Below are 72089 nucleotides of genomic sequence, written 5' to 3'. Positions count from 1 at the left end.
CATGCGGGCGTGGTCACATGATCACTGATTTCTTAACTTTCTCCTGTTTTCACCAATCAAAAATTACCTTGTAAAACTCCCTTGACCACAACCTATTTTCAATGGTTGGTCAATAATCCAGTCATGGGTGACAGGTGTTATAAACAATTTAACACATGAGTCATAGGAAAAGGTTGTTTAACAAAAGCCTTAATTTACATGTAAGGTACATAATCCAAAGTAAATAATTTAGCGCTTACATGTCTCTTTGTTATCCGTCTTAATTACGTAATCTAAATATTAAAGTTGTATGTCATTCTTCTTTATCAAAAATTAACATTCCAAAAATAATGTAACTTATGTAAGGAGAAATTTTAGAAAATAAAATAAAAATTTAAACTTCAAAATACTTTAACTCAAATTGTAAAAATTGAATAATTTTCACTTAAGTTTTGGTCTGTTATATTAAAATTTTGTCTTTGGCAAAAAATCTGCTCAAGATTACTCTATCTGTAATAATGTTCTGTATAAGTGGTTTCAGAAGAGAGTCAGAGTTGATAATGGTGAAAAATGGATCAAACAATTATGTCTCCCTCAAGCTCTAAGAGAGGATGCTCTTTTAAGTTATCATGATAGTTTTGTAGGTGGTGCACATCTTGGGATCGAACGTGTTTATCATGCTTTGAGTCTTAAGTACTTTTGGCCTAAAATGCACCAAAGTATTGAAAACTATATTCGATAAAATTATGAATTGCCAAAGACAAAATTTTAATATAACACTAAGAAGTAAAATTAAAAAATACAGAACTCCGAGGAAAATTCAAAATAGAAAGTCCTTATCAAATGGTAAAATCAAATGATAAACATCCAAACGAATGGATAACAACTGTCATATTTCTGACTCGTTACTGGCATTTTCAAATTTTGAAAATGGTGGATTGAACCTGGTTTTATAGCGCTTAACCTCTCACGTGTATGAGAGTCTCATCAAATTCTGTCATATTTACAACGATGCGTGAACAAAACAGACATAATAGGTAAAATTGGCAAAATATGGGTTCAACAGTCAAATATTATTACTTATTAGTTCTAATATTGATATTATAAAAACACCGCTATGATATTTTAAAAGTATCGCATTGATATTAGAAATAATAGCATTTGTACATAAGAAAAACACGGGCATAAACGTTTGATTCTAGCTAACTTCTGAATGTATATTTAGACTCAATTGTTGTTTATATTTGAACAATAAGTTTTAAAGTTAGTATTTTCTTAATTTTTCGTTGCCGAAAACAACATTTTCCGCATGGAATATCTTCATATTTACAATTGATATTAGACAATATCGCTATGTGATATAAGAAAAGTTTTTATCGATACGCTTCGTCAATAGACCGGTAAACAATCTGAAAAAGTAAGAACTGGAAAATCACGTGTCTGCACAAATTGCTGTCAATGATATTGGAATTCTTTGTGACTGTCATACCAGTGAAAAGTTTAGCTAGCTATAAAACCAAGTTTAATCCACCAAGTAATATACGGAAGGAAATGCCTGTACCAAATCAGGAATAAGACTGTTGTTTTTCGTTCGTTTGATGTGTTTCCGCTTTTAATTTCGATTTTTGATAAATGACTTTTATGCAGTTTTGAATATTTCTTAAAAAAGTGTTGGTCCTTATAGATGCATAGAATTAGTCCAAGTTTTTTTGGTAGGTGGTCTGTATGCTAGTACAGCCCGTAACAGAGTAGTGATCGAATTCGCGTTTCTTTACCGTCAGAATTAGTTACGTTATCGACAAACTTATTTCAGAAGTGACATAATTTAATTTTCTTCATCGACAAAATATTTCCTGTCCAACGAGTTACTTGAGTTTTCATTGTTTAAGTCAAAGTTTTTTAACACAGTAAAACGTTTTTATAATCAACCTCTGTCATTGGCATCTTCATTTTAACGGTAAAGGATCAAATACGGGATCTCCGAAATTTCTATCATTTGTTATTCAACACTGTTATAGTTTTTCTTTCGTCTGATACAGAATACCCCATTTCTTTTCTTTTTCATACCTATCTGTTTATTATGTCCCCGTGATTATGTCAATCATACATTGTTGCAATACCGACATGCTTGTACTTTGTCACAGAAAAAACTGAAATAAATTTCCTTCAAATCGAAGTAAAAAATACAAATGCACCTTTTAACATTTGAAATGTTGAAGACAAAATTGCTCTATATCTTAAGTTATTGACGAATATTTGAAATTTAAACCTCTATAAGATGTGATGTTCGGCATTTCATTTTATCATTGGTAATGATCCATATCTGACAGAGAAGAAATAGTCATAATTCCCAGAAAGTTTTCGTAAATATTGTTAGATACCACTAATCGTTCCAACAGTAAAGACAACAGAGACAAACAGGGGGAAAATATGAAAATGAAAAGATATGACTTAAGTGTTAGCATGTTCAGGGAGACGGCACTCAATTTACAAATAAATAATTGATGTTTTAAGGAACTGTAGAGGTCTCCACCGGTTTTCAACAAGGGTAGAATTCAAAACTTTGAACATGAAAGCCCCGAAATCCATAATACTTTTTCTGTGCGGTAGTTATATCTACAAAATCCAATCATGTACACGAAAATTCAGAAATACGGAATATTATATGTAAATGGTTAGGAAATCCGTTTCCCCTACATGTTTTAAAAATCAAAGAAAAATGTTTTCCCTGATACAAACGTTTTAAGAACCAGCTTTGTGTAACCTATAGACAAATTCGGCTGTATATAAGGAAGTTAATATGTTTACTCTGATTTGAAATTATCTTTGTGAACTTTTTTTAGTAATTGAGAACCTATGTTGTTTATGGGTAATAGGTGAAATGATGCATGAACCCTAAAAATGACAACAAGCGCAGTTTTCCGAACGCCGCGATTTTCATTTGTACACTGCTACAAACTGTCAGGTCCTGGCCATGGTATATTTTGGAGAAAATTGTTTTTACTGATTTTTACTTAAAAAAATTATTCTCTGTGTGTGCCATTGCAAGAAATAGTATTGCTCGTTATTTTGTCATATTAAAAAAAAGTCTCAACAAAATTTTCCCGTTTAAACTGTACTAGAAAAAAGTTTGGCCTGTGAAACGGACGAAGACATATTCTAACAGAAGTACAAATACCAGTCCTCCCTTTTGTGTATACATATGAGAAAATATTTTAAAGTTATTGATTGAATTCAAATCCATCACACATATGGTACACATTATAGTCCGAAAAAATAAAGGACTGCATTCCTATCAAACACCTTTTTAATTGTTTACCAGTATATTTCTTTAAGTTTTGGGTAAAATTGTAAAGGAAATAATACTATCAAGACGTCCTTCCATAAATCTTTTTTTCTGTTCTGACTTTTGAAGAAATGACTTCTTTTCGCCCAATCGAAATGGTGCATGGGCATATTTTGTTTCATATTATTAGAATTATTTTCAATATTATTGGTATTAAACTTGATTATCGACACATGAAAGTTTGTCAGCATTGTCAAACGTTTTAACGTTAAAGTACCAATAGTTCGGTCACTACTCAATTAAGTTTGTCGATAACGTAACTAATTTTGACGGTAAAGAAACATCAGTTCGATCACTTCTCTGTTACGGGCTGTATCCTTGTAACTGGACAGTCATGAACATGTTTCGCTCTGTCTTGAAGGAACAAAAGTGGACACATTTTGAAATGTTCAAATAAAGAGAAGACATATGATATAAATATCCTCAAACTGCCTAAAATGCGTTCGGGCCTGGTGTATAATATTGAGATACCAGTGAGTGTGATGTGAGACATGATACTGAGGAGGCTGATATGTAGCATTCATTATCGCAGGAATAGTCACAGAATAGCTCAAAATGTATCTGTGTTCTAGGTTTGTAAATATATATATACTATATATCCCGTTGTATTTGTTTCAGCAGTATTACTGTTTGTTGTATTATTATAATTGTTGACTTTACAGGCATAAGTCTCTTTCAGGTTGAGGTTTGTCTGTTTGAGCTTCATTCTGTCACGCAAAGTTATCAATAAATTGTATGTTTCTGTTACACACTTGTTGTTTGTTCTTTAGTTTTTTATGTTGTGTCATGTGTACTATTGTTTGTCTGTTTGTCCTTTTCTTTTTTATCCATGGCGTTGCCAGTTTATTTTCGATTTATGAGTTTGATTGTCACTCTGGTATCTGTCATCCCTCTTTTATGGTGGCAAAACTTTCTTTCTTGTCAGTTGGTATCTGCTTAATTGGATACAGAACCAGCATCTTAAATGAGTATTATTTATCTGTAAATAATTCAATTGGATTTTCCATTTATGCTTTCTAAGGTTCTTACACAAGAGTAGTGGATTGAAAGCCAATATTTTCAGCTTTGAGCTCTGAATTTATCATTCTCTTTAATCTGATGTAATTTTATTCCTTTGTGTTATGTATTGCAGTTGGGTTTCTAGTAATTTATTGATACTACTTGTAGATATTGGTTAGTTTGGCATAATTTTTTTTATATATTTTCAGTCATACTCTTATCAGTGTAGTGAAAATGTGAGTCTTAAGTATGGTGTATCATGTGGCGAATTTTTAAGTTTAGAGAGTTACAGATTTTAATTGCTCAATAAGGAAGATTTTGTTCTTCAGTAAACCTTTAATGTGTTTGTACTGATACCCTCTTCTGTCGTGTTCAGATCGAAATGTGATAGCATGATCAGTGGTTGTGTATTATGTTATTCGGAAATTTAAGTTCATATCCATGATGAACCCGTCGTGCCCCACGGTGGAGATTATGTTTTCTGTATTTTTGTATGAGAGTTTAATCTGAGATGAATTTCTGAGAGTTAGTTAAGCTCCCTAATTTTGCGTTAACTTTGACTCTTTGTTCTACTTTGCCTTGCTCATAAAATCTATGTATGTCGATTTTTCTTTTCCCTGCTTCCCAGTTCCAGGATACTGTTGAATATGATAGGACTCGTCACTACACATCAAGGGTGAGCCGTTACACATTGTATAATTAAATATGAATTCATAATGCTATCATCAATAATAGAGTCGTCCTGTTTTCCAAGTAATGGTTTGCTCTGTTGTTGTTGACACTTGGGATTCAAAATTGCATTGTTTGCCATATAATTATATTATAATTGTCTGTTTTTGTGATCCAAAGAGTGCAAACCTTATACTTTGCAGAACTGTTTTTGTGTATGGTATGGTAAAACCAATGTTTTGTTTTGAATATTTGTGGACCGGAAATCCGCACGAAAGCCCCATCCATCATATGTTTATTGCACGCTTCAAAACATAGAAATCATGAAATTCCAGCATCAGAAGTGTGAAGTAACAACGGGCTCCGAGTCATAACACTGTACTACGTGCACTGACTTAAACATGCATATTCGTTACAAAGCTATAGTCATTAAAAAGTCAAAACATAAAAAAAAGTTAGACAAAAGTAAATAAATATTTATTACAATAACATTTTCCAAAAAGAATAAGTGTAAATAAAAAAATAAAAAATTTCAAGTTTCATATAATGAGATCGATATAAGGTGGATATTTTCATTTTGTATAAATTTAAGATACATAAGTCCTCAGTATGAGAAATTCAACATGTATCGAATTGTGGTAATGATGGAAAGCATGTTGATGTGCATGAACCCTCGGCACATGTATCATTTGTCATGTATTTATTATGCCATACGTGATATAAAATAAAGGTTTGCCATTTTGATGTGATGATTCCAAACTGTCCTTTCAGTATTGGTTTAATCAGTGACATAGGTGCATTACTCGTTTTAAGATTTTTCATTGTTGTAATAAATGTAGCGTCAATTTTGGCATTGTTTATTTCAGCTTCATCTGGTGTGCCTCGGATGCTGCTGAGATCATATCCCCAATAACAATCCTTATTTGGTAAAATGTAATCCGCTATGAATCGTGTAACGGTAAACCGACTTCTAAAAATAGTTCCGGTTACTTGGCGGGCAATTCTACACACAGGAACATTAGTTTTCACTCCATTTCTTATTTTATTTGTAAGATATTCAATCTCTTGGCTATCGCAAATGGAGCTTTTTAGGTAGTTGTGTACCGTAGTGACCCCTTTACGAATTAAGTTAAGGTCATGACCCCAATAACAGCTGCGATTAGGAAGAACTGATTTTGAAATAAATTTTAGAAGATCAAATAAGTTGCTGTACATTTGTTTTGTGAGTTTTGGTTTATACATTTTAATAAACTTAAATATGTCTGATGGTTTCTCTGATTTTTTTATGATTTTGTTTTTTATTTCTTCCAAAAAAACATTAGCTTCCTGTATTTCTTGTATTTTCAGTTTTAATTTATCAATGCTATTGGACAAAACTGTTATTAATGGCTGCAGATAATTATTTGAAAGGCTCTCAAGAGTGTTGCGGTTTGATTTTTCTATTATGTGGTTATAATAACATCTATATTTAGAATGCCCATAAGTTTTAGAGACAAACTTATAAAGCGACAGCAATTTTGGTTCATACTGTTTGCCTTTACTTGACAGATCATAAAGAAATTTCACAACATACTGGCAGAACTTTTTCTGAAAAGTCTTCATACTACTAAATGCAGAATTTAATTGATTTCTTGACTTGATAAGTGTATTTTTCTTTTCCTGTAATTGATCCCGTACACGTTTCTCTTCCTTTACACTAGAAACAACATCAACTATGGCAAACCCTACAGCTAGGACAGCACCGATACCCGATGCGGCAAGCGCTAAGGTAGTAGCACTTGTTGCTACCAATACTGGTAACGTCATCAGTATTTCTATAGGAAGGAGATTGACCTGTAAAGCCGCTGCAGATATAGAGTTTTTTACCCATTCATTGTAATCAGATAGTATATCTGTGTTAATATAAGAAAAGTCATCCTTAATAGAACTATAAATAGTCACTAAATCTGTTAAATTCTTATCAATAGCAGTATCAAGTTCTTTTATAGTCAGAATTTTGTCCTTTATATCAGTAACTTGGTCATGGATTTTGCTGGCTGTCGCCTCAAACTGATTTGGCTGACCATACTTTGACAGGAAACTGTTTCTTTTTCTAGTCACTTCAGGTAGAAGATGCTTTTTTATTTCGTCTCTAAAACAAACAAAAAACTACTACATGTATCTGTGTATAAATGCACACTAGTATAACGTACACAAACCATTAATAAACATTATCATATCACAGAATACTCGAAGATGATTGAAGTAAGTTGAAAATACTTTACCTGCTGATATACTATCGTGCCTGTTATGCAGCACATCTTGGTCATAACTTGTACAAGACAAACCAACTACGCAGCTTGTAGTCTTAATGATCATGCCGTCCTCTATGTTTTGTTTGTTACGCAGTGCACCATGATTATTACAAAACAAGAACGTGTCCATACTACACAGATGCCTCACTCGCACTGTCATTTTCTATGTTCAGTTAACCGTGCAATTGGGGCCAAAACTCTAATTTGGCATTATAATTAAATCGGTCATATCATAGGGAACATGTGTTGTCGGATTTCAACTAAATAAAAAAACTACCATGACCAAAAGCTTTAATCTGAAATTTTTTTCCTGAGAAACCTGACCAAAGCGAGACAGACGATAAAAGGGCTAACGAACGGACACACAGAGCCCAAACCATAATAGTCATAAATGGGGCATAACAAAAACAACTACTGATTGAGTTTGAATTACTAATTAGAAATAATAAAATGTGGTATGATTAAAAAGAGACAATTCTCCATCCTAGTCACAATGTGTAAAAAGTAAACAATTACAGATCAAAGTACGGCCTTCAACATAGAACTTTGGCTCACACCGAACACAAAGCTATAAAAGGCATTGATATGCCTAATGTAAAAGATTTTCAAACTGAAAAAACAACGGTCTATTCACTACAAGAAACGAGAAACGCAAAACACTAGATATACCACATCAGCATACGACAACCACTAAACAACAGGCATCTAACTTAAGGACAGGTGCATACAAATGCAGCCGGTTTAAACGTTTTAACAGGCGCCAACCTTCACCCTAACCTAAAACAGTTGTGTGACATTACAACATAAAAAGATACACTACACAATATGAATTGAAATGCCAAAGACATATAAACAAAAAACAAGGCTACATACGCTGAACACACAAATTTGATCTTTAACGCAATAAAAGTACAAATTTAATAAAACTAACCTCATTTTGCAAACTTCTGGATAATATAAACATCCTTTTGTGGCTTGTACAACCTTTAGAGTGGTAGTTGTTACAGCTGTTACTACAGTAATGGTAAAAATAAGAGTACTGAAATATAAAAAAAATATAATACAATATGCTTAGAGGAATGGAATGTTTACTCGAATAAGCTAAGTCAACGATAATAACATTTGTACTCGAAATGTACAGTTTCTGAATGATGATTTGTTGCTTCTAAATTATTTTTTCTTGGTAAAGTACTAACGTGGTTACATTTTAAAAATGTGCGTCGACTGTCGTGAATTATGACGGTCACTATTTCTTACATTCATATGATGCCACATTTTATCTGTCAGGCAGAAAGAAAGGATCAAAAAGCGTTAAAATTCAGCGAAAGCCGTTATATTTGTTGCAGATAGTAATTTATAGGCGAAATCCATTGCAAATGTATAACACAGAGAGGATATAATAGGCTGCATTCGTTTTATCTGTTATAACTGTAACAAGTAATATTCGAAGTACATTTGAAATGGAATTCTAAACTGAAATGCAGCATCATCATATTGAAGTTCTAAAAGTTGAACTGTAAACTCACAAAATAAATCTTTTTTGACGTAATCCATCTTCTTTCTCTGTAAATGATGAAAAAAAAACATACAATAACGTTAACTACTTCAGTGAATACAACACATAACATAGGGTCTATATAAAAAGTATGTATAAAAGTAAAGTATCAAGAACACCAGTCATTTAAACATGCATATTTGTATTTGAGCATTACTGTGAAGACCAACACGTATTGAGAATCGTATGGTACTCAGGGGTAGCTTTAACTTCTGGAAACCAACACATATGGAGACCTTGTTGGATTCAGCGACATCTTAATTTCGGTCATTCGTCAATCTTTTGTTCAGTAAATGTAAATTACCTATGAATGATATTAAAATTTGTAATTTCGGCTTTTGGTATCTTAGTATTTATGTCAGACAACGGAAAAAAAATTGGCTACATGGTAAAATATCTAAAAGAATTCTGAAAGCGATTAAACGGTTTTCCAATAATGTTGATATTGTTTGAATAGAACAATAATCACGGATATTTAAAAAAAAAGTTCCTTTCAAAATCAACAAAACATTATGACATAAAAATTGAGTTTGTTAAACGAATACGATAAAATCTAAATAAAGACTTGTACGCTTTCATTAAGCATTTTTCTTTTTAAAGTTATCCAATTTTCACAGCATATCTAGATTGAATATCATATAGAGAATGAGTATCATAAGAAGAAAAAATGAAATAGACTCGTTTAATTTGGTGCTCATGGATCGCGTAGAATAAATTTAGTTTGCAGTATCTCAAAGTTATTTTATGAAAAACTCCGAGTAGGATATTCCAAACTAAGTGGGCAGTCAAATATTTATTTTATTTGCCAATTTGCCAGTGAACTACTAATTCCACAATACATCACTGATATATTAAAATACCTGTAATACACTCCAAACGATAAGTTAAATCTGACTCCCACGTGATACTTGTTCCGTTTTGTCGTGGTGTTAGCATTCCGGGGTTCCCCTCTTCTGGGTAAGAACCGTTTAACATTTGTACCATTGCTACACTATCACCAGTTTCATTTGTTTTACCTTTGAATATAGTTTTTATACATATAAAAGCAAAACATCCAAAACTTTTCTTCAGTTGCCCTTTCGCCACTTAAAGCAAGTATTTTGTAAAAATCCTTAGATCCTTTTTCATCAACGATACACGATAAGTTTTAAAAAAAATATAGTAGTTGTAGCTAATAAACTAATAATTTTATATAATTTTTCGAATTATATATTTTCGTGTTATGAGTGCAACGTTTTGTAATTATAGTATACAGTAGGCTTACAAATTTTTCGGAAAGGTCATTCTGAACTATACGCTCCAGAATACAAAATACAGTACATACAAGTTATATACATTTCGATAAAAAAAAAGATCGGAGAAAAATATTCATTAAGACTTATCTGAATTTGTATTGAATATATTTCCATCATTTTGATGTTCACTTCTCAGCTACTTGTAATTTTGAAATTCAACTGTTTAATTTTTTTTCTGAAGCTGTTAGTGGTGCTACTTATATAAAGAAACTGCCTTGACTGACGGGAATCAAGTTTTTGTAATATACTCCGTTAAACGTACCTATTGCCCATGCACCAAGCTCACTTGAATAAAATACTTGAATGCCATCCCCAGAAAGGGAACGATATTTAGTTGTTAGTCCTGTATCATTTCCAATCCTTTCAAATTTAGCTAGAGTTGTGTCAGACGGAAAATCCTTGCCTCCTGTCAGCCGTAACATCTTGCAACCACCTGAAATAAATACAATTGTTTGTTATCGGGTAAGATTTTTAATTTTTCCTAAAACCAATATCTCCTTCCCAAGTTAAAATTCGAAAAAATTTTGTTTTGTTTTCAGGATTACATGTATCTATTTCCTCAAGTGTAAGTTATTTTAGTTAAAATAAAGAATAACTCTTGTTATTGTTTCGCTATCTGACATCGACGTAGTTTCAACTCCACCTTTGCAACGATATGTTTTTAATATACTCGCGGTAAACCCCCATTTTCTGTCCCATTTTTGTGAGAGAAAAAACAAGTTTGTGCATGTACTATACATGAAAGGTTAAAATTATCAAAAGCAAAAAAAAGATGAATAAAATAGAATAGAAATTAATAGAAAAAATAATAACTTACCACACGAAACAATATTAGTATCAGGTCCAATCTTTTGTTGGCATATATTCAGGGAAAAATAACACGGTGATTTGTATTGTCTCCCTTTATTGTCGCATACCATCCCTCCTTCGTCAGAGCACCTTGCTGTGCTGTCATCAGCACAAACACAATCCACGCCATCATATACTTCCCATTCAGGGCACTGATCACCTATTGATTCAAAATAAAAAGACAAAAAAGTTATACATCCTCTCATTCTTTTGAAATCAATGTATTTTCAATTTGTACTTTTAACCTTATACATTTTGTAACCTCATAAAACTGTTAACTTGAATATTGTCAAAATGTAGCCGCTATGGAAGTTACTTCTGGCTGAAGGTATTCATATTTCTTTTTTTTTTCAGTTTTTAAACTTGATATTTTTTTTTTAATATTTTGTTGTTTCATTAAAAATCATTTTGTATTTTGTTTCGAAATTTTCAGGCGAAAATAAATTACAATGATCTGTCTCCATGTTAAGGTTGTTTTTTTTGTGTTTAATTTTGATATTCCAAAATTCAAAGAATGAATAGCTTACCTTGCTGTAAATCTGTATTAGTACTCACTGACCTCATTGATCTGTTTAAAGCTAGAGCCATGTCTGAAATGAGAAAAAGTTAATTGCACAATACTCCTACGGTGGGCTAAGAAACAATTGTAAAGTGGCGAAAGACGATTGAAACTGGTATGCTTTTATAAAATGTATTTAGGTTCAGTATGTAGTTTTTCTCTGTATTTTGAACAACGTGAATGGAAATCTTAAAAGTTTCAACATGAAGAAATTAAAGTTGACCGGCGTAAAACATTTACAAACAAGTTATTTATCCCCGTATCAAAAATGGCTATTTCCAAAATTACTTCATTGGAATAAAGAGACCCGCAGATTAAAGAAAAAAAAAAGTCCGATTTGTCATTATTATTTTTGGCTAAATTTATTTGATTTTTAATGCACTTTATTAGTTTTTTATGTTCATATGAAACACTTACTTGCTGGTTGTTGGTATAAAAGAAACACACAGAAAACGAGCCAGTAGGCCGTATAAAAATCTTTTGTACTTTTTGTAATCATTTTCAAAATTATGAATTTGCTCAGTTTTCTTTCAAACCCAGTATATATATTTAAATTGATTTACATTCGTCATCGACGGTAAATATATCCGGGAAAATTGTCAATAAGGCGGACCTTTCCGGAGAATAAGTCATGCAGGTCATATTTAATTGTTTTGTGTTTATTGATGTGATGTTAAATTGTGATAGTAATGCCTCTATAACTTCTTATTAAAAGGTCGTCTTCCCATCTCTAAAAGCACACCTTTCTTATTTAAATGATATCGTAAACAAATAGAAAAAGAAAAAGAAGGAGACAAAATGGGAAATGTATAACCCCGTGAACTTGCGGCATGAGTCCGTGAAGTTCGGCACGGGTTACATTCAAGTCTGTAGGTCTATAATCGACACTATGGCTGCTTTAAACGCAAGACCGTATAAAAATATATACAAATTTATTCACACAAGTTTACAGTTCGAAAGCTAGGGGAAGACTGCCCCAGCAACAGTTTACCAAACCTAAATTAATTCAAAGATAAGGGTATTAAAACATTATGAAAGGTTCTTATAAAATATATCTTTCATTGTCTAACCTTATGTAATAATAAACGGATTATTGTCCTCCGGCTTAACTTTATAAAATAGCGATAATTGCTTCTTTTGAAGTTGAGTGTAAGTTTAGCACTTTTGACAGCCATCGGATTAAGTTGTAAAATAGTAAATCTATAATCTCTTTGGATATTTGAAATAAGAAACATTATATTTCAGAATAAAGAAACATTTAAAACAAGAAATATTCAACTTAAAACTAAAACGAGAAATAATCAATTAAAAGCGAAAGTTCATATAAATATTCAAAACGAGAGTTCATATAATTATTCAAAACGAGAGTTCATATACATATTCAATTCAAAACGAGAGTTCCTAAAAAGCACTTTGCAAATTATAGTAAAAGTTCCCAATGTCACTTTTCTTCCGGTTATAAATGTAGCAATCATTGTCTTATTGTCTTTGTTTTGTACAGTACGTGTTTCTTACTCAGGTCTCCTTAATTCAAATATTATTGCTTTCGATTTAAAATTTAATCTTATTCATGTTCAGCCTATCTTATAAAACTTGAATAAACTACTTCAAACGAAATATTAAGTCTATTCGTTTTGTAAGAGTTATGTATCTAATCAAGGCAGTAGTTTTAATCTAATATATATTTCAGTGACAACTTGCACATGTTTTTTTTGTTTGTTATGCTTTTTGTTATTCTTATGATTGATTAATTTGCAGCAAAGATTAAGACTTTTATTTAAATTCCTATAGTTTAATGGATAAATACAAAGATACTTACTGCACATATGTGTAGAAAACAAATCCGACTTTACCATTAGACCTTATAAATACAGTCAAAACCTATAAAAAGATATAATTAATCATTTTGTAAAAATAATTTCATACGTTTAAATTAGTAGGGAGAGTAAAGATATTTCAGAATTAAGTCAATCGCGTGACATTTATCCTCCTAGTTCTGATGATTCAGCTTTTTGTTTGTTTTCGATATTGTAGGTTTATTTTTTCCGTTTACAGTCGTGACCTTTAGAACGGATGGTGGTCATTTTTGCTACACGTCCCTGTTAGGTTTTACATGGTGTCATACAAAAATAATACAGTTATAGTTACTGAAATTCTAAAAAAAAAAGTTTTCAATCAAGACTCCCTCTCCCCTCCCCCTAAAAATCATACCAAACACATTAAATGATATAACCTTTATGAATCGTGTTATAATTCCAACTCTTAATGTTTACTTGCCTGCCTCCTGTTCAAAATCATGGGTACCCACCTGCAGCATGGATGTAAACAAACTACTCATTTCATAATGTTTTCCGCATGAAGAGCTATTTAAAGGGGGCTCGGTAGCCGAGTGGTCTAAGTAGTTACTAGTGTAATCACTAGCCAGTCAACACTGAGGTTGTGAGTTCGAACCCCGCTCGTGCGGATACACTCGACTCCAATCTTAATTGACTAGGATTGTCATTTTTTTTTATCGAAGGTCGGTGGTTTCCTCCAGGCACTCCGGCTCCCTCCAATAATAAAAACTGGCCGCCACGAGTTAGCCAAAAAGCGGTGCTTAAATGTGGCGTCAAAACAGCAAAAAATAAGAGCTATTTAGAAATTTATAAACAATTACTAAAACGTCTGAAAAATTTAGGCATTTTATAAAATGCCTGTAAGATTTAGTCAATATATGTACTGTAATTTTTTCAGGCTTTTTTCATTTTTTAAAAAGGCCTGTAAAAATTTAAAGGCATTTTGCCTTTTACAAAATGCCTGAATTATTGTTCGGATTGAGATGTACATAAAAACGGGATTATCCAAAGCAGAGAACAACACATCCGTTTCATCTACTGTGGATTCATTAATTTTCGTGGATACAAATTTTCGTGGATGAAGAACAAATTAGATTTTCGTGGATATTTAATTTCGTGCTTTTACAAAAGTCATCATTCATAGAAAATCTGAACATAATTGGACATCTAAATTCGTGGTTGAAACGTAGCCGAAACAATGGTATATTTAACGAATAATATCAAGTTGAACCAACAGTTGAATGTTACCAGTCAGGACTCTACTTCGTCAAAATTATCTCCCCAATACACCAGTTCATTTTCACAATCGTAGAAATGGAAGCCATTGTAGGAATGACGCGCTACCAATTTTGCTCTTGGAAACCGATAAATTTATCCACATTGCACCATTACGATCCTTATATGACAGTTGTATTTTAAAAGACAAATGTATCAACTGGCTAATGAGCATCAGTTAATAATCTTGTCTGCATTGATTTAACTTAAACTATTATTTGATCGGTTGTCAGGTGGAATTTTCGAATATTCATAAACAAATAAAAAAAATCTAATTTAATATTTCGTGGAAGGGCAGACTAGATTTTTTTAGTGTATGAAGACTATAAACCCTAGTTATCACTCACCAAAAAAAAAAGAATTTTTCGAAGATATGCATTTCCATCATCCAACTTGAAAGACTGTCGTCAAGTACTTTCAGTAAAAAAATAGCTATTCGAACACACCTACTCTGTTGATTTGAGCCATACATTTCATCTTTTAGTACTGTGATTTTTTTGTGTTATGAAGTCAACCTGTAGCTTTAATATATAAAAATGATAGAATTTGAAGCGAGACGATGTATGAAATATTCTTACTTTGTACGATCTCAAGACAAAATACTCAAATCAAACACTCCTTAACATAAAAAGATGCACTCGATTTTCTCTTTTCGATAGAATTGTTACCCATTTTTTGGATTTTTTTCTTCAGTCACATAATGGAAGGGCAGACTCGAAAATTACTGAACTAATAGATTGATATGTTTTACGTCCGTGGTAATTTTTTCATAAAAAACGGAGGTTATGCATTTTCTTCATCCAACTTGAAAAATACCCATGTCGTCGACTTGATATCTAATTGTTTTGCTTAACTATGTACTAGATAAATTGAAAACTTATGCAAATGGGTTTTTTTTAAAATAAAACACCTCGTTATTGAGAAGAAAATTGCAATTTTGTTTGTTTCTATTAACTTTTAAAAATTGTGTCACTATAGTAAACAATACAGTAAACATTTATCGCCTTCTCTAACAAAGTGCTTCGATTCTTTTGTGCTATCTCAACCTGGTTTCCGACTTGTACTGCTTGCATTTAAAGATACGTAACGAATAGTCCATGATAGTTCAAACATTTTCTTCTCGTTTTTTTTCCTTAAATTTCCAACATTGAAAGACTATGCATCATCTGCCAAAGTCTTTTTGAAAATCACTGTCGCATTTTATCTGAAAGGGATAAATTGAGGGTGGTCGGTTTCTAGTTTTATATTAGTGTAATTATACATGATTTCGTTGAGAATACACATGACTGTTTAAGTTTGTAGTAGAAACATATTTTAAAGTAAATTTCAATTTCAATTTCATTTAAAATATGATTTTTTTCAGCTCTGATATCGTTTGAAAACGTTTGAAAACATGGGGTGTCGTAAACAACACACACATCAATATCTTTGTTTCGTGTATTTTCAAAAGATTCGAAATATCATTAGCGTAGTAAGTGACTTACATCTTTTGGGTTTTTAGAGAATTCACCAGATTAAAATAAGATTTCGTCGCATAGAAGGATATTTTATTCTAGCACCAAAAACTACCGTCGCCCTAATGGTCTGATTGTAGGGATATAAAATAGTCATTGAGGCGATGAAGATACTCATATTTACTTTACAATCAAACACGACCTTGTATTGTGATGTACAGATGCTTTATATGGAAATTCATACTGTGGTATTCAACATTCTAATAAATGACACTGAACTCAAACAAAAAATAATCACACAATCAAACAGTGTCCTTATTTTTCTCTGGTTTATATTTTACAAAAAACATATTTGTAAATGTGATTTATTGTAAGAGTAATTTGTTCTTCTGTCACCAAGGAAGTCTTAAATTAATTTATTAATATCTCAAATACAAAGTAGGGTATAGAAGTGTTAAAGTTTTACTAGAAAAAGTTGTGACATACATATAAAAATTTCCAAAATGCCTAATTTTGATAAATGCCTGCATCATCATTAAAATGTAACAAGAAAATGAACAAATTTTAATATTTTGGATAACAGATATCTTTGATCAGTATGATTACGATGTAATATATATATACAGATAGAATTCCGTTTGTTGTAACCTTTATCCCGATTTGACAAATATTTCGTCTTCTATCCGAAATCACTTGCGTCTAATCGAAAATGACTCTTCCTTAAAAGAAATTTTTCCATCACCTCCTGTTATTGCCTATCGCAGACCCAAAAATCTCAAAGACATACTTGTGACATCAAAAGTAAAGAAACAAGAAACTTCTAAATTTGGGTGTTACAAACAATGCGGTAGAAGGAACTGTAAGTGCTGTAAAGCCGCCAACACTGACCACTCTTTCAGCAGCACAGTGACAAAGCAGCGATACGATCTATGTTACATCTAATTGCAAAACGGAAAATAGTATTTATATTCTTACTTGTGGAACTTGCAAGCTGCAGTATGTTGGTGAAACAGAAACTACATTCAACATCAGACTTAACAATCACCGGCATTATACAAAAGGAAGAAACTGTCCAATTACGAGACACCTCTTAAGAACAGGAATACTTTTGATAATATCACCCCGGCGAGGAAAGAACCAAAAATTTGCGAAAGCAAATTTACAGGTCTAACATTGTTGGGTTGATGTTTAGACGAGTTGTATATACATAATATACACAGCCATGTATCACCATCACTGCTGGTGATCCGATGGATAAATCTGTTGTAGAGTTGTCACTGACTCAGGCGTACTTATAAATATAACTATTTTCTGTGATTGTATCTTACATTAATTTGTAGGATCCTTTACTATAGATAATTTAGCTGATCTGTAAAAATAACATCTATATGATCTGTATCAATAACATCTCCATGCCTTATATATCATGTACTGTAATACGCCGCTAGATTAAAACTGACACGGAAAGGTAACACATGGCCAGCGAAGGCTCTTTTTTTGACAGCCCAGGTGGTCGTGTGGTCTAGCGGGACGGCTGCTGTGCATGCGATTTGGTGTCACGATATCACAGTAGCATGGGTTCGAATCCCGGCGAGGGAAGAACCAAAAATTTGCGAAAGCAAATTTACAGATCTAACATTGTTGGGTTGATGTTTAGACGAGTTGTATATACATTATGTACACAGCAATGTATCACCATCATTGATGGCGATCCATTGGATATATCTGTTGTAGAGTTGTCACTGACTCAGACGTACTCTTCAACAGAATATAATTATTTTCTGTGACTGTATCTTACATTAATTTGTAGGATCCTTTACTATAGATAATTTAGCTGATCTGTAACAATAACATCTTCATGCCTTATATATCATGTACTGTGGTACGCCGCTAGATTAAAACTGACGTGGAAAGGTAACACATGGCCAGCGAAAGCTCTTTTTTTGAAAGCCCAGGTGGTCATGTGGTCTAGCGGAACGGCTGCAGTGCAGGCGATTTGGTGTCCCGATATCACAGTAGCATGGGTTCGAATCCCGGCGAGGGAAGAACCAAAATTTGCGAAAGCAAATTCACAGATCTAACATTGTTGGGTTGATGTTTAGACGAGTTGTATATATATGTATATATATATATATTGCTATTGCTATCGCTTCACCATGCATTTAAACCCAAAGAGCGATAATCCTTGAATCAAAAGTATTTGTATGCCATTATTCCCACATGGTTAAAGGGGTATTCGCTACAAATTAAATGAAAAAAACAAAATTAGTATAACAAAAAAAGCCATCTGTGTACTTGTTTCGAATAGTTGACCATGCTAAAGTGGATACAATCGTTTGATTGTGTGGGATGTACAAATACACAGCCACGTTCGGTCGAAATCAGGGCGTTAAATCTGATGACTCGTTAAACTGGAGTGTCACGTTCTTTTCTCGTTATGAAGCCCGTGGAACAAGTCTTTCATGATGGTCCGTACGTGGTCTGTTTCCAAAATACTACTCTTTTCCCCTCAGTATAGTCTGATCTTGCATACTTTACTACTAGTAAAACATTAATTGCTGTTGTTCAGAAAATGCATGACATCACTACTATTGAACTAATTACAGAAACAATGGTTCAACTCTGGTCGTTATACTATTGTTCATATCGGGGCCTTATATAACTGACTGCGGTATGGGCTTTGATCATTGTTGAAGGCCGTACGGTGACCTATAGTTGTTAATGTTAACGTCATTTTGGTCTCTTGTGGACAGTTATCTCATTGGCAATCGTACCACATCTTCTTTTTTATATTAAATTGTTTTTGTTCTTAAAATGCATGTAACATTCGCCACTGAACGTCAATCAATAAATGAATCGAGTTATTTATAAATATCCGATTATGCTTATGAAGTACACATTAGGTGATATCACTTTAGAGAGAAAGAAGACGGGATAAGACAACTGTACAATATCGGTCGTCATTTTCAAAGCAAATATTGTCGGTGGAGCCCTTGTCTTGATAGACATTCACCTGGAATCCGGTGCTAGAAGATGCAAATATTTCATTATATGTTTCGTGTGTTCAAAATGTTCTTCTTGGTTAATATTCACCAGAAACGCTTAAAAAATGCGAATGCCATCTTGTATAGATATTTGAATACTTGATTGAAGCCACATGCATTTCTTAAAAGACATAAAACCATAGTAAAAAACATCCAACATCTGAGTTTGTAGTATGGGTTTTGCTCAATGTTGAAAGCGCGCCCTAACATTGTTAGCCTCAACGTCATTTAGACTCTAGAGAGTTTTCTCATTGTTATTTATACCAAACATTCTTCATTCTATATCAGTCCACCATGTCATCAGTTGTATCAACCAAGTGCGAGAAAAGAACATTTTGAACAGGAGTAGGTTCAGTAAGACGCCTTTTTGGCCCCAACATATAGCAGTTTTAGAACATTGTGAAAAATTAATCGTTAAGATATTTATTGAAAAAGAAGAATGCTTCAACTACATAAATATGGACTGTTTTTGAAAATACAATGCACATATATCGGGTACTAGCATCATTAAGTGCATACGATACAGTTTTGTTCCTGTATTGACAGTTTGATGAAAATTTCCATATAGGCTACTTTTTGTCTGATTAAATCAAATATGTAATAAAAAATATACCATCATGTGCTACTTTTTGAGTTAAATGAGGTCGAAAAGTATATTTGCTAAAAACTCGATTTTGTGGTCGTATTTTACCTTTCGAAAGAAAGACAAAACTTTTTTTGGTTTTAAAAGATCAACACAAAGGTTTTTTTGTTAAATAATCTGAATTTCTGTATTTTAAAATTATTTCTAAAAATTAAAACATTTTTTATCCAGAAATAACTCATATTTATCAAATGGTCTTGAATTGAGAAAAAACGCTTTTTTTCTGTATATTTATCAAAATTAAAACACTATTTACAGTTTTATAGAATTTGGACCACATAATCTCCCTGCAAAATGAAACAAAATGTCGTTTTAAAAAATACGGGCCCATGCAATCGTTTTTAAATTAAATCAGTTTGAACGATAAAAAATCAGTCGAAAAATGCATCTAATTGAATCAATTAAAATAGACACTTAAGTGTCTAAAATCTTTCGTTTAATGAACTTGAAAATTGATGCCGAAATCGGCCCTTATCGGACCTACTCCTTTGATTCGTCCAAAATGTTCGTCTCCAACAGGAAGTCTCTAGTCATGAAAGTTGAAAGCTCGCGATGTGTATAAACGTTAATACTTGATGAGCTATAGTCTTTCATTATATTGATTTTTATGTTGTCGTTTAAGGGATTTTAGTTGTTTCCCTTTTTGGTTTATCTTTTTATCGAACAGAATATAGCTTCATTTTATTATGAATGTTTAGTTATTTCACATATCGTTGTCAATAACATGGAATTGTGTGCGACTGTCATACATGTGAGAGGTTAAGCTAGCTATACAACCAGGTTTAATCCGCCATTTCTAAAAAAGAAAAAATGCATGTACCGAATCAGGAATAAGGCAGTTGTGTTTGGGCGTAAGATTTTGCCATTTGTTTAAGGACGTCCGAATTTGAATTTTCCTCGGATTTCGGTATTTTTTATATTTAAAGTTTTACATATAATTAAATTTCAGACTAGCAGTATGTGAAAAAAACCCATTAAAATATGATGATATTATCTTAAAATACACATATAATATAAAGATGTTAAACTTGAAATGACAATACTTTACACCTTTCCAATACAAACAACTCAAGGTTTATCATTTGATTACAATATTACACTGAATATACTGGATTAGATTTTAATTGTATGCTTTGCATCAACCTTTACCTTTCAAAAAATTTAAGAGAAAACTGAAGCGTAACTTTTCACCAGATCTTTTTAATGAGACAAAATCTCTAGAAAAACAATACAAAAGAACAATGGATAAAAGTATAAATAAACACCGCAAGAAAATTAGAAACAAGATTAGTAATTTGAAATCAAAAAATCCAAAGGAATACTGGAAAATTTTAAACGGTAACAAAAAATCCAAAACTCCAGATATCCCTATTACTGTTTTGTTTGATTATTTTAAAGATTTGAATAGCGGTGAAAATGAAGATAATGAAAATCCTTCGGAAAGCCAGGTTGATGTAGATAGTTTGAATGTACATATTAACTCTGTAATAACTCGTGAGGAAGTTGAAAATGCTTTAAAGGGTCTGAAAAATAATAAAGCATCTGCTAATGATAGAATTGTTAATGAATATCTGAAGCATTCTTTCAGTGTTATGTGTGATATTTATGTAAAACTATTTAATGTAATTTTTGATACAGGTATTGTACCCGAAGAATGGTTATGGGGCGATATAATTCCAGTGTTTAAAAATAAAGGGGATAAATTTGATCCAAAGAATTTTAGACCTATCACCATAATAAGCTGCTTTGGGAAACTTTTCACATCTGTATTAAATAACAGATTAAATAAATATTCGAAAGAATATAGCTTAATATGCGAAAACCAAGGAGGCTTCCGGAAAGGATACTCCACTATTGATAATTTATTTATTTTATATTCTCTCATTCAGACGATGAAAAACAAAAAGAGGAAACTTTTTTGTGCTTTTATCGATTTTGCTAAAGCTTTTGATACCGTTTGGAGAAATGGCCTGTGGCAAAAATTACTATTAAATGATATAAATGGTAAAATGTATAATGTAATTTTTAATATGTATAGTAGTATTAAATCTCGTATTTCATTTAATGAAGATACTACCGAATACTTTCCATGTAATATAGGTGTTAGACAAGGAGAAAATTTATCTCCTTTTCTTTTTTCTTTATATCTGAATGACTTGGAAGATTTTTTTCATAGAAATGATGTAATAGGTCTAAACACAGTGACACATGAAATAGAAGAACAACTTAATATTTACTTGAAACTTTATGTATTACTTTATGCAGATGATACTGTTTTATTTTCTGAAACTGCACAAGATCTTCAACAACAGCTAAATACATTTTATGAATACTGTGATATATGGAAACTGAAAGTTAATCCAACCAAAACAAAAATTGTTATTTTTGGTAATGGTAGATTGACAAGCAAATTAAATTTTACTCTTGCTGGTAATGATTTAGAAATTGTCAAGGATATTTCATATTTAGGCATTATTTTTTCCAAAACGGGTAGTTTTAAAAGTGCTAAAAATCAACTCATTAGTAAATCCACCAAAGCTATGTATGAAGTTCTAAAAAAAGGCCGCTTACATAACCTGACAGTTAAATGTCAGTACGATCTTTTTGATAAAATTGTAAGGCCTATATTGCTATATGGTTGTGAAATTTGGGGATTTAGTAATACTGATGAAATAGAAAGAGTGCATTTGAAGTTTTGTAAACTTTTGTTAAACTTGAAAAAATCAACCCCAAGCTTTATGGTATATGGAGAGCTAGGTGCTTATCCTATGTCAGTATATGTGGAACACCGTATGGTATCTTTTTGGTCTAATATTGTAAACAGTTCTGATAGTAAAATGACAAATATTCTATATAGATATATTTATAAACTTAACGTAGATGGTGGATTTACTTTCGAATGGTTGATTTGTATAAAAAATATCTTAAATAAATATGGATTTTCAAATATTTGGTTAAATCAGGGTAACTATAGTTTTAATCCAAAATGGTTAAAGTTAAGCATAAAACAAAGAATTTTTGACCAATTTCAGCAGACTTGGAAATCAGAAATGGAGAATTCTCCAAAAGCATTATGTTACAAATTATTTAAAGAAAACTTTGAATTTGAAGAATATTTAGATTTATTACCTTATAAAGATAAAATAACACTATGTAGGTTTAGAACTGGAAATCACCGGTTACCTATAGAAACCGGTAGATGGCGTAAAATTATTAGACAGGAAAGGTACTGTGTACTTTGTAATTCTCATGAGATAGGTGATGAATTTCACTATATTTTAAACTGTACAGCTCTAACAGAAAGTAGAAGAGCTTTTCTTAAACCTCACTATATAAGCCGAGTAAATGTTTTGAAATTCGGCAGTTTATTTATTTCAAAAAATATTCGTGTATTGAAAAATTTGTGTAAATTAATTAGAATTATCAATATAGAAGTATGTTCTCCAGGTTGATCAACAATCTCTCATTCTTGTTGCTCGTTTTTGTGCAAACTTGTCATGCGCAAAATCTGTATGTTATTGTATGTAAAAATATCTTTCTTTGTACCATTTACTTGGTTTTATAAGAAATAAAGAATCTACAGTTATTTGTCTTTCCAATATTTGTTTTCAGCTGATACATCATATAAGATAGTTTTCCATGTATATTATTTTATATGAAAAAAGGGAAGATGTGGTATGATTGCCAATGATACTTTATGTATGTTTTTAAGTTGAAGATATTGGTAAATATCTGAATGTTCCGAAAGTAAGTTTTGATTTTTTTCCGTTGAAATCTGCAAGTTTTTTTTATTAGTTATTATTCGCTTTGAAATAGCTGTCAGTAACTGCGAGGAGTCTGAGATAATCTGAACTTTGTGTCTTTTTATTGTTGGGATGTACCCGACCAGTCCACTCTGTATTTTTATTAGATTTATTTCTATTTGTATCCATCTGATAAGTTAAGCCATTTTTAACTGATAGTTCGTTCTGATGTTGTACTGTTACATCACTGTCCCAGGTAAGGGGAGGTATGAATCCTGTAACCCGCCACATACTGTATGTATGTGTCTTGTCCCTGAGTCTGTAATTCAGTGGTTGTCGTTCGTTGCATTGTATATTAATATACAGGACATAATTCTAGTCTAACTTTAAAATCAATATTAGTAGGAATATTCAATTTACCAATGTTTATTCTTCGAAAAAAGTTAGGAGTTTAAAGGATGGCAATACTAATACATGAAGTTAGGAGTTTAAAGGATGGCAATACTAAAACATGAAGTCAGGAGTTTAAAGGATGGTAATACTAAGACATGAAGTCATGAGTTTAAAGGATGGTAATACTAAGACATGAAGGCATGAGTTTAAAGGATGGTAATACTAAGACATGAAGTCAGGAGTTTAAAGGATGGTTATACTAAGACATGAAGTCAGGAGTTTAAAGGATGGCAATACTAAGACATGAAGTCAGGAGTTTAAAGGATGGTAATACTAAGACATGAAGTCAGGAGTTTAAAGGATGGTAATACTAAGACATGAAGTCAGCAGTTTAAAGGATGGTAATACTAAGACATGTAGTCTAGAGTTTAAAGGATGGCAATACTAAGACATGAAGTCAGGAGTTTAAAGGATGGCAATACTAAGACATGAAGTCAGGAGTTTAAAGGATGGTAATACTAAGACATGAAGTCAGAAGTTTAAAGGATGGTAATACTAAGACATGAAGTCAGGAGTTTAAAGGATGGCAATACTAAGACATGAAGTCAAGAGTTTAAAGGATGGCAATACTAAGACATGTAGTCAGGAGTTTAAAGGATGACAATACTAAGACATGAAGTCAGGAGTTTAAAGGATGGTAATACTAAGACATGAAGTCAGGAGTTTAAAGGATGGTAATACTAAGACATGAAGTCAGGAGTTTAAAGGATGGTAATACTAAGACATGTAGTCGAGAGTTTAAAGGATGGCAATACTAAGACATGAAGTCAGGAGTTTAAAGGATGGCAATACTAAGACATGAAGTCAGGAGTTTAAAGGATGGTAATACTAAGACATGAAGTCAGGAGTTTAAAGGATGGTAATACTAAGACATGAAGTCAGGAGTTTAAAGGATGACAATACTAAGACATGAAGTCAGGAGTTTAAAGGATGGCAATACTAAGACATGTAGTCAGGAGTTTAAAGGATGGCAATACTAAGACATGAAGTCAGGAGTTTAAAGGATGGCAATACTAAGACATGAAGTCAGGAGTTTAAAGGATGGCAATACTAAGACATGAAGTCAGGAGTTTAAAGGATGGCAATACTAAGACATGAAGTCAGGAGTTTAAAGGATGGCAATACTAAGACATGAAGTCAGGAGTTTAAAGGATGGTAATACTAAGACATGAAGTCAAGAGTTTAAAGGATGGTAATACTAAGACATGAAGTCAGGAGTTTAAAGGATGGTAATACTAAGACATGTAGTCGAGAGTTTAAAGGATGGCAATACTAAGACATGAAGTCAGGAGTTTAAAGGATGGTAATACTAAGATATGAAGTCAGGAGTTTAAAGGATGGTAATACTAAGACATGAAGTCATGAGTTTAAAGGATGGCCATACTAAGACATGAAGTCAGGAGTTTAAAGGATGGTTATACTAAGACATGAAGTCAGGAGTTTAAAGGATGGCAATACTAAGACATGAAGTCAGGAGTTTAAAGGATGGTAATACTAAGACATGTAGTCGAGAGTTTAAAGGATGGCAATACTAAGACATGAAGTCAGGAGTTTAAAGGATGGCAATACTAAGACATGAAGTCAGGAGTTTAAAGGATGGTAATACTAAGACATAAAGTCAGGAGTTTAAAGGATGGTAATACTAAGACATGAAGTCAGGAGTTTAAAGGATGGTAATACTAAGACATGAAGTCAGGAGTTTAAAGGATGGCAATACTAAGACATGAAGTCAGGAGTTTAAAGGATGGCAATACTAAGACATGAAGTCAGGAGTTTAAAGGATGGTAATACTAAGACATGTAGTCGAGAGTTTAAAGGATGGTAATACTAAGACATGAAGTCAGGAGTTTAAAGGATGGCAATACTAAGACATGAAGTCAGGAGTTTAAAGGATGGTAATACTAAGACATGAAGTCAGGAGTTTAAAGGATGGCCATACTAAGACATGAAGTCAGGAGTTTAAAGGATGGTTATACTAAGACATGAAGTCAGGAGTTTAAAGGATGGCAATACTAAGACATGAAGTCAGGAGTTTAAAGGATGGTAATACTAAGACATGTAGTCGAGAGTTTAAAGGATGGCAATACTAAGACATGAAGTCAGGAGTTTAAAGGATGGCAATACTAAGACATGAAGTCAGGAGTTTAAAGGATGGTAATACTAAGACATAAAGTCAGGAGTTTAAAGGATGGTAATACTAAGACATGAAGTCAGGAGTTTAAAGGATGGTAATACTAAGACATGAAGTCAGGAGTTTAAAGGATGGCAATACTAAGACATGAAGTCAGGAGTTTAAAGGATGGCAATACTAAGACATGAAGTCAGGAGTTTAAAGGATGGTAATACTAAGACATGTAGTCGAGAGTTTAAAGGATGGTAATACTAAGACATGAAGTCAGGAGTTTAAAGGATGGCAATACTAAGACATGAAGTCAGGAGTTTAAAGGATGGTAATACTAAGACATGAAGTCAGGAGTTTAAAGGATGATAATACTAAGACATGAAGTCAGGAGTTTAAAGGATGGCAATACTAAGACATGAAGTCAGGAGTTTAAAGGATGGCAATACTAAGACATGAAGTCAGGAGTTTAAAGGATGGCAATACTAAGACATGAAGTCAAGAGTTTAAAGGATGGTAATACTAAGACATGAAGTTAGGAGTTTAAAGGATGGTAATACTAAGACATGAAATCTATATTATTTTTTATTGTTCCGAATAGGAAGTGGGTTCAATCGTATATTGTTGTTTACAACAATGGCGACAAAAAAGAAGAAAAAATAAGAAGTCATGACAAAAAAAATCAAATGGATTTGAAGTTTGCTTGCGTATTGATATGAACATATATATAACTTTTGTGCATATGTGTTCGCACTATAAATTTGTTTTCCATTATATTTCAGGAATAATTCATTACGATGATGTAGTAGCACTATAAGATTTGTTCAATTATGTTTCAATGACATGTCAGTACGATGATGTAGTAGCACTATAAGATTTGTTCAAATATGTTTCAAGGACATTTCAGTACGATGATGTAGCCTCTTCTTCACTATCTGATGCCATCATCCCAAGTTTCATTTGCTTCACTATATAGAAAAACACTTTTTTCCAAGCCGTCGACGATTCTTTCGTGTACTTTTCCTTCAAATATGACTCAAGCCCATAACTGAGAGCAGGCCATAGACGCTGAAATAAAGATGACATAGTCACAACTGCGTTTTATAAAAATAATAAAATACCATAGACAAGTTCACTGCTCTCTATTCAATCATATAAACGCTATTATATTTAATACGTTTCATGGCTTGAGAAATGAAATGAAATATTGCAACAACAAAAAAAAAAAAACATTCACGGTGACCAATAGTTGTTAATTTTATGTCATTTGGTCTCTTTAGGAAGGTTGTCACATTGGAAATCATACCACATATTTGTTTTGTATATATATTTGAACTAACTTTACTTGATGTATACAACGATAAAATAATTTGGTATAAGGTTACGGGAAAAAAATGATTCTGTTGTTTAATGTCTTTAAAAAAAAAACAATGTATAACTTGATTCACACGTCGCGTTATTTTTGCGTGATTTTTTTCTTTTACGTGAACAACACGTTCGAGTTACAAAACGCAAAAAAAATACGTTTGCGCGCATCTTTCTTGTTAAAAAGTCACTACGTATGTGCGAATTAATTTTAAAAAAAAAATCAAATAACATATGATTACGTACCAAACAATTTCCCAGATATTTTTCACAGTAAGTACTGACTTATATTATACCTGTCGAAATTTCATACTGTTTTTTCATAATATTTGTGTTTATTTTATTTTTTGATTACCATGTTTACTTGGTCCTGCAGTCTACGTGCTCCTTTGTCACATTATAGCGAGAATGAGCTTACCGTTTGTATTATACTTACCAATATAATTTTGGATTTAACATTACGCTTAACATGCTGACGTCCCACTTCTAGAAGGACGGAATTCAAGGCCTCTGATTCGTCTAGACTTTCAATAGCTGCAGCTAAACTGTGCATTACAATTGAAGCATGTTTTCTTAACATTTCTATATCTGTCCCAAGTTCCAGTTCATTTTGGTCATTTATCCGGACAATCTTTGGAAACAGTACTTTCAACTTCGGTTGAACTTCGAAAAACCTTTAAATATATGAACAAACCATATTACATGCTAATGACAAGGTTCATTTATATTAAGACAAAAGTCTAACCCGACTAAATGGTTAATATTTTATCGGTCTCAAGATCTACTTGAGAGCGACGAATATGCAAATTGCCATTATGTATTTTGAAATAATTGTTTGCGTTAACATTTCACTAATGTCGTAGAACTCACTAGAAGATACGAAAACAAGAAGCCTATATAAATTGTATACATGTGTATATGTACTAAATTACAAAGGAACTCGGCTGTGCACGACACTATCAATAATGACAAGATTGTTTGAAGAAGAACATTGTAATAACAATGAATGATTTAGTATTTACTGTTGTTTATAATTATTATAGTCATATCACTTCTTGTAAATGAAGATAAGTTATCCATATCCTACAACAGATTAATAATTATCATATTCCGTGTTAGGCGAGTTACATATTCCATTTGTTAATTGTTGAAATAATGGTTATCATCGACCTACGTTGCCAAATTGATTAATTTACCCTACCACGTCCACTTGTATTTTTGTCCAGCTGATGAGTTAAGCTTTTTTCAACTGATTTTTATTGGGTTTTTTCTTTTGTTGTACTGTTATACCACTGTCCCAGGTTAGGTAGTATCCCGCTAACATGTTTAACCCCGCCACATTATTTATGAATATGCCTGTCCCAAGTCAAGAGCCTATAACTCAGTGGTTGTCGTTTGTTTATGTGTTACATATTTATTTTCGTTCATTTTTTTTTATTTATATAAGGCCGTTAGTTTTCTCGTTTGAATTGTTTTACTTTGCCATATCAGGGCCTTTTATAGCTGACTATGCGGTATGGGCTTTGCTTATTGTTGAAGGCCGTACGTTGACCTAGAGTTGTTAATGTCTGTGACATTTTGGTCTCTTCTGGACAGTTGTCCCATTGACAATCATATCACATTTTCTTTTTTTTAAGTTAAAGATTCATTCAAATAATAAAAAGTATAAAAATAAGCAGTACACAGGGCAAAGGGCCGACAATAATAAACTTCGTTTCGTGTGTATTTTAGTCTAGACTGCATCTTATTATCTATTGAGTTGAACTCCGAAGAACTCCGATAATCATATAAGCTATATAAACATAACTATAGATAAAAATAGATAATGAAATCGTGCAATTGGATTTTTCTAGTCCGGTGTCATCATCAATGTTTCTTAGCTTATTATGACAAAATTAGTAACTGATAGTAGTCCTCTATTAATGTATGTATCAATATCATTTTGCTTAGTTTCTTCTTTTTTTCTTTTACCTATTCGAACATCGGTCTCCAACTTCTTTATTGTGCGTCTTGATGTGTGTTTGTTTGTTCTACATTGGATATATGTATAGGGGGAGGGTTCCGATCTTACAAAACATGTTTAACCTTGCAACATTTTTGCTTCTGTATCAATTCATGAGTCTCTGACCTTTGCTAGTCTTGTCGTTTTTTTTAATACTTTTATAGTTCATTTATATGTTTCGGAGCAAAGTAAGGCGTAAGTTTTTACTAAACTAGAACTCATTTAAATTAAGGTGCCTGCTCAGGCCCGCCTCATGGCGCGGGATTTTCAAGGAGTTTTAAAGATCCATTGGTTGCATTTGGCTGTTTTCTGCTCCTTGGTCGGGTTGTTGTCTCTTTGAAACATTACCCATTTCCATTCTCAATATTTCATTGTCGAAAAACGTGATTAAATCGACTTATGTTACTGTTTATGACCGAGGTTTAAACATCTTGGTAAAATACTGTCATGTTTTCTGTTTTCATAACGTACAACAAGTTTGAACAAAAAGTGTAAAAAACAAAACTTTTTGAAATATGACTAAAACTTAAAAACACCTGCATGGCATTCCTCGTTCTTATTTTAAAGCAATAAAGACGGTTGAAATTTTCATGGATTTGTTTTCTCGGGTAAAAATTATACACGAAAGCCAGACCAGATCAACTGTTCAGATAATGACATCTGCACAGGTGTAGAATTACTGTAAGTGATATGGATCCAATATATTTTTAATAAAACATGTCATTAATATGGCCATTGATTTCCAGTTCCCATGAAAAACCTCTCCAATAATTTCAGGTCTTTTTGCGGAACTTTTTAAACGGTTATTAACCATTGTAAGTTAACAAGCAAAACATTACATAACTTGCAATAAAATTAGATAACATATATCATTATATCAGTTTATATATATATATTATATATTTCAGTTTAGAAAAAGTATGATTATCATTGATTCCAATCAAAAGATTGTGTTAATAGATGGCTAACATTCAATGTTTGTAAACAACAAGCAAAAACTCATTGATATCTGTAATGAATCAAAAGAACAAGATTGTTCACAAGTTTTCAAAACCTGTTTATTATTTATTTGTAATTAAATTCAATCAAACAATTGAAACAGCCTTTTTTATACTTTTTTTTAAAGCATTAACCTCGCGGTTACACTAATATTTGTAAGGCTGTACCTGAGTTTTAAAAGTACAAAAGTCTGTATATAAACATGACATTTGAAAGTAGCATACAGTGTAGGAAAAGTATTGATTCTTTTAAAACACTTATCTTTGGTAAACCCAAAACTATTTTGAAAGGAAATATGCCAAAAGGTACAAAACTAATTACTATACGTTTCTTTAAAAGTAAGACAATAGACAATACTTTATTATCAAACCTTAGACACAAAGGTGTACAATAGGACATCATATGTAAACAAATTGAAAAGGAAAATTTTTGTAGATATAAAGAGAAGTGGTACTCTGACTTAATGTACAATGAAAGAAGTAAATTGCGAACGTATAGAATGTTTAAGCAATGTTTTAATAGAGAAAAATATTTATGTATTAATATGCCTGGAAAATATAAGAGTGCATATGCTAAATTTAGATGTGGTGTTGCACCTCTGAGAATAGAAACTGGCCGATATGAAGGCATTATGGTTGACAATAGATTATGTTTTAATGAGCAATGTAAGAAAAATAACTTTATTGAAGATGAGAAACATGTCTTAATTAACTGCCCAGTATATGCAGATTTACGAGCTATTTTATTTAGACATGCTAGCTCTTTTAATTGTGATTTTGTTAATTTGTCTGATGATGATAAATTCAAATTTTTATTCACTGATGAAAATGTGTGTTACTTTTTAGCCAAAATCTGCTATGATGTATTATTAAAAAGAAAAGGTATTTTATATAATTGTAGATAATAATGTGTTTTGTAGAAATTTTATAGTCTCTCATAACTCTTTTTAGAGTGGCTCATGTTGTTTTAAATATTACTGTAATTTTATAAATGTATAAATGTATGTCAATTTTGAGGTGAGACTCAAATAAAGTATTTGTCTTGTCTTGTCTTGTCTTGTCTATGTACACATAAATACATTTTAATACTCAATACATTTACACTAAACATGATTATGCATGCATGGTAAAATTAAGCTAATGTCAATTTACAAGTTTCCATAACATGCAGCTCATGATAACAAAAATAAATCATAAATATCGTTTTTTGCAAAGTTTTTTGCAAAGTTCTGCATGACAAAATATCAAAAGCTGTTTTAATTTGTACTTCGTTGGGTTTGCAGCATAATATTTTGGTATATATTTATTTCTAACGAATGTTTAGATAATAAAATTGCATTGAGGGACATTAATTCCAACATGTACAAAATCGTATTCTTATTTACATCACTATAACACGAACATGATGTACTTTTAATGCAAAAGCCGATTTTTTTGTTTTCTTAAATAAATAGCCAATTATTAACACTACTACCGACAAAACCTATTAAAAGTACTTAATTTTTTTTTTCACAAAAAATAGTTATTGAATATTTGAAAAAGATGTACTTCAAAAACAAGAAGATAATAAGTCATTATTCTCGAATTATAGATAACATTTCGACAAAATTATTGATAAATCTAACCAAAAAAATCTTACTTTAACATGATAGTATCTGATGTAAACACAAGCTATTAAATTCGGTTATCTACTAATTGTTCTTGCAACATGTTAGTCTGATCAAATCAAATAAGTTAATTATAAGTCGGCAAGTTAAATAGCAATACAAGAAAAGTTGATTAAGATATAAAGTGAACTGTTTACTTACAGGAAACTGTAACAATAAAATTGCGAATGGAATTGGAAAATATGTGAAAGAGACGACAACCCGACCAAAAAGCAGAAAACAGGCAAATGCCACCAATGTGTCTTAAGGGGGCTCGCGGGTCTAAATGATTTTTTTCATTTAATATAAGATTTCGCTATATATTTCTATAAATGAACTTTATCTTATCCAGAATGGAAAAATGAAATAAAAAAATGGGGTCACCGTTCATTTACGCTCACAATCTGCCTTCGAAAGAAGCATACATTTTTGTTAATGTCCCTTTTTTCTGTTGAACTAATAGGAGAAATAGCGGTAATATCGAAATAAAAAAAAGAACTAAATTACAGAAATCGTTTAAATTTTACAATTATTTAGTTTATGTACAGCTTATTCGAAAACAGCAATAAAAAATATAGGTCACCGATGAGTTAAAAAAGATATTTCTATTTTAATGCCAACAAAATACATTTTTTCACCAAAGGGAGATAATTTAGAGCTTTTTCAATGATAACGACATTTTAAAAGTCACCTGGGGTCAACACGAATTAATTTTTTGGAATGATTTTTGTACCCATATGATAAAGTTACAACTACTTAAGGTAATGTATCGAATTTGTAATGTAAAATAAAAGTTTATTTTTTTTCGGAAAATCTTATACCCGCGAGCCTCCTTAAACACAGCGAGAAAAACCTGCAACTGAAAGTAGGCATCGGCTTACCCTTAAACAATAATGTTTACTAGTTTAGTGAAAATGGACGACATACTAAACTCCAAAACATATAAATGAAAGAAAATTAAAAAAAAAACCGTTCAAGACAAACAAAGACGAGAGACTCCTGACTTAGGACAGACGCAAAAATGCGGCGGCGTAACACATTGTGGCGATATCTCAACCCTCCCCTATACCTCTATCCAATGTATATTAAACGAGCACAAATCATCACGCACAGCAAAACTCATTTTATTAATGTCAGAATAGGTAACAAAACAAACGAAGAAAAATGACAATGATACAGAGTTTGACTGTCCCTCTGGGATCATTTGTCCCTCTTTTACAAACATGCCAGCTCCAAACCGCAATTCAAAGGATTGAAATATTGTGTCTTCATCATATTAAAATCAAGAAAAAATCCTCCCGTTAGGGGTTTAGTATCATACCATCATAAACTATATAAACTATGGGGAAAAAAACCGTATCATGCTAACAACTGGTTTTATAGTAAATGAGTTTATTTCTGATGAAATGAGTGAATCAATATTTATATAAAAAATGACATCTTTAATTACCTGACAACAGTTTCATTACTATATCACTCCCGAATAAGTATGTTTAAATATTTGGTTAGCTTCTGAGGTTAATGACGATATGTGTGTGCTTTGTTTAGAATATATCCATAAAAGATATGATATTAAATACCTTAATACACTGGTACATTCACAAGCGAATCTCACAAATTGGGATACATAAACGCCAAGATAATTACAAGGGAACGTCACCATCTCAAAATTAATGGATAATTAACAATAGAAAATGAAAAATCATCTCTTTTGCCATAAATTTAGGAAAGAGCCAAGTTTTCTGTTAGTATTTTTCTACTATAAGAATTAACAAGAAATATTTTGAGGACTATTTCGTAATTTTTCTCTGATAAGACAAATTTATGCAACGGCGTTCACAAAATTGCCGGCAAATATGAAATGCGTTTTTAAAACATCTTTTAAATAGGAAGTTTATTTTTAGATAAAATGATGAACGCTTATCATTGAAATCCACATTATTAGTAAGATTATAGAAATTAAATCTATAAATTATGAAAAGAAAACGGAAAAAAATGTAAAACTTGTGACATTAAATTAGCATAATATAGAGTTTTTTTTAAATTAAACTTATAAGCAAAAAATATGAGTTATACATGTTTTTGGAAAATGCGCTTTTCAAAGTAGTTCTAGTAGAATTGCATCAAAGGTCCGTGTACATTTGTGTTTGTTCATTTGTTTTTCTTCTTGTAAAATTCAAATAAAAGATATTTAGATGACATGTCGGCTCTCAATGAAGATGATTTAATTGTGTACACTAAAAAGTTGTATCCTGCTGAACTGACTTTGAATAAGGGTAATACTAACAAAATAAAAAAGAACGAAAATATTTTCGATTTTGATAATAAAACAAAAACGAAAAATAGATGAGTTTTCGGATGATGTCATGCTTTGGGTTATAACATGATATGTTGACCATTGATGTTATGTCTATATATAAATTCTGTATTTTGACACATCTTTTAGGTTTATAGGTAAGATAAGTATATGTTTTGCAGGATACCTAAAATCACATGTGTTTATCAAAACTGCCGATTTAAACAACGCCTAGTGCATGTCATTTGTATATCCTGTTCAAAAACCGATAATATAAATTTTAACTGTAATCGGCGGAATTCTGTGTCCCATTGTAATGCTTATTCGTGTTTCTGTATGCTGCATTGGGCATTGTGTGAAACATCCCAACACTTTATCCACCAACCCTTCATCACCCAAACGAACCCAATGCCGGTCAGGTTTATAAAATTAGTAATCTCCTTAGCATTTTTGTTGGGTTTCCATTTTATCAAATAAAAACGAAAAGTGGACGATGTCACACTGTGGGTAAAGCCATGGTATGTTGTTATTATGTCTATATATATTTTTTTTTTATTTTGGCAAATATTTTAGGTTTATAGGTAAGATAAGGTATATGTTTTGCAGTATACCTCAAAGAGGTTGCACGTGTTTATCAACATTACCGATTTTAATAACGCCTTTTGCATGTCATTCGCGTATCCTGTTCAAAAACTGATTTATGTAAACATTAACTGTACTCAATGGCATTATGTGCCTCATTATTATTCTTATTCGTGTACGTGAATGCTGCACTGTTCAATGTGTGTACCACCCCCATACCGTACCCACCACCCACACATACACAACTCGGTTGATGAAATAAATATAAACTTGGTATTTGAGTGTTTTATTCTTTTTATTAGATAAATAAATTTCATTATTACTTTCTCCCTTTGAGAATACGTTTCGAAGTTACACGAGTCATGATTCAATATCATTATCAACAATTAGCTGATGACTATTGCAAACTTTTCATTGCTTTTAGACAACACCAGCAGTGCAATGATATATGACTGTCAACTTATTTTAAATGAATGGCAATTTTGAAAGCAAGCTGTCAAAAGCTGCTAGCATGTTTTCAAGATGGTTGGCCAAAAATATACGATAATGTATTATAGCCCATGGCAACTAATGGTATCATCTCGGAGGAAATGACCGACATTAACTATACTCCACTGCTATAAGTTCACAGAAATAGTACTACTGTAACAATTTTAATGTATCGTTTGCACGCGATAGAAATTATTTCTGTGAATAATAAAAACTCATACAACGTTAAAAGGCCAAAATTATTTTATGTTCGCTTTGAAATCGCTTTTTATTTCTCATATTTCCGTACGTTAAACTCCGACGAGTATGTGTCGAATTAAAAAAGTTTGTATGGATTAAGAACTGAGATATTATAGTATTATTAAATACTTAATTTCACCGAAACATATGTATTTTATTTTCATATACTCATAAAACAGATATATTTTTCTTTGCTTATTGACACAAATTCATTTTTACATGCAAACATAGAATGATAGATCAATTTACCAAATATTCATACTCTGCTAATATTTATATGCATGTGGACAGTGTAGGAAGTTTATCATGCCTAAGAAAATTACACTTAAAAAGATCTTAAAGTAGCTTGTAAAAGGCATTCTTTACCTTGCTTTGTCATAAAATTGAATAACTTCAACATCGTACTTGTTTTAATCAAGCGTCAGTAGTGCATAAATAAAGGTAACAGTAGTATACCGCTGTTAAAAATTCAGAAATCGATTGAGAGAAAAAAATCCAGGTTACAAACTAAAACTGAGGGAAATGCATCAAATATAAGAGGAAAACTACGACACAACAGAAACAAAAACAACATTACAATGTAACAAACACAGATACGAACTATGATTTAACAATGGTCATTTTCCTGACTTGGTACAGGAGATTTAAGAAGAAAAAAAGTGAGTTGAACCTGGTTTTGTGGCATGTCAAACCTCCCGCTTTAATGGCAATGCATCTGTTGCAAATAAAAAATTTCAATCCTGGTTTTTATGATGAGTTTCTTTCCCATAAAAACATAGTAAGAACACTTTAAAGTCAGCAGATAACAACTGTGTGTTGTTAAATATTTGCTGTATACAGATATAAACCAAAAAATCAAAGTTTCTTATTTAAGTGAGAAGACATAGTGAGAGCCTTGTGGTTTTCAAAGGCGATCTCTACGTTCAGTGTTAATGTGTTTGACGTGTTCTTTGCAGCCTTCATATGCCTCAACCAAATAACAACATCAGATTACCAGTGTTGTTTGTCTTTCTATCTGATACTTTAACAGAACATGTTCTAAAGTATTTGATTCCTTAAATAAACTCTATCCATACTTTATTAAAGAGTTGTACAACGAACAAAATAAGCTTTCAAGAGTTGACAGAAATGCTTTCTATTTACATCAATTCTACGATACTAAATACAATTAATTCACAGCATATAATGGAAATTCAAAATATATTTCACAAACTTATCTTGAAACCAGTGTTTCAGATTAACTAAAACAATCTTTTAGCATTTGTAGAGTGTTATATAATTATTATGTCATCCATTAAACATTGCCAAATCCAATTGAGTGACATAGACTACGATGTTCATTAAATCCAACATCTGTTATATTTCATGTGTTCGCCCAAGAGCAAATATGGATAACGCATTTTCCTATTATTAAACTAAGAAATTATATAGTCATAACATAACATTGTATAGTGCAGAATCAGTCATATTCATATTAAGTCTATAAAAGCTGATGTGTTTACTTCTGAATTTCTTACATTGTTTATGTTCCGTCGTCAGAATGACTGTTTTTGACATATTTCTTTCCTTGCGTTTCTTCGAATTATTTCTTACACAGAATAAATTACCAACAACAGCGAGAAAATTACAACAAGATTTGTTATGTTTTCCTGTCACGCGACCCTTAACCATGCCTTCACATAAAGTTTATTGGCAAAGGCTACAAATGTTGACAATTACAAGATTTGATTAAGTATAGAAACACTATTTGCATGTGAAAAAAGATTTTTAAAATCTGGAACTGCAGATTGGCATTATCATGTATTTTAAAAAGTCAGACAGTAAACTTCCGTATTATTAACATTAACTTTAGTTACCTACTTGATATGTTTTATGTGTATGCATTTGAAAGATTTAACAGGTACATCTGGTATTGAAGTAGCCTGATATATGTTTTGTAGAAAACAATTATAAAGTCATACAAATATTTGAAATCTTCTGATCTTTATACTTGCTAACCAGTTACTCTTTTTTTTTTATGGTAATATAGTAGTTACTACATTTAAAATATAACAATAATTATAGGTTAGACAATACTTGGTCATGTTTTATGAAGATTTAAGCCCAAGGCGAAGCCGAGGGCTTAAAACTTCATAAAACATGACCAAGTATTGTCTGACCAATTTAGAACATATTCACACTTTCGAGTGACCTTACAAAATTATTCTTTCCCATTGTAATATTCAAACCTTGAAAAGAGTTCAAATTTTATAATGAACCAAATGTAAAACATAGGTAATCATTTCAATGGATGGAATGAAATAGCACTGACATAGTGAGGACCGAATGGATAAATTGTTTTTCTTCTGCTTCAGGTAAAATTTAATACTAATAAAGTTTAAGATTTTTTTATTTTAAAAAAAAGCAGCATAATGTTATAAAAATCCCCTTTTTAAAATTTGAGTTTTTTTATACATATAAAACTCTGTATAAGCATTTGAATTCAGACCATTCAACGTTAAATGCTTACTTTTTTTTATTGATAACTTAGTATGTATTGTGTTTCTCCATAAACAAAAATCCTTTGCTTTATATATGAGCAGTCTGAAATTGTTTTCTTGAAAGAAAAAAAAATACTTCAAATGCTCGGTTTATAACATATAAGAATTATGTTACCTTCATCCTTACTCCCATTGTTTTTGTTTATTCTATATTATGTTTACCATTAGAAAAGTCTGGAAAATTTGCAAAATTCAAAATAATTTGTTTTAATGTTTGCTCTTTGATCTTTAATCAGTAGGCTGTTTTCCAAGGGAAAATGCCTCAGGCGCTTGTACACTTCATTAGTGCAGTTATTAAGAGTTCACTTTCATAATTAAATGACAATGAAAAGTCATTCATGTATAGCATTTCATAGTGCATGGAAAACCATGTACTATGAAAATTAGAGGGCAAAAAACTGACTTTTCATTGGACGAGAAGGGGTGAGTATGTTCTAATTGTTTTTCACTAATGAAACACCTTTGTTCTTGCAACCGGTCGATACTTATATTTTGGAATTCCACATGATCATGCCATTCTCAGAAAGCTTATGACGTGAGTTGTACTGAGTGAAAATCTAGTCTAGGAGTACATAAACTATGTATACGTCGCTTTAAACTAGCTTTTATTAACCTTAGCTGTATTCGACAAAACCTTTCAGAATTTTAAATTATCCTTACTTTTAAACTTTTGGCCTATTATCTGGTTTTATTCGAGCGTCACTAAGTCTAATGAAGACGAAACGCGTCTGGCGTACAAAATTATAAGCCTAATATCTTTTATGATTTTTTTCAACAGACTTTTGAGGATAAAACTTTGTGGTTAACGTTACTAGCTCCTCATTTAAAACTGCTAGTTTCAAATTTTGGTATCTTATACTTCTTACTACTTGTATAAGTATTAGTTTTACTATTTTGGACAATCGTGGAACATCTATCTTTTATGTAGAATAGTGTTAAAGTGATAGAAATAATAATGGCAAAAGGAGATGTTTTTTTATAGACTGCTAAGGAAACTTTCGATACATTATACGAACATCTTTATTTGTCTTGAGACAAATGCATACGGAGCAAAACTTTACTGAAATTAGGAGTTGCTGAATGAAAAAGATCTCCCTCATTGATTTTCAGGTTTAGGTTAAACAGCATTAAATGGGTATATTAACATCTAAATTTTGGGGTAATCAATTATGGAAATTCAATTTTATTATTGTCTTTTGATATGGTAAATGAGTTGTTTCATTTTTTTTATTTTCTATTACGTACTGGTATCTATTGAGACTAAGGAGTGAATGTCAGTCTTTACGTTTTTGTCAAAAGTAAATGCAACACTTCTCGGATTAAGACTAAAATGATATGTTTATCAATTATCAGAACAATCAACAAACATATGTTTGTGATTAAGGGGAGATTGGTTGTTAAGTTACTATTTTCTCTCTCCATTTTTGTCTTTTTTTAATAACTTGTAACAGACAAGTAACTGTTTTGTATATCTGATATTTGTATTTGTAGCAAATTCATCTTCCTATCTTCTTTCGCCTGATTATTTTGATGAATATACAGATTTTGATGCGTCGATAAGACAGCATACAAACAAAACAATGATACAACAACTGTTAGCTAGGTTGACCTAGGTCTCAAACTATAAACAAATTTAAAGTTTAAACAACAGTAACGTGTAAATCTGAAAATTACCCAGAGACATGCCAATATTATATGTGGATCTAAATCTAGACAAGCTGTGAATGCATTTAAAAGATGCTAACCAATATTTGCTTTCGTCATTTATTGAAAGGAACAAAACAAACAACAGCAACTGCAAATAAGTTTTTTTAAAGGATTGTGTGCAGACAAACCGGAGCAAGCACATACGCATGTATCATCTTGTGCTATCCTACTTCTGTTTCAAGCGATTGGTTACTTTGAAATGACATTTTACGTCACAGTTTATTTAGGTGTTTTTATCTTCGGAGTCCACGTGTTAACAATTTAGTTCAACCAAAATGTCTTTAAGAAACATTATTACACTCCTTTGCCTAATAGAAAATATTAGCTTGAAGGACTAACATTCTATTAGATTTATGAAACAAGAATAACCTTTATGTAATGCAGATAACCAATTTTATTTGCTAATTAAGAAGCGGAAGAAATCCCCAATGTCTTGGTACCTTCTGATGGTTTTTATTTAGAAAAAAGACGAGACATACCCCTGGTTCATCAACTATCTGCTCATACATTGGTAACATTTTTCAAAGTCTGGAGTAGAAGATGCAAGCTCTTGAATACCAACAAGTTAGGAAATGTATATCCCATATGTAGACAAAGTTGGTATATTGCTACTAAGGTGGTAAAAAATGGTAACTGCAAATTCAAAATCGTCTTAGTTGTCAAAGATTCTGGTACTCAGATGACTGTGTGTGTCAAACTCGAGGTATAAGTCTAAAAATGAGATAGGGAAAGCCGTGTATGCTGTTTCTTTAATTTCAAGTTTTAGTGGATATATTAATAGAACCCCATAAAACATCATTGATATATCTAAATTTGTAATCTAAATATTTAACATGGCTTTATTGATATTCTAGTTTTTGACTAGTGTCTGAAGGAATTCTGCCCATATAAAGTATATTAAAAAAAATATTCACCACAAGACATAACGAGAGTCTAACTTTTGTCTTTATGAAGATGTAAGAAAAGGAATTCACAATGGCAATTTTCAATTGACAAAAACTCATTGAAACATGTGATAGATTTGCCATTATATGACAAAGTATAGAATGAAATTAATTTTTCAAACTAAAAAACTACTATCGTGTTACCTATCTTTATTACCTCTAACATAATATTTTTCCAAAAGGAAACTCTGTGCTTAACGTTACGCTTTCAAGAATGTTTGATTGCCGAGTCTTCACACCGAAATAATTTGATTATTAATGATAATTAAATTCGTATAAACTACCAGGTCTAACTATCTTAACTAACGTTAACTGAGAATATAGATAAAGAAATCGACATAATAATTGCAGTAGTAAATAAAATTGGTATTCGGAAAAAAAGTTTGATTTGTTTTTCCTAACTTAATTTACAAGATCGCATCAACGTTTATATCTTTCCGTCAGTAATGTCGAACTTATGTTTTCTATCCTTTACAGATTGAAGTTAATTCAGTTTTGCAAACTTCATTGTTTTATCAGATGCCTGCATGGTTTCAATCTGCATTTGTTAATCAGTATTATATAATTTGTTTGTACATTTGACTTGTATTCTGCTCTCATTGAGTGGTACATATATCTTTAGAGGGAATATATGTCAACATCTGTTTTACAGAATGTTGGAAGACCTGTTTCATCACTTTTATTTAGTTTTAATGGTTAAGTGTAAAACATGGTAAAACTATTTTAGTACAAAAAATAAACACTTTGTAATTTACTTGTTATTATAATGAAATCGATTCGAAAGTTGAAATGTTAAGAGTGCTTGTTGTTTGATTTTCTTCGTCTAATTACTTAAAATATGTTAAGCCAAAATTGAAAACATCTAAAGAGTATACAGACAGAGATAACAACTTATGCTCAGCTAAAGTTCTGTTTCAAAACAATGCGAACTTTTAATGACAAAATCAGTTATGTCTGCCCCCTTATAGTTAAAACCCCCAAATCTATGAAATATGGGTTTTTAGACGTCGGTTCTCCAGTTGGAAATCTATGAAATAACCGGATTGTGTGTTTATGTATCATATTTTTCTCCTAAATAATCACTGGTGGTTAAAACTATCTAGCATTTAGAATTGATAATATAAGTCAAAAGAACTTAAAGAACAAAATAGGCTTAAATAAAAATGCTAGGTTATATGGAACTGATTTTGATATACATTTGATTTTTTATTAAATGGCGGGAAAACGCTGAATCGGACTAATACTTTTGAATTGATTTAGCATTGGTCTTATTTGGGTCTAAATTAGTAAGAAAAAATCTAGAATGTTTGGTAATGACTTTTTGTGAACTGGTGAAGTCTTTTAAGAAAAGGAAAGTGGATGATATAGAACGAAATATGTTACCCTGTATCGTAGAGAAATAAACAAAGGAGTACGAAAATTTGATAAACATTCACAAATCTGACATAGGTACATCCGTAAGGGATTAATGTTGATCTAATTGGATAATTTCTATTTCTTTTAATTGAATATATTACTGGCAGCAGCAGATCTGTGGTAATCTCTGTTAGATTTATTTACAAATGCTCATACACTTTGGTGGCATATATTGTGTAAAAACATTAACCTATTGTTTTACTTTTATGATATTTCATTTTTAAAGTAAATTTTGCACAATTGCAGCGTGTAAATTTTACACTATTGTACTCCTTTGTGATAAGAGAGTCAATGATAGTTTTAAAGCTCTAAGACTTGATTAAACTCTTATTCATTCGAGATTTTGGGAGACGCGACATTTCATAGAAATTTTGAAATATTCAGGAGATGTATGTTGGTTCTAAGATCAGAAGAAAATAGTTTATAGTCATAATGGTGAAAATATTGATACATGGGGTCTTTATGTGTTGCTGGTCCAGTATTAATTCTTACAAAATCGATGTCCAAATCGATAATAGAAAAAGGTGATCACTGACAATTGGAAAATAAATGACATTCTAAGTTTGAAAAATAAAAAGACTAGGATAAATAAGATAAAAATATGTTCTAGTAACCTTAGAAAAATAGCAAAAACGTCACAGATAAATTCTTCTTTTGTAAAATAAAATTTCATATTTTGCCGATAGATTCATTTTATTATGAAAGATTTCAAATATTGAAGAGATCATAAAAGCTTAACGGAAATTCGAGAAGTACAATGTATATTGAAAATTAAAATACTGGTAAATTGTAATGCAACATGCAGAAAGATTGAGCAATAACTGTTTTCTTGTTTACTATATTGACAATAATTTCAAAACATATGAAGCATTTTATATGATTGCACTACATTATCAATAGCAGTAGAGCGGAGGAAAGCTTATAACCCTTCATTAATTTCAACCAGATTTTCAGTCATTACAAAGAATACAAACGATATTTATCTCGTAATAAAATTGATATGCTAGTTTTATCCTCTTTTAAGATAGCAAGATGAAGAATCATTAATGCCATGTTTTATTACACAAATATTTCTTAAACCTAGCTCTACGGAGTGAAGAGAAATTTATTGTAAGAGTAAGTAGTTTTGCTTGTGATCAATTTGTATTTTTTTTGTGAAATCTAAAACGCTTCAGTCCATCAGTGGATATTACAGAGGTTTTATAGTTTTAAATATCGTATTTAGATATCATAGAATAATGAAAATCAAGTTACATTCCGTTTTTTACTTTATGTTCTCTTACGTATGATATACGACACAAATAACCTGTTTTGTTTAGTCTGTAAGTCAAGATTTAGTACTAGTAAAAGTTAAATGTTGTCTAGAACATAAATTTATAACCGATTGTCTTGAAACTTACATAAATTTGATATATTGTCGTAAAAGTTACTAATTTTCTTTCTTTGAAATATTTATCAAATGCAAGGATATGCAATGTATGTCAACCTAAGATAATGTCAGAAGCTTTTTTTCAGAGGTTAAAGATAGAACAAAACAAACAAAAAAGAAACATTTTTGAAATAATATGTATGCTTAATTTTATATTCGTGTACTATAAAAGGCATTAATTTATGTTGTTTAAGGCCGCACGGTGTCCTTTAATACTAGTCAGTTGTCTTATTGGCAATTGTATCACATTTTCTACATTATGATTGTTAAGATAGATTTTTTTTTATTACTACAGGTTGCAAAATGTAAGATTTAGTGTAGAATGTACACGAAAAACCAAATAAAAAGATCTACCTATAATGATAAGAAAAAGAAAACAATTGGTTCACCGGACTTGTTTTAATGTTACATAATGTAAATATGTAAATTCATAACACATTTTATTAAAAAAATTACTTTATCTAGATTTATCTCCCTGTTATGGCAAACTACGAAAAAAACAAAATCATTCTGTTGTTTGCAGCCATAAATATGCAAAAACACACAGTTTTCAAAATTAACATGAAAAGTCTTACACATGAACTACATACTTATTTTGAAAGGAGTAGGTTCAGTAAGACCCCTTTTTGACCCCAAAATATAGCAGTTTTATAAAATTGTTTACATGTAAACTTTTAGTTATTTTTTGGAAGGTATAATGCCTCTGCTAAATAAATATGGGCTGTTTTGGCAGTACAATGCACATATATCGGGTACTTGCATCAATAAGTCATGCTAAATTACTGAAATCTTCACAATTTCAACATTTTAGTAAAAATTTAGACGGTTTCCGTCGAAAAAGAAATTGGCTGCATTCGTGTTCATTCTTGATATTTAAATGTAAGTTGTGTTTAATGATAAAACATAACATATATAAAGATCCAGGATGAACATGGATTCGGCCACTTTCATTTTTTGGCAAAAAACATATGAACAGGGACAGTTTCTGGCATATTTGATAGATTTTTGGTATATTTTAGCTAGAATCGAAGCGTTTTTAATGAGTGAATCAGTTAAAATCTTCACAAAAAATAATTGAAATTGACATTTAAGTGTTTTAAATAAACTCATCCAAAATCTTTTGTCAGATGAACTTGAAACTTGAGGCCAAAATAGGCACTTCCCGGACCTACTCCTTTGAGCATTTCATTAAAGATCTAGACCGATCGTTATCTGCTATTTCAACATTATTTTCTCTAAGAACAGAAAATATGAGGAGACAGCCAGATACCAATTTGTTTTCCTTATCTAAGAGATAGGCGAAGGTCCGTTATATAAACACAGAAGCTGTGATATTATCAAATGTTCAAATCATATATTGTGTTGTTGGGTTTACGACTATTTAACGTATTACCAATTTCAACATCAGGAATATATACATTGACTGTTAGATAAACTGTTCCGATCAAACATCGTTCTTTATCTATGTTGACCTAACTTCTCGATGATGACGTCGTGCAATAACCCAATAAAAGTATTATTAAAAGTATTTGCATTTCATAATTATTTCTGAAAAACGAAAAATGTCCTCAGACACACTGTAAAGTCATTAATAAGAATAATAAATAAAAGTCCAGGTTACAATGAATATGTTTTAGTATTTAGTAAAATTAATGTTATTTTGTCATGTTTTGTTATCTTTCATTTATGAAAAACAGGATGATTTTTTTATCTTTAACTTTATCATAATAAAATATGATCCAGATTTTAAATACTAAGCATGAAATAAAAATATTAAAATCTGGAGATGTGGTATGATTGCCACCGAGACAACTACACACCAATACTGGTTGTCGTACGGTCGAACACTGAGTAAAGCCCGCATACCACGGTAAGCTGTTAAAAAGATCGAAATGACAAGATATGAAGCAATTCAAATGAGTAATCCAATGGTCTGTTTTATTCTACAACACTTACCAGAAACAACTATGACAGACAACAACCAACAACTAGTTTTACTATCATCCTATCTGCCTACTACAAGACATGAAGAAATGACTAGGTTAGACATATTTGTGGACGCTCAATCCTCCCCTCTCCTGCCACAGTTAAAATTAAGTGTATTGATTGGTGATTGTTGGTTAGTTTACATCCAGTTGCAATTATTTCAAGCATGTTCTCGACAAGAACAAATTAATGATAAGTGAAATAGGCATGTTCCGTGATAGAGGCAGTCCAGAGTAAAGGTGGGAATTTGGACTGCAACTGAAAAATGACGGTTTATAGGATAGGGACCGAAATGATGCATTGCATATGGTCACTAAAGAGTTGTGACAAGGCTTCTAAACGCGCAGAGAATTATATTGAACATTCCCATTCTGACCGGACGTGTCTACATCCAGTCTACAATCAAGTCCATTCCAGTCTCATGTCATGTCCAGACCAGTCCAATTCAAGTGTGTCCAAACCAATCCAGTCAATATATTACTCTTTGCTTTCATGCGAACGCTATTGCTATCGATATTCAATGACAATCGCGATTATCTCAGACAATAAATAAATTCAGTACGCCATTCAATGACGTCCTCTAAGCTTAAAATGAACACCATTTTAATAATGATTATGCACTGTGTTACATCTAAGTAAGTTTTATATGGAAAATTACGCACAACCATATATTTTTTTGTTTTTTATTTATTCAAATGGTATTTTCATTCAGACAAAATTCAGCCTTGGTAATGGAATCAGAATTATCTATTTAGAATACTAAACTGATATAAATCTGTTGTTATAGTTACTAATATACCTATTTAGACAACGGATTTTCAGGCTAATCAATATGATACTGTAAAATCAAAATTTGACATCAATAAATACTAATATATAATACTACAATGCAGTTGTTCTTTCAATTAACATTTTACTTAAAAGTATTTTATGTATAACAAATTGGGTAATTCTAGTAACTAAACTTCACATCGATTACAAAAACTGATGTATGGTAATTCCGTCTTGCAACTACAGTAGTTGGGTGAACTGAATCCTCATTGAACGTTAAAGGGTACAAAACCCATAATCTTTGACTAAACTACTACTGAGCTTATTTCCCCCCTAATTAACTTATGACGAAACAATCATTTTTTGCTTGTGATTTCAAAAATTTTGAGATGTGAAGCCGATAAAACAGGTAAACATTTTATGCAGGTAAATGTTGTACACACTGTACTTAGTTCTACAAACGTTTTAGACTTGTTAAACAGGGTTGGTATCATCGGAAGACATACATTCTTTGAATGGTCGATGAATTGACAGGGTTGGTATCCTCGGACGACATACATTCATTGAATGGTCGATGAATTGACAGGGTTGGTATCATCGCACGACATACATTCTTTGAATGGTCGATGAATTGACAGGGTTGGTATCATCGGACGACATACATTCTTTGAATGGTCGATGAATTGACAGGGTTGGTATCATCGGACGACATACATTCTTTGAATGGTCGATGAATTGACAGGGTTGGTATCATCGGACGACATACATTCTTTGAATGGTCGATGAATTGACAGGGTGTAAAGAATAATACCACCATTTTTTTCCATGTAATAGATATAAGACGATGTGTTGTGAGTGCCAATGAGACAACTCTCCATCCAAATAACAATTTAGTAAGGTAAACCATTATAGGTTTATGTGCGGCCTTCAACACGGAGCCTTGGTTCACATCGAACAAAAAGCTAAACAGGGCACCAAAATTACTAGTGTAAAACCATTCAAACGGGAAAGCCTTTATCAAATTGGCATTTTTCTTTAAATAATGTGCATAAATTATTTTTGATTAAAATAATGAAATTTTCCCCGAAAGTCAAGTTGCATCATGTCAAAAAGTATAGTGAGAATTTCACAGAACATTTCATTGAATATAAGATAATCACTGAAAGTAAAGGAAATAAAATGTTCACTTCTTTTCCCCTGTTTACAAGCGTTTGATATATCGTACATATTCCTAACTTTCTAAGAATTCGTGAGCTATTACCATAATCGTAAATAGCCCTGCTTAAAATCATAAACACTTACAAGATATTGTATTTATAATTGTTTTTAGATATGTATGCATGCTTACGACACACGTCAACTTGTTGGCCTTGTAAACTTTCAACACTGTTAACCAGTCTAACATTATCGAAAATAATAAAAGAAACGCATTATTCCTTGAATTGTTTAAACAAGTCGATAATAAATTGTTTCTATTTACTGTACGCCTTCGTCCAAGGAATGCAGACAGGTACTTGATACTTCAAATAATAAAACAAATCTACAAAAACAAGGATCAACCCTTAACTATAACTAATCTGCCTGCATACCAATAAAAGCATTTGCAAACAAAACAATGTTTGCACCTTACGATTATAGGATGATAAGGAACTGAAAAACAAAACCAAATGTTACTTTTGACAACAATGCAAACAAGATGGTTAATCCAAAGTCTATTTCAAATATGTTTTATCATATTAAAAGTAATTTGAAATTGCGCCAAAAGAATAACATATCCTTTCATAAAAGCTGAGCAAATTGACCGAAAAATAAATTAATTATAACTGTAAATTGTACGCAGAAAATGTGTTTCCTATAAACACCAAATCACTCCCATAAAACAATTAATTACTATATGTATGTATATAATAATGTAATGCATATTGAAAGTTGCTGGAAGATATTCAAACTAAAACTTAAACTACAATACATTGAATATATAAAGTCATGAGTAACATTTAAGAAATTGTTTTATGAGTTTGTCCTCAATTATAGTAAAATGTTAATATTCAAAAATAAACTGAAGTCAGAAATTATAATAGTATATACACTTGAACAGAGGTTAACCCTGCCTGATGTTTCAAATGACGTTCAACGTAGGCTGAACAAAACAAATTTAACTTTTGTGTTACGCAATCATAAAAGTCACGTAATAACTTACTTAACATGCGTAAAAGCTTAAGCAACTGTCATCATTTATTGATTAATTTACTTATGATTTTAAATATACTGATCAACAAAAGTAACGATACACATGTTTAAATTTCGATTTATCATCAAATATAAAAAAAAACAGGAAAAACTGTCGTAAAGTCAGACAAAAAACATTCATTTGCAAAACAAATGCAAATATGAGTAAAATAATCTGACGAAATTGGAAAATGAATTAATACAATATTAGCACATACTTACAACTTCTCGTCCAATCAAATTGCTTAAATTTGCCTTCTAATTTTCATAGTACATACTTTTTCCGTGTACTAAGTAACTACGCATGAATGACCACAAGGGTAAGATGTCATTGTATTGTAATCAAGATATTAGAACAAAAATTGCTACTGGCTATTTTGAAATAAATTCTGTGTTCCAAATTTAACTAAATAGTTTGTAATTAGTTTTCAAACAGATTCCTACTAATCAATCTTTTGATCTAAATTTTGTTTTCACAATTACAAAAGTTTCTTTCATTAAAATAAAGAGTAATAATTATGGTGCTTTATACCTTGATCAAAGTATAACTCAATCTAAAATTTGTAATCCTTTATCTTCCATGCAATTACTGTGTACACAAAAAGAGTCAACCATGAATCTTTTGAAGGGAAATTATTAATAAAGCAATTTGATATATTTAGTCATAAATTGGTCGATAATTGGTTGCCTAATGTCCAGTGACAAATATTCCATGCATATAAACTATCCACTAGACTACCTATGGGTACATACCAGGGGCAGATCCAGCCATTTTTAAAAGGTATTTCAACCAAAGATGTAGGAGGGGGATCCAACTGTTTGTACTCATTCAAAAGCATTTTCAAGATAGTTTTAGGTTTTATTTGAATTTTAAAAAAAATGTTTTTAAGAATGTAAAGCTTTCACTGCAATTTAAGAATTGTCTGCTCTTGGTGAATTCATTTTGTCATCTTACCATGTAAATAAGTACATGTATAGAAAAACAACGCTTTATATCAATAAACATACTTACACCAGCAGCTACCTTCTTTACATTATAAAGTCAAGGGCCTTTTGAAATCCCATTTGTACAATGATATTATAGTGAGTATATATACAAAACTACGTAAATGAGCTACATCCAATTCAGCCAAAACATGTCAATAGACTAATTACAGGATTACTCAAGTTGTGAATATGTGCTAAATTGGATATTGTATAGAAAGGTATATACTATGAAAATAAGAGCTTGGGGCAAAGCCCCGCGCTCTAATTTTCATAGTATATACCTTTCTATACAATAACAGAGACTTATTGATATTGAACAAAGCGGTCACATTTATTTTGTCCAAGATGATGACAAAAGTTGACACTTAATTTCGAAGATTTTCTTTAAATATTTGTTTATTGTATTGATGCGTACGCCACACGTCAACTTATTAAACCTGTAAACTGTCAACACTGTTAACCAGTCTACCATTGTCGAAAATAATAAAAGAAACGCATTATTTCATGAACTTTGTTTACAAGTGGATAATAAATTGTTTCTATTTACTGTACTCCTTCGTCCGAGGTATGCATATCCGAAAATACAGGTACTTGATGCTTCAAATAATAAAAGTTCTACAAAAACAAGGACCAACCCTTAACTATAAATTATCTGCCTGCATACCAATAAAACCATTTGCAAACAAAACAATGTTTGCACTTACGATTAAAATGAACCGAAAAGCAAAACAAAATACTTTTGACAACAATGCAAACAAGATTCTTCGAAGCTTTTTTTCATATATATTTTTTATCAACTTAGATTTAATCTGTAATTCGGTCGAATTAATTACACATTCTTTCATAAAAACTGAGCGAATTGACCGAATAATAAAGTGATTATAAATGTAAATTGTACGCAGAAAATCATATGTTTCCTGTAAACACCAAATCACTCCCATGAAACAATTAATTAATATATATGTATGTATATAATAATGAAATGCATATTGTCAGTTGCTGGAAGATATTCAAACTAAAACTAAAACTACAATATAATGAATACTTGTTTTTGTATTGCTATGAGTTACAATTTATGACAAAAATCAGCAAAGACCAATCGAAACAACATCTGATAAACAAATTTAATAATACTTTTAGATATTTGGATGATATTTTGACTATCAATAAGGACGACTTCAGTATAAATACTAAAACAAATATCCTGTTATACTTACTTTAAATAAAGCTAATGCTAATAATGACCACTGCCCGTTCCTCGGTCATGATATCTATATCATTAACGGAAAGCTGAATACTAAAATGTATGATAAAAGAGATGATTTTTCCTTTCCTTACGTTAATTATCCATTTTTAGATGGTGACATTCCCTTGTCACCATCTTACGGTGTTTATATATTTCAACTTGTACGATTCGCTCGTGTATGGATTAAAATTGAGAAAGGATATGGGGAATGTGTCAAAGTGACAACAACCCGACCATGGAGCAGACAACAATGTTTTAGATTTTAACTAAATAAACGGTAGTACTGAAATATTATTACACCCGGGTTTTCGATATCACAAACTAGTCAAAACATTTACTAGTTTGTGATATCAACGGCTAAATTGTACCATCGGATTAAGAGCACCATTCGAAAATATAGCTCAACATGCAGACTTCTTATGCGTTAAGGTATTTTACATCCAATTTCTTAAGGAAATATTCTTTATAAAGCTAAAAAATGTCAGCATTCACCTCAGAAGCTAACAAAACATTAAAATACTTAGTAGACTTATTAAGAAGGGATATAAATACGATACAGTTGTCAGGTCATTAAAGATTGCATATTTTGGCGTTAATATTGATTCAATGATAGGGTCTTTGCATCGGAACTAAACACATCAATTAAAAAAAAAACAGTTGTTGGCATTACACGGATTAATATGTTCTTCTCACATATGTTACGATGGTATGATACTAAACCCCTAACGGGAATGATTGTGTCTGATATTCATATGATAAAGACATCATCTTTCAATCAGTTTAATTGAAGTCTGGAGCTGGCATGTCAGTAAACTGCTAGTAGTCTGCTGTTATTTATGTATTATTGTCATTTTGTCTTTTTTCTTTGGTTACATCTTCTGAATCAGACTCGGACTTCTGTTGAACTGAATTTTAATGTGCGTATTGTTATGCTTTTACTTTTCTCAATTGTATAGAAGTATAGAGGGAGGGTTGAGATCTCATAAACATGTTTAACCCCGCCGCATTTTCCGGCCTGTCCCAATTAAGGAGCCTCTGACCTTTGTTAGCCTTTTATGATTTTTAATTTGAGTTTCTTGTGTACATTATGGAGTTTAGTATGGCGTTCATTATTACTGCATAAGTATATATATTTGTTTAGGGGCCAGCTGAAGGACGCCTCCGGGTGCTGGAATTTCTCGCTGCTTTAAAGACCCGTTGGTGACCTTCTACTGTTGTCTGTTCTATGGTCGGGTTGTTGTCTCTTTGAATATATAACGTCATGAATAACATTTAAGAAATTATTTTATAAGCTTTTCTTCAATTATGATGAAACGTGAAATATATAACTTCAAATATATATGCAAAAATAAACTGAAGCCAAAAAAATAATAATATATAGACAGAGGTTAACACTATCTGACGTTTCAATTGACGTTTAACGTGTGCCGAACAATAAAGTAAAGTTATCAAATTCAAGTTTTGTTTTGATAAATCATAAAAGTAACGTAATAACGTTATTGCGTAAAAGCTTAAGAAACTGTCATTATTTGTTGAATATTCTTCTTATGATTTTAATATACTGGTCAACGAAAGAAACGATGCGCAAGTTTTAAACTCCAATGTATCATACAATACAATAGATAGGAAAAAACTGTTAAATGATCTGATGGTCATTTTCAAAGCAAATCCATATATGAGTAAAATAATCTGATCAAATTGGAAAGCAAAAAATACCATGTTATTGAAAAAAGGGGTCAAATGTATTGTACCAGAAAATATCTGCAAAGGCATTCCAAATTTCAAGCAGTTCAAGTTTAAGTTTTAAAAAACAATTTATTTGGTTTTTTTGGGTTTAATAATGACTATTGCATCAAAAAAATCGTATTTGAATTTTTAATCTACAAGTAGTAACATTGCAAGTTTCGCCGAGCAGGATGCTGGACAATACCAAGCCTGGACAATGAGAACCATGAGTGGAAACTTTATAATGACCAAAATCGACAATTAAACAAGTAGCCGTCTATAACAAACAAACAACTGAAAAATTTAGTAATACAAACAACACAAAACTCATTTTATTCTTGAAGGGTACTTAGTAATCATTTCCTGCTTATGAGCTACTAACACCCGTAAAACATATGTAACCACAACTTATATGTATATTCAAAAGATCCTTTGTCTCAATTGTTTTGTAGAGGTCCAACTATTTCAATTTACCATTATATTCTCCATATCTTGCAGAACTTAACAAATGAATTAAGCATGTGATTTGTGTTCGTCCTGACGATTTCGGTAATATTTTCCACTGGATATATCATTTGAAAAATAATGTGTTTTTCATCAGACTAACACTGTCTATTTTTTGGAACTCTCGACTACAATTACATCTGCAAAATTATTAATAATCAGACGTTAACTGTTTTGTATTGATTGATTGATGTTTGCTTAATGTCCAGTGTCAAAAGTTGTATGCAATACGATAACTAATTACCCTAAACTAAACAAATCAACACATTAGTAGGAACATTATATTGACTATCGCAGCTTTCATTTGTAATACAACTGTTAAGTAGAAATTGGTAATCTAAGTTACTTTAAAGAAATGCCCGAAGCGTATTTTTGTCATTTCAGTTTTGGTTTGAATTAAAACAGAAAACGTAAATTTCACAAGCGCTAACGCCTCTCTGTAGCGTATCTGCAAAACTAATGTTCAATGAGACAAGATAAAATGCAACTATCTGAAATAGTTTCGACCGGCTAGAATTGTCAATGTTTTGGAGTATTAGGAGTACAGAATGGAAACAAGGAATGTGTCAAAGAACTACTGACATGTTAGCTCATAATTCCTTGCTCCATACTTTAGGTAATCTGATTAAAAGATCATGTCTTCATCGTGAGACAATCAACCACTTTCCCCCGTTAGTGGTGTAGTAACACGTCAGCATACATTTTACGAGAAGATCATAACCCGTATTATGCCATTGACTGGTTTTAGAAAAAATGGGTTTATTTCCAATACAAAAACTCTATGAATGAATACATACACAAGTGATTCGAAAACATTAAGCTATACTGTTGTCTGTTCCGTGGTCGGGTTGTTGTCTCTTTGGCACATTACCCATTTCCATTCTCAATTTTATCACAATCGAAAAAAGGATAATTAACAATAGGAAAATCATCTATTTTAGTGTTACGTTTCCCGTAAGAGATATAGATACTACAACCATGGAATAGACTGTGTCCATTTTAGTATAAGCTTTAAATTAAGTAAGTGCAAAAAGATAAATCTCTTATGTGTACAAACTGAATATTTTATTGAGAGCTACAATATCATCCAAATATCTAAAACTATTGTAAAATCTGAGTATAAGATGTTCAACTTGTTTCGTTTGTTTGTTTACTATTTTCAATCTTTACAAGTGAATCTCTAATCATCATTCCGTTATTTTTTTTTACGCGTTTTTTGTTTTCATTCAAAGACAAACTGAAGAAACATTTGCAAAGATTAAAAAGCATGTTAATAATTAATTGATAGAAACTAACCTCACAAAAACTACCAATCCTAGATCAGACAAATCATCCTTTAAATCGTCAAGATTCGCTTGCACTAGTAAACGCTGTCTTGGTGTTAAATACATATTCAAGTTTTCCTTTCCGACTTTCGTTTTTCCGGGTGTTTTATTTCCCATTTTCGAAATGCTCTCTTAAAATATCACAAATGAAAACAAATTTTACATTTCAAAAAAGAATTTAACATGACAGATGTGCGATCACATTGTTTTATCAAAGAACATCCTTTTACATGTATAAGCTTTTCTATTAAGTCCATGAATACAAAGATAGAGCAGCAATATGATTGTCAGAATTAACCATTAAAGCAATTGTTCTGTGACGTGTTAAAGATCGTTTATATTTCTCGAAATAACCAATTGCTATAGAGAAATTGTAATTATAGTCACATGCTAGGACTAATCCAGGTTGTATCAATCTGATCCATGATAAAAACTGGTGTATTTAAAAGCATAAGCATTTACGTTTATTTATTTTGACAGATAAATTAGCGGTAAACTATTAACACGAATAAATACAATAAAAACTGTCCCTCTCAATACCTCATATCGTAACAAGAAACTTTCTCTTACTGCTACCTGCTTCGACATAAAGATAAGATTATGAGTGCATGGATGCAATTAATTACTATGTCTATATTCAATGCATGAATAAAAATGAACTGTTCATCATTGTTCAGTTAAACAGTAATTAAGTCAAATAAAGTTTCCGGAAGTGAATTAATCTCTGCCAGATTTCTCTACGTGCTTTAATGGTAGTCAGTTAATTGTCTTGATCTCTTAAATCTATCGATTTGATAAACCTGTTGATTGGTATATAAATCAGCTAAGAATTCAAAGAATAAAATTGCGTAATCGTAATATGGACAATATGACAGGCAGGCAACAATTTATACATGCAGTTGTTAATTTCCGGGTCATCTTTGGAGAGATGTTTGTCCAGACAATTTAGCAGTTTGAACCTAACCCGAAAGTAATTGCAACAGAAGATTTTTAAGTTTTACTTTTAAGCCTTTTACCCCAAATATACACAAAAAATGTCCCATAAAATCTAAAATAAGGAAGAATAAAAAATCATCATCTTAAATTCCTATGGAGATTTGCATTATAAAGGGAGATAATTCTTGCAAAGAAGGTTGAAATATCAATAAAAATTGATACAAAATTATAACTTTACCGCTTCTATTCATCAGAATGTATTGATTCTTGACTTTTTTAGCGGTCTTTAGAATATTACAAACAACTGTTAAGGTGTTTTCATATCTTTAATCAAGCTATAGGTTGCACTTTGTAAATACAGCTGTTTCTGAAAACCATCCTCTTTTGGGGAATAATTGAATATTCATAGAAAATTAATTTTGTTTACATACTGGTTCCCAGTTATGCTCTGTTCCATATCGCAGAGACAGAACTTGGGAATGTTACCAGTAAATAAACACGTGCATATTGTTTACATTGAAATCTGTGGTAACCTTTCATTCGAGGTAGGGGTAGTAAAGAAAATTAGTGTGAGGTTAAACTTTGAGAAGTTCAGGGCATACAAACGTTGAAAATATGCCGCACAGCCCTATATTTTGACCTTTGAAAAAAATCGTGGTGCAAATGAACTTTCAATTGTAGGATAAGATTTTTTTCAAAACTTCATAGTAAAAGTGGTACAGTTTTAGCCGTTAAAGGAGTTCCTATGGGAAATTGCATTGTCAATATTTGTAAATGCAACCTATATAGGGTGAAAAAGGGGAACATTCAGAATTTAACCAAATTTGCTTTATTTCACAGATTTTAAAGAAATTAACTCAAATATGAAGTTTTATAAATATTAAATGTAGATTGATAGAATCCTGGGCCTTAGATATGATGACTCAGCATAAATTCACAGTTTACAGTATGCATAGTTTACTTAAAGTCCTGGTTACAAAAGTAATTCATAATATTCGCATATTTGTAAGTTAAATTGTTAAGAAGTGCTTATATTTACTCTTCGCAGTCATTTAAACTCATAGATCCTTCCTAAATATTATTTATGGAGTATTTGTGTCCTTTCGATAACCCAAAATTAAGCCGCAACACCTAAATCTGCTTTTTTGTCACCACGGCATAATAAATACAAGGTAGAAAAACAAAAATATCTCAAGAAAACTTGCAATAGTGTGTTCTATCCTGAATATGTACTAAATATTCCAAATTGCTAGAAACAGCAGAATGATTTAGGAAATTTGAGGCCCCAGGGGCAAAAAACATAGAAAATTGCCTACCCCCTGACTCATAAAACAAATAATTTAACTTGTAAATGCTATGATTTTAATGATTTTAAAGTTCTTGATATAGAAAACAATAACTTTGATTAGAAGTTATGCAAAATCAGATGTTAGCAGTCATCTCTGCAACATTTTAAGTGAATTTATATCTCAGACTGGTATCTGCATACATACAACTATTGCAAATATGGCTTTGTTTGAACACTTCTAGTATATATAGTAGCTAAATTGTGTAAGATATATGGTTACAGATGATACTGTTGTCACAAGAATTCTAAATTGACCATTTAAGGCAGAAAATGTGTTCTTTAATTCACAAATAGGCATACAGTAAGATGTGGACTGGAGACAGAGGCTGGATTGGATACTTTATATAATCTTGAATGTTGTAATGATTGACTGCTAAACATTACATTTATAATATTCTGATATGCTTTCAATATGTTATCAAAACAGTTTTTAACAGGTTCTAGGCATTTTTTATCAGAAAATGTGCAAATAGGGTAAGCTGGCAATAATTAAAGTCTTGTTTTCAAATTCTATAAAAAAATGTAACAGGGGAGGGGGTATAAAATGTATAGTAACGAAAAACTTAGAGTATACACAGTGATTTCTTTAAGACTATAATTCTGATAAATGAGTATTGATGTGAGAAATACTGATTTTAGAGAGTTTTCTATTTGAATAAATGTCTGTATAGGTTGCACTTTGTAATACAGCTGTTTCTGAAAACCCTCTTCTTTGAGGGAGTAATTGAATATTCATAGAAAATTAATTTTGTTTACATACAGGTTCCCAGTTATGCTCATTGTGTTCCATATCGCAGAGACAGAACTTGGGAATGTTACCAGTAAATAAACACGTGCATATTGTTTACATTGAAATCTGTGGTTACCTTTCATTCGAGGTAGGGGTAGTAAAGAAAATTAGTGTGAGGTTAAACTTTGAGAAGTTCAGGGCATACAAACGTTGAAAATATGCCGCACAGCCCTATATTTTGACCTTTGAAAAAAATCGTGGTGCAAATGAACTTTCAATTGTAGGATAAGATTTTTTTCAAAACTTCATAGTAAAAGTGGTACAGTTTTAGCCGTTAAAGGAGTTCCTATGGGAAATTGCATTGTCAATATTTGTAAATGCAACCTATATAGGGTGAAAAAGGGGAACATTCAGAATTTAACCAAATTTGCTTTATTTCACAGATTTTAAAGAAATTAACTCAAATATGAAGTTTTATAAATATTAAATGTAGATTGATAGAATCCTGGGCCTTAGATATGATGACTCAGCATAAATTCACAGTTTACAGTATGCATAGTTTACTTAAAGTCCTGGTTACAAAAGTAATTCATAATATTCGCATATTTGTAAGTTAAATTGTTAAGAAGTGCTTATATTTACTCTTCGCAGTCATTTAAACTCATAGATCCTTCCTAAATATTATTTATGGAGTATTTGTGTCCTTTCGATAACCCAAAATTAAGCCGCAACACCTAAATCTGCTTTTTTGTCACCACGGCATAATAAATACAAGGTAGAAAAACAAAAATATCTCAAGAAAACTTGCAATAGTGTGTTCTATCCTGAATATGTACTAAATATTCCAAATTGCTAGAAACAGCAGAATGATTTAGGAAATTTGAGGCCCCAGGGGCAAAAAACATAGAAAATTGCCTACCCCCTGACTCATAAAACAAATAATTTAACTTGTAAATGCTATGATTTTAATGATTTTAAAGTTCTTGATATAGAAAACAATAACTTTGATTAGAAGTTATGCAAAATCAGATGTTAGCAGTCATCTCTGCAACATTTTAAGTGAATTTATATCTCAGACTGGTATCTGCATACATACAACTATTGCAAATATGGCTTTGTTTGAACACTTCTAGTATATATAGTAGCTAAATTGTGTAAGATATATGGTTACAGATGATACTGTTGTCACAAGAATTCTAAATTGACCATTTAAGGCAGAAAATGTGTTCTTTAATTCACAAATAGGCATACAGTAAGATGTGGACTGGAGACAGAGGCTGGATTGGATACTTTATATAATCTTGAATGTTGTAATGATTGACTGCTAAACATTACATTTATAATATTCTGATATGCTTTCAATATGTTATCAAAACAGTTTTTAACAGGTTCTAGGCATTTTTTATCAGAAAATGTGCAAATAGGGTAAGCTGGCAATAATTAAAGTCTTGTTTTCAAATTCTATAAAAAAATGTAACAGGGGAGGGGGTACAAAATGTATAGTAACGAAAAACTTAGAGTATACACAGTGATTTCTTTAAGACTATAATTCTGATAAATGAGTATTGATGCGAGAAATACTGATTTTAGAGAGTTTTCTATTTGAATAAATGTCTGTATAGGTTGCACTTTGTAATACAGCTGTTTCTGAAAACCCTCTTCTTTGAGGGAGTAATTGAATATTCATAGAAAATTAATTTTGTTTACATACAGGTTCCCAGTTATGCTCATTGTGTTCCATATCGCAGAGACAGAACTTGGGAATGTTACCAGTAAATAAACACGTGCATATTGTTTACATTGAAATCTGTGGTTACCTTTCATTCGAGGTAGGGGTAGTAAAGAAAATTAGTGTGAGGTTAAACTTTGAGAAGTTCAGGGCATATAAACGTTGAAAATATGCCGCACAGCCCTATATTTTGACCTTTGAAAAAAATTGTGGTGCAAATGAACTTTCAATTCTAGGATAAGATTTTTTTCAAAACTTCATAGTAAAAGTGGTACAGTTTTAGCCGTAAAAGGAGTTCCTATGGGAAATTGCATTGTCAATATTTACAGAAATGCAACCTATAACCTAGATTTTGACCATTTAATGAATTTTTCAACATGTCAAGGTAAAGAACTCAAATTTAATAAAGAAATAATTAAGCATGTTTTCTTCTTCTGTGGTCACAAAGCTTCATATTTGCTATTTCTTTAATGACAAATGCTCGAAAAAAAAATACCCATAACACTTCGGTTTTGTACATTTTATGAGCAGAAGATTTAGAAAAATACAAACTTTACATAAATTTCAAGAAAAACAACCAAGAAAAGACGCATTTTTGCAAGAGTTATCTTCCCTTCCTATGTTAATTTCCATATGAAATTAAAAATGCTGATTTTGAGTCTTCCTCAAGTTAGATTTTATAGGATTTTTTTTTCTATATAAAGGGCATAATGTTATAGATTAGAACTAAAACATGTTATGCTGAAGTTAGTTTGAGGTTAAATCTTATTTTGACTGGACTATATCCCATTGGCGATCAGACATCTTCTCTTCATATTTTTTCTTGAATTGCTCTGTCCATATCTCAAGCTTGAATATGTTTGCAGGCTCGTTTTGAAGCTGAGATAGGCCTCGAACATGAAAAAAAATTGGGGCACGAAGTTTGTTTCCTTTTTTTCACAAAGTAGGGAAATCCCGAAAGATCTCATTGAGGTAAAAATTACCTATTTTTACTGATGAGTCTTGTGTAGACGAAACGCGCGTCTGGCGTACTTAATTATAATCCTGGTACCTTTGATAACTATTTACACAGTTAGATTTTGTAAGAAATCAGTTTTACATGATTTTTTTATAAATAACTCCAAAGTTTTTACAACTGTTTGAAATGTCTTCTGGGTGTCTGCCTTTTAGATAAGAAAAACGTCTACGCTCAGTCAAATACAGTCAATAGCATCATGTCCACCATCATCGCTTACTTAATGTGTTTCTCACTTGGACATTTTTGTCCGTTCTTTCCATTTGTTCATATATTGCTACATTTGGTTTTGTGAGTTTTTATGGAATATCCTTTTTCAATGAATTTCCCTTAGAGTTCGGTATTTGTAGAGTTAACATATTTGATTATCTGTCACTAGGAATTAATTGCCCATTTACATACGCAACATACCTTCCTTGCGTTTTAATGAAATTTTATCAAGTAAAACCGAATCACTTTTTGAAAAATTTGTAAACGAATTAAAACTAATGAAAACTTGCAAAGAACCTGCTAAAGTTGTTTATCAATCTCAAACATAATCGTCCAGATCGTATGGTTTTACTTGCACTTAGTTTCGGTCTCGAATCCGCATGTGATAAACCAGTTTCTTCATCTTTCATGATGTGAATAAAGTCCGGTTCACTGGGATTTGGCTGTTCACTCTGTGTTACATTGTGATTAATTACGTTTCTAGCATTAACTACATTTCCTTTCTTCCCTTTAATCACGTTCGGTTCTGGTTGAAACATGGAGTAAGTATGTTGAATCATTGATGTTTTATTAATATTAATAAATCTGCATATACCTTCCATCTGTATTCAAGAGCTTGCAGCTGCTACTTAGACTTAATAAATGTCACCAGTGTCTGAGCAGAAAGTTGATGAACCAGGGGTATGTCAAAGAACGTCTCGTCCTTTTTCCGAAAAAGATTCAATGGGAGATACCAAGGCATTGTTGATAAATATTTTTTATGAACTTCACAAAAAAATACACGATGGTTACGAAGTATATATTCTAGGTTCTGACTTTGTTTATCATCATAATAACGTGTTATAGTTTATCTATTTCTACTCTTCACAAGAGACCGAATGACACAGATTCGGTAATATTCATTTGACGTGGCTCGGTATTTATACATCCCGTCAGTGTGTTATTGTACTACGGTGTATTTTTGTGTTTTTGTCTTTCGTATTTCTAATGTGCCTTGTCTATGTGCATTTAAGGCCATTTTACTTTTCCTTTAGTTTAGTCATTGATTTCACTAGCGCTCGCTTGTATACATGCGCTAGTCGTGGTAGAATCCGTATTCTTGAGTATATAATTATTCGGTACAACATTTCTTGTTGCTTTAGGTAAACTGTTATTAATTATAATTACACTTAGTAATTCAATTCTCACAGATCCACATTTTTTCCCTTTTCCTTAAATAGAGCTGGCAAAGGAGAACATTTTTTAAAGAACCAACTGCAGTTTTTTGACAAGCGTAAAAGATTTTGAACCATTTCTCAACTCGCGATAATTATTTTGCAGATTCAACTTCCTTTTTTTCTACATGAAATTTGAGAACTAATTTTAATATTCGCTATCCATTAAAACATTTTGCAAATTTCAGATAAAATTACAAAATTTATCCTTGAACCAACATGCAATATTTTAATTGTGTAGCTATCTTCTTTCATCACCAATATGTCTTCCAATATTTCTTGATCTGAATACCAAATATTTCCCTCAAAGGAAGCTTCCATATCTAACGGGGTATGGCAAGTGATGCCTGTATATGATGATATGCCTATACTGTCTGTGCATCCTGTCTTCTTTCTTTTGGAATACAGGGACACGTTGCTAGTGAAATGAACATACCGTGTGTCCTTTCAATTCAACATATCAGTAAATGTGCTACTTGGGGGTAATGGAGCTCTGTTTTTTTTATCGTTTGTATTTTTTTCTCATTTTACTTGATTTTAGAGATTTTAACATCGGTATACTACTGTCGTCTTCATTTATTTTATGTAAATGAATCTGTCCTTTTTGCACTAGGGATTAACTTCAAGGCTGTACATTTGATATTCTTGTATTTCTATACATTTGAATGCACAAATTTGCAACCTGCACCTAAATCAATGAGCAATTTTGCATAAATCTTATTGAATGATATATAGATTATTATTTTCATTTCCTTTTTATATGATCCCATCTCTATGAACCCGCAATTTTTCTTTATTCGTTTGTGGTTTGCAATTGGTCTGTGTATTTTGCGTTTTCACATATTCTTGAAATGTTCCGATATTTGTGACATTTCTTATCATTGTTATTGAACAGTCTGATGTAAAATATCACATCTATAGCATTTAAACAACTTCTTCGAAGTGAATTTCCCTCTATAAAAATCGGATAATCACTGTATTAACCATTTCAATGTTGTTGTTGAGTTTTTAAACCCTACTGCTCGTATGCCTACATTTGTACTGCCCATGATATCACTATAAATTATGGTTTCTTTTGGAACTTAAGTCTTATTCACAGTAATCTTTCTCTGTTTGTAAAGATTTACATTCGATCTCTTATATTCTTATTTCCCTGATTCGTATTCATATGTTTAGGTAAGTGTCTTTCAAACAGGAAATGTATTTCATGTATATTCATGTTTTATATTATGGAGAAGACGGAACTAAGTTGAAAAAACTTGTGTCTAATCCATTTGTTTTGAACAATAAAATATGTTTAAACTAACAGGACATGCTTCTTGATTTGAGCTATTTATCTACCTTCGTACTGGCGGTTTCAACATCTGCACCATTGTTTTCTAAAGTGGATTATTTCTTTTGCACATCAAACCCAGCTTAATATAGAAATAATGATAGTGTATGTGCTTTATCATTTATTTCTGAAGCAGTCAATTAATAAATGCATGTATCTTTCTATCGTTCTAATTTCTTTATCAATGCTTGTTTGATCTCCATCTTCCATGTCAAATGATACTACTGGTGTAACTTGCAAAGTATTTGGCAGTATTTGTCAATGGTTATCATATCCAATCTCATGTAATTGTATAAAAGTACCAGTACAAAAAATGTATTTGTTTCTGAACTACCTTTCACTAAACTTTTGTTATTTTTTAGTTGAAATTGGTCTTGAACTCGCTTTCAGTACCTTAGAGTGATCTTATTTTGGTACTTTTGTATCTATTTCTTATGTCACTAGTATATACAAATAAGGAAAACTGGTATAACGATGAGACGAAATCCACAAGATTAAGTGGATTAACGCCACTATAGGCAGCCGTACAGTCTGCATTAATGTGAAAGATCCATACTGCAGAGTCGGTTATAAAAGGCACATACACGATGCAAAAGAATTTAAAAAGATAACCAACGACTTAATTTATACCAAGATATTTAACGAAAAACAAATGAGACAGACACAAACCAACGATAACCACTGATATATAAGGGTATATTGACTGTAAATGACGTCTTTACACTAAATCTATTGGATGTTGGCTGTGTACTGATTGAAAGTTTGATTTTTATATTGGCTTTGAACTAGCTGTCAGTAACTCTGAGTACTCTATAATTTGTACTTAGTGTTTTTGGATGCATAAACACCCGTCCACGTTCAAACTTTGTTTTTGTTAGATGTATTCTAATTTATATTCATCTGATGAGTTAAGCCTTTTTCAACTGATTTTTATAGTTTGATCTCATGTTGTTCTTTTACACCACTGTTCTGGGTAAGGTGATGTTTGGCGCCTTCAAGCGAGTTTAACCTAGCCACATCATTTATCTGTCTGCTACGAGTCAGGTCCCTGTAGGTCAGTAGTTGCCGTTAGTTCATGTCTGTAATTTTTTTTCGAAAATTGTTTTGTTATAAATAAAAGCAACAGTAGTTAACCGCTGTTCAAAATTCATAAATCGATAGAGAAAAGGCAAATCCGGGTTACAAACTAAAACTTAGGGAAACGTATCAAATATAGGAGAACTACGACACAACACCGAAACATAACACATACAGAAAAGAACTATAATGTAACTATGGCCATTTTCCTGACTTGGTACAGGGCATTATATGAAAAAAAATGGTGGGTTGAACCTGGTTTTGTGGCATGCCAAACCTCCCGCTTTAATATCAGTGTTAATTATAACATGAAAAATGACAACATTACACGACAGGATGACAATAAAAAAACAGATAAATGGGAGAAAATATAGGATTGAGAAACAAACGAACAATAGCCATCAAAAGGTAACAGGTTTAAAAAATATTTCTATACGCCAGACGCGCGCTACGTCCACACCAAATTATGCTTAGATGTAAAAAGTTTAAAGCTATAAATTATGCCGTTAGTTTTCTCAAAAGAATTCCTTCCTAATATTCATGTCAGACCCTTTTATGTGGTTTTCTCATTGTTGATGGTTATACGGTTTTTATTTATCACGCTGAAGTGCGATGGTGTCTTTATGACGCTAACTTGTAGATAGCTACGACGATATGGACTTTGATTGGTAGAGGTCTCATTGGCAATCACATTTCCTTATATTTATATCAAACATGTTTGTGATGCTTAATTTCCCCCTGAACATTGGACAATGGTAAAGCCCATGATAAAAACAAATCCGTAACAATCAGGTTGACTCTAAATAACGATACGAGGCGCTAAAACATTTACTTAGTATACATAATGTTATCAGGTAAATAATATCAAATACAAAAAAATACAATAACATGCAAGCAAGATGAGACTTGACCTTATTATTCAATAGATTGTCTGTTACATGATTTGTGAGAACGAATAACCTATATATCTACTTATCTGGAGGTAGAAATTATTTGTCTATTGTTTAAACATCATAGGTATAACATCTGAATAAAAAAAAATCAGACGTTATCTATGATTTAGAAAAATATACAAGTATTACCCTTTTTCTTTAAAACTTTAAACATTTGGTAAAACTTCTTAAGTCTTTTAGTTAAAAAAAAAAACCCAAGTAATACTGGTTAATGTGCTAGTCTTCTTGTGATTTGAGTTAAATTTTCATAAAAAGCTGCCCATGTCTATGTTATTTAGATTTTGGTGGAGTTGTTCCAGTTGATCTAATCATACACCCCCTATTAACCTGATACTGGTTTAGTGTCATACCATCATAAAATATACGAGAAGAACATAACCCGAATCATGCCACTACTGGTTTGAGAATAAATATGTCTATTTCCGATCCATAGACCCTATAAGTGAATCAATAGTTAAGCCAAAATATACTATATCTAATGACCTGAAAACAGTATCGTAACTATATCCGTTCTGTATAAGTATGTTTAAAAGAGGGGCGAAAGCTACCAGAGGGACAGGAATCGAAAAAAACCTGACAACGCCATGGCTAAAAATGAAAAAAACAAACAAACAAACAATAGGACACATGAAACAACATAGAAAACTAAAGAATAAGCAACACGAACCCCACCAAAACCTAGGGGTGATCTCAGGTGCCCCGGAAGGGTACGCAGATTCTGCTCCACGTGTGTCACCAGTCGTGTTGCACATGGTATAATACATCCGGTGAATAGTCTAATTCGTTATGTCAAATTCATGAAAGGGAAGGGGATTGTAGTTACGACGTAAGGAACATATCCGATATCATTTGTGAAACGGTTATTCCATAACGGTCAACCTGATGATGGCGTCCGTAAAATTTACGAAGGGGTGATTTCAATTTCACCATTTGGAACTCTTGGGTTAATAGCTTCATTGTGAGCAGCAACCTTCTATCAAGAAAATTATGATTGGAAATGCAAGCACGGGAATATCGTACCAATTGGGAGATATGTACCCCGTATGCAGGTGCTGCTGGAATGTTGCTACTTAGATACAGAAAGTGCTTATTGAAAGATGAAATCATCTCTTTTGTCGAAAAGTTTTGTTTTCAACCGACCCTCATAGTAAATTTCTAGATGTAAGTCAAGATATGAGGCCGACTTGAGACAAGATACTTGTATCTACGTTCGCCATACTTTTTTAAGAAACAAAGCAATACCAAATCTTTCAATTTGTCTGTCAGTTTGAAATGTGGAATACTTGTGTTAATTCTAGAACAGTAGAATGTTTTAGTTATATTGCAAGATGAACAAGAGTTAGATTGTTTGTTCTGTAAATGTGTGATTAGCCTTTGCTGTGAATGCCGACAGGTTTGTGGTTTGTAAATAATATTACTGATTACTTCAGATGGATTATGCTTATATTGTGTATGTTCTTTTAGGTCACATAGCTCTGTAACTGTTCTGGCTTTTATGCATCCTTGGCTTTCAAATATTTGGCATTCCTGGTGAAGATAAATCAGAAAAGCTTGTTCGGACTAATGAAATTTATGAAGTGTCGTTTTCATTTTCTCTATTCTACATGTTTTGTCAGAACTGTACTGCTCTATCACCACAATTCCCAGTGGATATAAAATAAAAAATAAAACAAGACTAACGAAAACCAGAGACTTCTGACTTGGGACAATATGTATATATATATATTTATTACAGCTTCAGAAAACTGAAGCGGACTGGTTATTCAGTTATAGCAAACATCGTTGAATAGGTCGTTATCCAATCTCTATATTTGTTATTTTACAATCTCTTAAATACTGGCTATATTTGTATAAAGACCCTCTTTTGAATTTTTCAAAATTAGCATATAAGTCAATCGAAGAAGTTGATTGTACCTTTCCATGTACCTTCAATAAACACATTTTTGAGTTTCTAAAATTAATTCATTTTTACCATGTTTGGAATAATAAAGGAACTTTGTCAGAAAGAAAACTCATATCTGCAGTGAAAAAGATATTACAAGAAAGATATGGAAATTATTTTTTCTCATGTTTGACAGGTGAAAAGCAAAACAAACTACGCACATATTACTAGTTAACAGAGGAATATAAACCTGACCTTATACAAAGTTAAATATCCCAAAACAATATATTAGAAAATTGTGTAAATTAAGAATTTCTAACCATAATTTACACATTGAAAAAGGCAGATATAATAAAACGCCTTTGGATCAAAGAATATGTAAACATTGTATGGATAACAAAATTGAAGATGAGTTTCATTTTATATGTGAATGCAACCTCTATCACGAGGAGAGAGAAAAGTTGTATGATGACATTGTTAATATTATACCATGTTTTTGCAATTTAGATAATTTTGATAAATTTAAATATTTAATGAACTGTTCGGAGACTGATGTTCTCACCAGATTTCTTATATATAAAGACAAATGTATTTTGATTAGACATTCATCAGTGGGAATAATTGCATAATATTGAAGTTTGATGTATGTCTCTTGCTTGTTATACGTGTAAAAATTGTTGGCTGTTATGTTTTATTGTTGTTTTGTTTTGTATATGTTTTTTTATATGTGTTCACATGTTTCAGCGATGATCCTTTTGTACTGGATTTTATACTGAATAAAATTAGTTAGTTAGTTAGTTAATAATCTAAAGTAACTTTGTTGTAGATTGAAATCCACAAACTTTTTTGTCCTTAAATGACTCAGACATTTAACTTTGGTGGGCAAAACATCGTTGTTTCTGGGTATATGATTGCATGATTAAATATCCCTTGTTTTCTAAAATCCAGGTTATATATATATATATCAAGAGATAAACAAAATACGGAACTCAGAGGAAAATGCAAAACGGAAAGTCTCTAATCAAATGACAAAATCAAAAGCTGAAACAAATCAAACGAATGAAGAACAACTTTCATATTCTTGACTTAGTACAGGCATTTTCTGATGTAGGAAATGAAGGATTAAACCTGATTTCAAAGCAAGCTAAACCTCTCACTTGTTTGACAGTCGCCTACAATTTTATTATACTGATAATAAACAGAAATAATAGGTAAAATTGTAAACATAGGAAATAGGCGTACAGCAGTAAACATTTTGCTATAATTTTAATCACTTTAAAAAGCAAACAAGTCAACAACAAAAAACAAAAAGGCATTTATATATATATAGGAGGTGCGATGGTCACGATGAATTGCGATAGTTTGATGCTGATGTGCGGCGGTTCGTACGCTGATGTGCGATGGTCTTTTTGAAGCATGATTGCTAGTTTTTAAACTCTTCAGACGTGCAATCTTCATAAGAATTAGATTTGTATATAGATTTACATTGATTATTGTCTATGGCGGTCCTAAATTATATTTGCATACTAAATGAGATATAGTCCTTTTTTATTTTATAATGTGGACATCATTTTGCATTATTTTATCTATTCCTTGATTCTCTCATGTACTCCTCGTCTACTGTAATATTACAATGCAGAGAGTCTGTCTGCGGACCCGTATGTATTTTAAAAACCTTAAAAACTGCCATTAACATTCATATTGACTTATACATCGGCATGACAAGTATTGCACATGTTGTTTTTGTAAACCATCTCACTTCAGCATTACCACCATTGCATCTCGTCGTAGCTATCTACAAGTTAGCGTCAAAAGACACCATCGCACTTCAGCGTGATAAAAAAAAACGCACTTCAGCGTGACCATCAGGGATCGGAGTACCGTTGCGGTTCAGAGCCCTACATATACATATATGACGCCTGCGTTAATCCGGCACCCACCTTATATATAGCAGAGTATTATGTTATATTAAATTATATTTAAAGTGTACTTAAATCTGTACGACGCGAGTAATATTTATAGGTCTGGGGGTTTTGAGATAATTTTGTTGATTTTAAAGAAACTACACTTTGTCAAGAAAGACTGCTATAAACTACGAACTGACATTTGCTTTCATTGTCGCATAAGAAAGAAAAAAAACAAGATATAAAGTAACATTTCACCGTTTCATTCTTATCTCACAATTAACATTCAGATTTTCTGGAAATAGAATTATTTATGACGTAAAGTAACAAGTTTTATTGAGAAATCCATCTTAATGCTTTCCCTTTGGAAGCAATTAAAGAAACATGTTTAAATAGCGGATGGAAACAATATTTGTCACCGATGAAAACGACATATGCATTAATTTCGTCTGACACTTAGCGACATGAATGTCTGAGTGGGATTCTTAACTAATATAGTGTCAGTTTAACAAGGTAATCTTCTAATGTGTTTCGGTATATTTCAAGTTAGGTAATGACGGTTATGTAAATTAGGTTAATCCACCAATGGTCAAGAAGATTTGGGCCTACCCCTAGAGTAAAGGAGATTATTGTATTCCACAAAGAGTCTTGTAGATACTGTTAACAACTACTGTTCTAAGACATTTTGGTGTAGATTATGATAAATCACAGATTTTTAAGAGCTTCTGTAATACCCCTGATATTTAAGGAGATTAGAGTTTAAAATTGGTGATCTAAGAGATTTTAGTATGTAATTGATGGTCCAGGATGTGTTGGTATGTAATTGGTGGTTCATAAGATAAGGACATTCCCCTGATGATACCGGAGATTAATGTATACCTCTGATGGTCCAGGAGATTAAAGTATACCCATGATGATCCAGTATATTAGACTAAATCTCTGATGGTCCAGAATATAAGGGTTTACCCTGATGCTCCATTCTATTTGAGTATACCCCTGATTAGGTTGTGCCACTGATGGGCCGATAGATCAGGGTATACCAGTGATGGTCCAGTAGAATTGAGTAAACTATTGATGGTCGTCCATGAGATTTAATTTGTTCCTACCACTAACGGTCTAGTAGGTGGAGTTATTGTTCTGGTTCAGGAGATTTTGTAATACCAATGATATTCCTGGAGGAGATATGGGTATACTTTTGATTATCAATGTATATCAATAATGGTCAAGGTATATTATTGTTTTTCAAGAAGATTTTGATATAACACTGGTTTCAATAGAATCGGTTTTACTACTATTACCATGTAAGCTCAAGTCAAACAAATAAATAACACATAACGTCTCTGGGCTTCTAAAATGTTGTATATTACAATTTAAAAAAAAAAAAGATTTCTCACAAACATGCTTTGAAAATTTTGGGAAAAAAGCATGCTTCCAAAATGTCGTATGTGAACTTGAACATTTTTAAAGATAGCAATGAATTAAAAGCTTTGACATTTCTGGATTATCCAAGAACTTAAGTTATTTTCACAGAAATAAAGAAGTGTATAATTATTTTGTCCCAAAGCCATTCTACAACGATTTTCAAGTTTTCATACAACATTTTGGAAGCAAACTTTACAAACAACTGACATTGGCAATTTTGTAATATGTTTTATTTCACACATTTTGATTGGTCTAACTGTATGCTATTTTGTAATACTAAAGATTTCCTCCCGTCCAGACCATTGGTGTCAAAAAGTATTTTTAGTCAAAAAAGTCATACACGACATTTTAGAAGCCTGAAAAAGGAAAAAGTATAATTGGTACTGTTGATTTAGGAGAAAAACATTTGCCATTCCTGTTGATATATAATTAAACTATTGCATGGAATATTTATATTAAAGCATGAAACAAACATCAATATTTTACTTACTATTGGCAAGATTGTTTGAGATTTTACGGACTCAAGTATTCGGAGTATTTTCATTATATCTCATCAGGAACGGTGTTTATTTGGGAGTACGTTATTGAATATTAGTTTTATCCAAACTTACTCTTTGGGAAATTAAAATGTGTGTTGATATTATCCGATGACTTTAAACTCCCTCATATATAGTCAAGTTGAGTGGACATAAACATACGATCCGCCTTCTTCCCTACGGTTTCAGACATGATGACTAACGAAGTTAAGTTGATGACCATATGTTTAGAACAGGAAAAGTAAAATACTTGTAATAAAATTACTTAATTCCTAGGTAAATTAAAAGTTGAGAGTCCACAATCAAATGGCAAAATCAAAAGCTCAAACACATCAGACAAATTGATAGCAAGTGGCTTATTACTGACTAAAACATTTTTTTGAGTTCTTGTATAAAAGAGGGACGAAAGACACCAAAGGGACAGTCAAACTCGTAAATCTAAAACAAACTGACAACGCCATGGCTAAAAATGAAAAAGACAAACAGAAAAACAATAGTACACATGACACAACATAGAAAACTAAAGAATAAACAACACGAACCCCACCAAAAACTAGGGGTGATCTCAGGTGCCCCGGAAGGGTAAGCAGATCCTGCTCCACATGCGGCACCCGTCGTGTTGCTTATGTGATTACAAATCCGGTAAATAGTGTAATTCGGTAGGTCAAATTCATGAAAGGGAAGGGGATTGTAGTTACGACGTAAGGAACATATCCGATATCATTTGTGAAACGGTTATTCCATAACGGTCAACCAACTCGTGATGGCGTCCGTAAAATTTACGAAGGGATGATTTCAACTTCACCATTTGGAACTCTTGGTTTAATAGCTTCCTTGTGAGCAGTAACCCTCTATCAAGAAAATCATGATAGGAAATGCAAGCACGGGAATATCGTATCAATTGGGAGATATATACCCCGTATGCAGGTGCTGCTGGAATGTTGCTACTTAGAAATGGAAAGTTCACAATTGGAAAGCTGAAATCATCTCTTTTGTCGTAAAGTTTTGTTTTCAACCGACCCTCATTGTCAATTTCTAGATGTAAGTCAAGATATGAAGCCGACTATAATATAAACATTTATAATCGCAGGTAATTATTAGTTTTAGATGCAGTCTTCTCGTAACTTCTTACGTAGTAATTATCATTTTGTAGTTTTCAAGTACATTATCAAGACGAGAAATGTTTACCGTATGCTACTATTTGTGTAATGTATATGTAGGTACAAAATGTATGGTAAATCCTTATGAAAGTCTTTTTACAA

General features: G+C 31.7%; 2 protein-coding genes across 3 annotated transcripts; both read right to left on the bottom strand.

Moving 5' to 3' along the window:
- Nucleotides 1-5550: 5550 nt before the first annotated feature.
- LOC134709699 (uncharacterized) lies at nucleotides 5551-12079 on the bottom strand. The gene is made up of 8 exons (XM_063569848.1): nucleotides 11963-12079; nucleotides 11514-11576; nucleotides 10955-11146; nucleotides 10400-10570; nucleotides 9703-9858; nucleotides 8814-8850; nucleotides 8219-8326; nucleotides 5551-7124 (listed from the first exon to the last, which is right to left on the bottom strand). The coding sequence occupies exons 1-8, from the start codon at nucleotides 12042-12044 to the stop codon at nucleotides 5612-5614; spliced, it is 2322 nt and encodes a 773-aa protein (XP_063425918.1). The 5' UTR covers nucleotides 12045-12079; the 3' UTR covers nucleotides 5551-5611.
- Nucleotides 12080-26683: 14604 nt separating this feature from the next.
- Nucleotides 26684-55167, bottom strand: LOC134709698 (cytoglobin-1-like). Of its 2 annotated transcripts, none has more exons than XM_063569847.1 (3): nucleotides 55079-55167; nucleotides 27913-28150; nucleotides 26684-27179 (listed from the first exon to the last, which is right to left on the bottom strand). In XM_063569847.1, the coding sequence occupies exons 1-3, from the start codon at nucleotides 55081-55083 to the stop codon at nucleotides 27015-27017; spliced, it is 408 nt and encodes a 135-aa protein (XP_063425917.1). In that variant the 5' UTR covers nucleotides 55084-55167; the 3' UTR covers nucleotides 26684-27014. The 2 variants fall into 2 exon arrangements, with proteins under 2 accessions (XP_063425917.1, XP_063425916.1); XM_063569846.1 differs by lacking the exon at nucleotides 55079-55167 and adding an exon at nucleotides 54510-55070.
- Nucleotides 55168-72089: the final 16922 nt, after the last annotated feature.

Source organism: Mytilus trossulus, chromosome 3, assembly GCF_036588685.1.
Source record: "Mytilus trossulus isolate FHL-02 chromosome 3, PNRI_Mtr1.1.1.hap1, whole genome shotgun sequence".
NCBI lineage: Eukaryota > Metazoa > Mollusca > Bivalvia > Mytilida > Mytilidae > Mytilus > Mytilus trossulus.
The sequence above is the reverse complement of the archived record's forward strand: the minus strand, read 5'-3'. Positions and strand labels throughout refer to the sequence as shown.

Bases quoted from the DNA above. Each gene is read 5' to 3' on its own strand.
- LOC134709699 (XM_063569848.1), bottom strand. From the start codon at position 12,044: ATGATTACAAAAAGTACAAAAGATTTTTATACGGCCTACTGGCTCGTT. The intron at 11,147-11,513 runs GTAAGCTATTCA...TTGAATCAATAG, and splicing joins TAATACAGATTTACAGCAAG to GTGATCAGTGCCCTGAATGG. The intron at 8,327-8,813 runs GTGAGTTTACAG...TTTATATTTCAG, and splicing joins CGTCAAAAAAGATTTATTTT to TACTCTTATTTTTACCATTA.
- LOC134709698 (XM_063569846.1), bottom strand. From the start codon at position 54,655: ATGGGAAATAAAACACCCGGAAAAACGAAAGTCGGAAAGGAAAACTTG. The intron at 28,151-54,509 runs GTTAGTTTCTAT...ATATATTTAAAG, and splicing joins GGATTGGTAGTTTTTGTGAG to GTTTTTCGAAGTTCAACCGA. The intron at 27,180-27,912 runs GTAAGTATAATA...TCTTTATTTCAG, and splicing joins TTAAATCCAAAATTATATTG to CGTCTATGGCCTGCTCTCAG.